The following is a 72,089-nucleotide window of genomic DNA, read 5'->3' as shown; positions in this document are numbered from 1 at the left end:
GAGACCTGGTTCTGGTTTTGGTTCACTACTTACAAATATGGTTTCAGTGAATTTATTCTTTTATCTGATTTTGGGTTAGCCTAGTTTGAGCCATTTGAGTTTTCACTGATTAGTTAATGCTTGTGAATGAATAATTTTCTTGGACAAAATGCTGCTTTATCAATTGTTCCTAAACAGTTCACTACACGTTATTTGTAATTTTCTCCGTCAATTGCATGGATGGCTACCTATGTAAGATAATAATGGTTTTGGTCCTTATCGGAATGCAACAAGATTTCTGAACTAATGTGTGTGAGAACTCCACAGTTATGATTCTTGTTGAGGCTGGTTACAGTACAATGTTCTCTGAGCATAGGAAATGACAGATAAAGGTAATATAACAACATAGGATACTTTAGGATATTTGAAACATTTTGGTGACTTCCCTTAGCCCAACACAGGACATCCTTTTTTATGGACCCCCATTTAGAAAATATCTGATGAGATTCATAAACAGATTTATCAGTGGTTGTATTTATTCTCTTTTGTCATATTCAAATTCACAGCAAGAATACTTCTAACATGGAAGCTGAACTAGATGTGTGTTTTCTTCACTCACTTTATTCTGTAGCTGAACTAAAAAAAACATACTATTTAAGAAGCTGCTGTGTCATTTCTTCCTCTTATAAACAGTAAATTACTTTGTATAGCAGCCGAAGAAGGACATGGATTGAAAATTCTGCTCTTTACGTAGTGCCATGCTGTCACCTGTTACTCTCTATTCTTAGCAGCATAAATGTGTACAGTGGCCTTTGTCTCTTATCAAATGTGTCAGTGCCAGTTCTCTTCTTTAGGCTTTTAAAGAATCACATTTCACTGTGCCGTTAGGTATTCCAAGTTAAATATAACCAAAAAGTCACCTATTCTGCCCATAGTTAGTTGCGTTCAGGCCATTGTCAGAACTACCAAATGCATCATTGGTCCTTAGGGCCTCCCAGGATATTGAGCCCTCCTGAAATCCTGTGGTGGAATCACTTCAATCAACTTGTGTCTTCTACTATTGCTGCTCATTGTTTACTTTGTCTTCCTTTTCTCAGAAAGGGAGCCTTTCCCTTTCTTTTCCCTTCCTTTTCCTCTTCCTTCCTTTTACCTTCCTTTTCCTCTTCCTTCCTTTTCCTCTTCCTTTCTTTTCCCTTCCCTTCCCTTCCCTTCCCTTCCCTTCCCTTCCCTTCCCTTCCCTTCCCTTCCCTTCCCTTCCCTTCCCTTCCCTTCCCTTCCCTTCCCTTCCCTTCCCTTCCCTTCCCTTCCCTTCCCTTCCCTTCCCTTCCCTTCCCTTCCCTTCCCTTCCCTTCCCTTCCCTTCCCTTCCCTTCCCTTCCCTTCCCTTCCCTTCCCTTCCCTTCCCTTCCCTTCCCTTCCCTTCCCTTCCCTTCCCTTCCCTTCCCTTCCCTTCCCTTCCCTTCCCTTCCCTTCCCTTCCCTTCCCTTCCCTTCCCTTCCCTTCCCTTCCCTTCCCTTCCCTTCCCTCCCCTCCCCTCCCCTCCCCTCCCCTCCCCTCCCCTCCCCTCCCCTCCCCTCCCCTCCCCTCCCCTCCCCTCCCCTCCCCTCCCCTCCCCTCCCCTCCCCTCCCCTCCCCTCCCCTCCCCTCCCCTCCCCTCCCCTCCCCTCCCCTCCCCTCCCCTTCCCCTCCCCTCCCCTCCCCTCCCCTCCCCTCCCCTCCCCTTCCCCTCCCCTCCCCTCCCCTTCCCCTTCCCTCTGTTTTTGAAAGCACAGTACCTATTTTCATATACTCACTTGAAGATTTGTGCCTGCACAATTCTTGTCTACATTTTTGGGGTTTGAATTTTGAATAAAGTCTTACCCTCTTCAGTGCTTCCAAGAACAAGCCCAGCAACTACAAGCAAAATCAACTGTCAAAGTGTTGTTACTTGCAAACATGATTTGCAAGTTTTCCTTTGCTGTATGTCCCTGGTCCAGGGTAACTCCCTCAATAAACGGGTCCTGAGGACTCCAGGGACAGTGCTGCAGAAAAGGAAACTGGCTCTGCTCCAAAGCTGAAAAGTGCTTTATTCCTGTAGAGGATCCAGACATCTCTTTCTAATTACCAGTTTTGTGATTACTCCTTCAATACTGCTACTACCAAAGAGAGTTATTTCATTAAAACAGTGTTAGCCAATTCAGCTATCTAAAAAATAACCAACATCTCCAAAAATGTTTGTTTTAATTAACTATAAAGGGCAAAACTCAGAAAACAAGTAAATATTAATAAAAGATGGCAGTCTTGAAAAGGGCAAAAGGGAGACGAATATGTCTGTATTAATGTATATGGAGAAGTACTTTAAATAGAACTGTTTGCAGAGTCAGACACAACAGAATATCCATTCTTGCAAATTGTTCTTAGTAAATCTATCTAATCTATTTATTTATCCTCAGATCATGCACATTTAGATCTGAGTTCTGCCAGCTGAGTTAATAATTCTTATCTGAAAGTAATTACGTTGGTCCATAAGTTTTCACCACTGTGTTGTTCCACATCGTATCAAGCTGTGTGACATCTCATCACATTAGCATAAAATGCATTGTGGTGGTGCACAGCATGATGGAGTGGCAGACTAGAAATGATGCAGCATTCCTAGTGCTAGTGAATGAGGAAGTGTCATTGGTATTTAGAAACTTGAGCCTACTGCAGTTTGATTACTCAATAGGGGATTTTGGTTTTTCTTCTTTCCTTTATATTTGAAGGGCTTGAACTGGATATTAACTTTTATGACCCAGACCTGGGGCTCAAGAGAAGCACTGTTAGAACCTCAAAAGACTGAAAATCCTACCTTTTAGTTACAAAAATGTGTCAGTTTTGAATTTATTGACCATCTGGCAGACTTCACTCACTATGAGCTAGCTGTCATAGTTTGTTATTTGATGCACTTCTAGAATGACTCACTGCAGGGAGCTACCAGCATCTCCATCACAGCAATTAATGAGGTCACTGTCTATCTGCAAACATCTCAGCCTATAATTGTTTTCAGTCACTATTACCTAGTGTGTCAGATCAGATGAAAGTAATGTGTCTATAAATAATATTTGGCACTATTAGCAATATTTACCTGTTGTGGAGATATTTGGCTGATTGTTTCTATTACTATTTTCCTTTACTTTTATATGAGATGCCTCTTAGTCTATCCTCATTTAAAATCATGAGCAGTAAAAACAACTACCACAACTGAGCTTCAGTCCTCTATTCTGTTTCTCTGTCTCAAAATATCTACTGTATTTCACATGCATATTCGGCTTGAACGTTTCTTTTGTGCTTGTGGTATTTTTTGTGGACAAATATAAGCTTGAAATTCTTTTGTTATTGCTACTGCTACTGTTGTAGTTTTAAGGTAGTGGTCCTAGCCACAATTCAGAACAGGAACATAGCAAGCCAGCACATGTAGTAGGTTTTTATGGCTTGAAAAATATAATGAAATTTTCCTAATATTGTTTTTTAGAACTGTAGTTACCCAGGAACCCCGTGAATATTTCCACTCCATTGTGCAATGGATTTACTAGTGAACAAGAAGATATGATTCCCATCCTGAGGAGCTTAAAATCAAAAGAGGCAAACTTTATTGTGTCTGGGGCAAAAAGAAGGATGAATGTTTCAGCACAAATGAAGAAGAAAGATTTTCCTGTCCTTCAAGTATCATATTAAGAGGAACCTACTTCAGGGCTTATCTCCAGAAAATTATTTCAGATGGTGCAAAATGTTCCTTCTGTACTTATAGATTTATTTTGCATCCCTTTTTTGTGGTAGTTAAGACAAAAATGGTCCAGATTCAGAAAGAAACAACAGTATGGATTCCTGGGTTTTTCTCCTACCTAGTGCACTTTTCTTGTGGAGACATTGCAAAGAGGGTACTTATCCAACATATAGGAACTATCAGATTCAACTCTTTTGTATTACAAAGTGATTTAATACAACTCTACAAAAGTAGAATGACAAAAAAGTCCTTTTATCACCTTTTTGTCACAATAGATTTGTGTAAATTATTGGAAAAATTTGAAAAAAATGTAAATAACTTTGGCTGCCTTAATTTCCACACCTGTTGGGCTCACACAAGATTTGCCAATTAACACTTTAAAATGAATCATTGAACCTCTATTCAGTATTCAGAAAATAATTTTTGAGGATAAAGGTGGCAACATTATGACACAGTAAAATACTACAATGACATAGATGATGTACGTAAAAGGAGGCAGTAATAATCTTATAGATAACATGCAGCAATGTTTTAATGTTTTGTATCAAACTTCTTTTCATTAATATTATTGTTGAATTAGTGGAAAATGCTACCAAACAAAAGTAAATATATGCAAAATACGTGTTTTGCCACATTTTTTTTACATCTTTAAAATAAAATTCCTCTTCAACTGTTTCCTTTTATGACGACCATTATCTTCTGCTCTAATTTATTCTTTTTATCAGAACACCTTGCTGTAACTATTATTCATTATTAAACCAATTGGCTGTTCTATTAAGATATGATAATCAAATTCCCTTCTTTTCTAAAGCCCAATACAGGTCCACATTAAAGCCCAGGCGATTTTACTAAGGTTATAATTTATCACCACCAGTTCTGTTAATTTACCCTTTCTGCAGTGAAAAACCTTCACTGCACTGAATAAACCGTTTGCCCAAGAAGGCCTGGAGTAAAATCCCTGCTAGGATACAGCAAGATTTCTGGGCAGAACTGGAAATATGATCAGAGGTGCTTGCCTATAGACAATGCAGAAATAAAGATGGTGAAAGCTGGGCAAACAGCACACTTTCCATGATATGTGGCAGGAGTTTAGGGATAGGAAAAGGGTTACGGGTAGGAGAGCAGCAGAATTCTTCAGGACTTAATCAGAAGAAAAGCTAAGGCAACAGTCTTATGTGCTGGTTACTCAGTGGTGGAGAGCCAAGGATGGAGACCACAAAACATATGGCAAAGTTTTTCAAGTGGCAAGAAAGTGAGGGAGTACGGGCAGTTAGCAAGCCTGATGAAAGGAGGAGATGATGATTGTGGAAAGCATCTGAGGAAGTCTTGCTCAAAGATCTCCAGAGAAAGGCCTGAGAAGTTAGTTTAGTTAATCAAAAATTACAATACTGTCTGGGCAACGTTGTACTTGGGACTTCTAAAATGTGATTCCTCACTTGACAGAAAGTTTTTATGATATTTTAAAGGTATTTCTTTACTTCTAGATGAAATTCTTCATACAGAAGTTCTTCTAAAGTTGCTAAGAGCAGTTTATTTTCAGGATTTGCTATTTTTAGGTAAGTACAGTACTTCTTGGTTGCTTCCACACCTTGATGGGAAGAGTAGTCAAGATTTTCCTTTCTTCCTTAGTTTTTGAGATGTAACTTTGGAAAATGGAAGGGAGACATAAATTGTTTTTCCTTCAAAAAAGAAAAAAAGGAACAGAGAAAACTTGATGGAGACAATTTGTTCTCCTCTTCCTCTTTCTCTGAAATCCTACTTTGGGAGAGATAGATTAATAACTTCCAGAGGAAGATTTAAAAAAGAAAGAAGTTAAAATGAAAAAATTGAATGTACATATTTAATTGCTCAGGTGGGTGGAGCTGATAATTTGAATGGACATTGGTGCTTCAGGATTATAATTCATATAATCTTGTGGTTCCTTTTGATGTCTTGGTTGATGCTTCAAAATACAGTGCAATGGAGCACACCTTGTTCAGAGAATGTTTAATTCTCCTTAACATATAAATTTGGGAGAGTGAGCAAGACTGGTTTCCAGATGCTTTGAAGGTGGTTCAGGCTTATTTTGAAAAAGCTAGTCAGGGAAATGTGTACTTAAAAGAAAGCCTTAAGGAAAACCTATTAACTTGGAGGGTGGAAACATATTTCACTCCAACTTAGAAAATCTCCAAACAGTTCTAGTAGATTGCACATTCTCACTTAGTTAAAATGGTTTTAGAAGGTAGTGTATATAATACTGAATCAGTCAAAGGCACATTCAAATGCTACTCCTTTTCTTTATTCTTTTTGTTTGTCAGTCTATTTGCTAGTTAAATGCCATTTATTTAGGTTCATAATACCATAGAATTAGTATTTTTGTTGTAAAGCATAAGATTCTTGTTTCTTCAAAAGCTTTACTGTGTAGAGCTGTAGGAAAATTGTACAATCTTTTCCTCACATTTGTTATTTTTATTTTTCTTTCAGTTTGTCATTGTTTTCCACCACACAACTTTGTCTCCTGCAGATTGTCAAATTTGTCAGGATTCCTTATTTATTGGAAACTTTTCAAGCAGAAGGGTTTTTCTTTTACTAGCAGCTCTAAAAATATATCCCCAGAAGGTATGACTTGTGTGATGATAACCTAGGCTGCAAGCAGGGACACAACTGAATAACAAAATACTAAATAAATAAAACTGACTTTTCTTTCATCTGCACAATTCAACTGGGAGTACTTCCTTTACATGAGCTGTTGAATTTGAGTGGATCCAGTCATTTATTATGACAGGTTGCAATTAGTCAGCATGGGCTTATGTTTGCTTAAGATTCTGCTTGCTGGAATACTGAAAATGTTTGAACAAAAGAAAGCCATAGGACCTTTGACTAACTAACCTACCCATTGGTCTGGCTGGAGATACTAGTTGGTTCAATGTTTACATGAACAATAGTTTTCAGGAAAAGTGCTCTAAAACACAGCTTTGCTCTGAGTACTGTCCCTTTCATTGCTTTATTCATGTAATTCATTGAAATCTAATTTTATAATATAGACTATTTGGGGTGGGATTTTCTTTTTAAATTATTATATAGCCTGCAATTTCTAGCACAAGGGGAGCTTGAAATGGAAACTTGTATCTATCTCTACTATTACACAAATAATAACAACATTTAGCAGCCTTTTGTCTCTGAGGCATTAAGACAGCAAATTGAGCTGAGTTAATGACTAATTGTTTTCAGCATCTTCCCTGTGCATGACTGAAAAAAAAGGTAATTTTCTTGACTTTTAAAATGTAACCTCTATAAATATGAATATTTACTTAAATTGGATTAAATTTCTTAAATGAATATATTCTTAAAGGGAAAATATAAAATTTTATTTTAAAATTTGAGAACAGATCACGTTTAACTTGAGAAATTTCCTGCTATGTGAAGTTGTGTTTTCTCTGTATTGTTGAAAATCTGTTGTTATGACAGATATGTTAATATAAAGCATACAATAAAGAAAAGAGGGATAAACATTTTTTATGTCATTGCCCATAGAAAGAAACAGGACATATTGCATAATAGGGTCTATGCAGTTTTAAACATGTAGTTTTTCAAGGAATTGTTCTGAACTCCAGCAGGCTGGTTTTTGAGGTTTGTAGCAAGAAGAAAAAATTGAAAGACAGGTTTGATTGAATTTGATGAAGAAAATATAAAAGCAGAAAGGGGTCTGGAGGAAATACTGACACCATCTGAATTGTATGGTGAATAACTTCCAGACTGAAAAAAATTCCCATTGCACCATGGGTCTTTTTACGTGCTTGAATTTCTTAATAATCATTTCATTCCACTGTCTTCTTGACCATAATATGAAGATTTTCCCCCCAGATTTTAATCATACTAATGAACTTAGAATTAACAAAGATCAAATTTAGATTAAATTTTTCTCAAAAATAAAGACGAGGCACTCTTGGAGTTTATTTAAGCAAATGGATAGCTCTTGTTGACAGATGGGAAATCTTCTGAAGGACAACATTTTTAATGATGTTTCCAGAGGAAGAATACATTGCTTTTGCTTTCTTGTATTCCAGATAAACTTAAGCCATTCATGTACTGCAAAAAAATGGATATGAAAATATTTTTATATTTAAGCACTAATTTTTACTTAAACCACAAACTACTGACAGGAGAAAACTGAACTCTCTCCAGGCTACAGGTCTGCTGTCATTTTAAGAGAACAATTTTTTTTCCATTTATTTCCTACATGCTATCACCGTGGAGGCCCAACCAGGAAAACAGACTGGGGACACAGATCTGGGTGCAACAGAGCAGCAGGGCAGAAGACCTGCCCTTAGTTTATTTTTCCATTATATACCTGTGGCAAGGTGACCATGGATTGGAGAAGGGTATCGCCACCTCTCCTGTCACATTGGTCCAGGAGGCTGTCATTCAACCTCCCCTTGTCTTGGAGAAAGTATTCATAACATTGCCAATATTTACAAAACATGGTCCTGTGTTTACAATTCACCAGCATGAGAAACTGCACGTTTCTCCTTTAATATGAACGCTTAGCAAACCAGGAAAATTCATGGCAACATCTCACCCTTTTAAGTATATTAAAAAGAAAACAAAAAAAGAAAAATGAACAATTCTATGACAGGAAAAAAGAAAGAAAAAAAAAACCTGTATAAAGTTCACCGACCTTCATTTAGGTGACGGTGTGAGGGCTACATGTTGGTCTGATTCTGCCTTTGCTACCCAGGGTTTCACCCTGAATCCCTTGCAATAACCTGCTCAAAATATCTCGAGCATAGTCTAACATAATTCAACCAACACCCTCATATTTTTAAATTTTTATAAGATACAAGGGAATATACGGTGCAAAAGGCAGGAGCATTCCAAGAAAGATTTAACCACTCAATTGAAAATTCTGAACCCCAAAAGTTCTGTCCCAAAACCACAACCCCCAAACAACGTGCCCTTTCCCCACAGACGTCACAATGGCTACCATACATAAAACTGAGCCGTAGCAAACAATTCCTCTGAGTCCATGATTAACAGTCCGCTGGCTCACAGCATCACACTGCTTCAGTCAGTCCTTGTCCAGCAGCTCCACAGGATCCAAAGTCTCTATGGAGGCCATATAGGAAAAGAGAGGATGCCAGTCCGTGTCCATGTCAATCAGATCTCGAAGAGGCTTCTGTGATGGGTGGCACTAGGGTGGCACAGGGTGCACAAGGTTTCAGGATCAGTCCAATGCACCTGAGGCAGCTCAGCAGACTTTCAGCGGCCACCTCCATGGCAAAGATCCCAGAACCTGAGGATAGAGAACTTAGAAAACACAAATTGAGCAATTGACTTTTTCTCAAAGAATGCATGCAACATAGGATGTGGACGTAGAAACCCACTGCAAGGTCCAAGGAAAACTGACCATAGCTATGTGGCAACATCAACACTTCCTACACTTGAGATGCTGGCTGTAAACCAGCCAGAGAATTTTGCTCTTGTTCTAGAGCTTGGGAAACTGTTTCGTCCCCCTGACGTCTTCGTCTTTTTCTTCGCCTCCGAGTTTTCGGGCTTGGCGTGGGCTCGGCATGACCCACTGCTTTGCAAGTTTCTGCAGTATGGTCTGGACCCACACCTTGTGCGCAGAAAAACAAGGGAGTCACTTTCTGTGCCTCCTTTTCCTGTTCTCCACTAGGCTGAATATCTGCCTGTGTCTCATGTCCAGCATTCTGCCTCTTTTCTGCCGGCTGTGAAGCAGCTGTTGGGGTAATCACCATACAATCACAGGTGTTTAGAACTGCACAGGTCTGGACCATCTCCAGGACAGTAGAAGTCTCTGGAATGGTTTCCAGGAGCCTCTGGCAAGCAGAATTAGCATAGCTTCTTGCTAATTGCTCCAAAATTATCATTGTCAAAGTTATATCCTTGACTCTCGTCTTTAAAAAATGCATCAGACGCGATATAAATTCATTAAAAGCTTCCTCTGGCTTCTGTGCTATGTCTAAGAAGTCTTCCTTTGGGGAGAAGGATAACTTGGTTTTTATCAATGCAGATATCCCTATGTATCTGCACGAATCTAAAACCATGAAAGAAAGGCCAGCTTGCACATCAGGGCAAGCATATTGACTCCTCCCCATAAGTAGGTCAACTCCGACCCCAAACAAGGGATCATCTCGAGGCAGGTGGCTATTTTCGACAGCCATTTGTCCAGCTAGGAATTTCCAATTTCTTTCAAAGGTAAAAACCTGTTGAGGTTCAAGCATCATTGTTGCAAGACCTCTTATTACATAAGGAAAGATCAGATTCTCAAATTCTGCACTGATCCATTGAATTGCCTCAGTGAAGCTTGTATTATCTTCTGCCACGTCCCTTGATAAGGGAAGCGGGACTGCCCATGATGGGTCATCATGGCTATAATGCTGCGGACCCACGTCCACAGCTCCCTGAACTGGCTTGGGCAAAGCTGCATCTTCAGGCAGCAGCTCTCTTAGGTCAGCAGCCTGGTTCACCTGGGATGCCGGACTAAAAGCCTCATCCGATTTCACGACAGCCAAAGCGTGCACATCAGACAACGCTTTTGCCCCGTTATCATCTCCCACAGCCGACCCGGCCCCGTAGGGGGGGTGGGCGGGTGACAGTGACTCGCTCAGACTCCTCTCTGAGCGGGGGGGCGATTGTCGCGCTGGGCAGGGAGGCGTGGCCGACCGGCCACAGCCTTCAGCTCCTGCCCGGCCAGCCGATGGGTCGGTGGCCGGGGCCAGAGCCGGCAGCAGCTCTGCGGCTCCAGCGCTCGGCCCCGTCCCCTCTGAACGGAGGGGGCATGCGGCGGGGCCGCGCGGCGGCGCGGGGGGGCTGTCCATCGCGGGTGGCCCCGCAGCAGCGGGCAGCGTTGCGCCCAGCCCTCCCCCCGCGGCGCCGGACCGGCACCGGACGCGTGGGGCGGGGCGCGGCGCGGTGGGCGGCGGCGGCGGCTCCGCTGCGGGCACCGCACGGACCGCCGGCGGCGGCGACCCCGCGCACAGCATTTGGCGCGGCGGGGGGACGGGGCAAGGAGGGGCCGTCCCCGCCGCTCTCGCCTGCCGAATCCTGCGCGGAGCAGGTCGCGGCGGGGCGGGGCGGGCCGGGGAGGCGGTGGCAGGGGGCGGCGCCGGCAGCGCCGGGTGTGGCGCGCACGGCGGCCCCCCCGGCTGCCCGCAGGGGGCCCGAGGCGGCGCGGCTCCGCGCGGCAGCTGCAGGGCGGACCCCGCAGCGGCGGCGGGCAGCGGGGGGGTCGCCGCGGCACGGCGGCCCGGGGCGGCGCGGGCGATCCCCCGCGCTCGGCGTGGGACCCGAGGCCGAGCGCTCCGCCCCCTCGGCACCCCAGCTCCCCGCCCGGCAAACCGCGTGGGGAGCGGACCGAAAAAAGCTTCCCCGCCCTTCCAAAAACCCCGCTGGGCGCGCCCAACCCCCGACATGGGGGTGGGGGTCTCCTGCATCGGCTCCAACCCTGCATCAGAGCAATCCTCGTCAGAAGCGACGGAGCTCGCAGGGGAGCTTCTGCTCTGTGTCGAAAACCCAGAATCAACTTCAAAGTCCTCCCCAGCCTCTTTTAGAAGTGGGAAGACTGTTCCCCAGGTCCTTAAGAGAGCGCTAGCTCTCATATTTCCGTTCAGAACGGATAAAAAAAGTTTTTCCCCCAGGGTTTTCCATGGGTCGATTGAGAGTGCTTTTTCAGCACTATAAAAAATTCCAAGTTTCTTTCCCCAGCTAAATAGTTCTCTCACGTGTTTCCTGGTCAAGTCAGCTTCACAGGACAACAAAAAGGAGTGGAGCAGTTCCATCATCAATCGTTCCTCTGAGAACATCGTGGGTTTCTTCTTTTTGCAGCTGTAGAAGGCAGATTTTTTTTTTTTTTTTCTTCTTTTTTCTTTCCTCACTAGCTTGCAACTTGACCACGTGGGCGCCAGTTATCACCGTGGAGGCCCAACCAGGAAAACAGACTGGGGACACAGATCTGGGTGCAACAGAGCAGCAGGGCAGAAGACCTGCCCTTAGTTTATTTTTCCATTATATACCTGTGGCAAGGTGACCATGGATTGGAGAAGGGTATCGCCACCTCTCCTGTCACATTGGTCCAGGAGGCTGTCATTCAACCTCCCCTTGTCTTGGAGAAAGTATTCATAACATTGCCAATATTTACAAAACATGGTCCTGTGTTTACAATTCACCAGCGTGAGAAACTGCACGTTTCTCCTTTAATATGAACGCTTAGCAAACCAGGAAAATTCATGGCAACAACATGCCTTTTTAAATCCTGTATAACTTCTGCATTTTTCTAGCTTCCTGAGGGTTAGCTATCATTGTTCCTCAAATAAATAGATATGATAGGTAAAATTATCTTTTAAAAACATTCAGTACTCCATCAAGTATCAGTGGTCAAACTTTCCTCAGTTTCAGAGGATAGAGACTCTAACTTCATTATTAATATGAACCTCTGCTTTTTATTCTTTTATTGTACAATTTTTAATTTTTCCTGAGTTCCACAGATTCTTCTGTTCTTGCTCTGGGGAGACAATCAATTATTAGAGCTTACATCAGTAACCCAATTCTGATCTGTCTGTCTGCAACATAGCTTCAAGAAGAATGTGACATAAAACATCTGGTACAGCTCTTCTCCTGTTGACCAGGACACTTTGTATAGATCTTGGTTACATGCAGTCTGAATTGCCTAATGCTGAGCAGGATAATGAACCTCATTTTCCACAGACTACAGTGTTCCATCTACTAGGTTATAAAAGAAAATGTAGATACAACTTGATCTTTCTCTCTAAATAACATTGGCAACACTTCATGAGCTGTTTCTCCAAATATTTGTGTATTATGGGAATACAGATTGGGTTTGTTTTCTATTAGGAATGAAGCATTTGTAATGGGACTGAAGGGCAGAAAGGGGCACTTCTGAGATGAGCAGAAGCAAAACCTAGAGTTGAGACAGATTTTCATTCAAAGTGAAGCACATTTAATTTAGCATTCCGCAGTAGCAGAATGGGGATGTTGAACTGGTCTTACACTTACCATAGTCTTTCTTATGTTCCACCTTGTGATATTCTCTCTTTTTCTTTGCTTCTAAATCCATTGAGATAATACTGATTTACTGCTGCTCTGACTCATAAAGATGCACTAAGAGTCTAATCCAGGAAGTCAGTAGGATTTTGCCACAATGAATCAGTATAACCCATGTTGCATAAAATGAGCAGATATAAAGTGCATTTCAGGACATGATATGGCCTTGTACTGTCTCCTGTGATGGTGCATAGAATTCCTCTGAAGAAAGCAGCTACAGTCTAATTTTTACTCTATGCAGAAGAAACATTCTACCTGGAAACTATAATTTCTCCTTTTATTTCTACTGTTGATTCTCCATAAGTGTTGGTCTCTGTGGTCAGTATAAGCCACATCATTGCCAGAGTTAGTCTTTTTGAAGCCATACCAACTAAGCTTTTAAATCTGTTTGATTTTCGAATGTCTGTCTTTGAGAACTACCAAATCCCACACAGCTTGCAGGTTTTTAGATTGCTCATTTCTCAGGTGTATCATCCTAGGTAACTGCACCCCAAAAGACAGACAGAAAGGAAAAAGGAAGAGAGAACTCAATACAAGGACAGATAATCAGTCAGAACTTGCAGAAACAGTCAGAAAATCAGGAGCAGATGTAGCCCAATTAAACTCAACAGTTTCACAGGTGTTCACAAGAATGGCTTTAACATAAAACACACTTCTTTTCAGTGCTCCTTAACTTTTTTCCTAGAGCTCTCTAAATTTTATATACCTCAGCAAACTAAACTAGAAAATGTATACAGAAAAGGTAAATGGAGCTTCATCGGATATAATTGACTTAAAATTCAACACACTGTTTGATTTTGGAATCATGATCAGTCACATTTATTGAGGGGATGAGGGTTAAGTGATATCATATATTCATTTGGTTTTGAACCCCTGGCAAAAGGCATCTACAATTAAAATTGGCATACACAAGATCTGAAGCTTGCTAGAAAATGCTGGAACTCTAGCTCTAATTGGCTTCAACGTGTATAATTCTTTCTCAGCAGCATGTGCTGGAATTTGTCATTGTCTCACTACCTGAACATTGTGCTATCAGCCAGAAACACAGCATATATGCCGTTCATTCTTTTCAAGCTGGTGCTTTCCTGACTGCAGTTTTAGGAGTTTATTGAAGGGAATGGGCAGAGTGATAATACACACATTTTTCATGCATATCTGTTGTTATGGTATTAGCATTAATCCTTTGACTTCCTATCATATTACAGAATGAAAAGGTTTCCTTCTCCTCAGGTACTGGAAAACCTGTAACATCTGGAAGACAGAATCCATCCAGTTTTTTGCATTTTATATAATATTTGGAATAATTTATTTTTCCTGCTAATTATATAACACATATTCTTCTGCTGCATCACTCCTTAGATGATATGTAATTTCTTGGTAAGTTAGATCTTACTAAAGTCCTTCCTTGCATTCATGGGGAGCTGCGCCTGCAAGTTCAAAGAACAGACTGGAAAGTATGCGTGACATTGCCATCTTGAAGGCAAACTTTGTATTATTTGGCTTTATTTAACCTGCTCTTCAGTGCTGCATTCTTTTCTTTTACCAGTGCACAATTTACTCAAGCAAATGAGTTCTACCTGTTAGAATTTGTCAAACTCTTCAGGAGAGTTCGGTGGCTTGACCTTGGCCAGTAGCCAGACACCTGCCCAGTTGCCTTCTCATTCCCCTTCTACACAAGGTAGGGGAGAAAATAGTAGGAAAGAGCTCATAGAGGTGGTGCAGGCTCCTCCATGGGCTGCAAGTCGATCTCTGCTCACCCATGGGCTGCAGAGGGACATCTGCTTCACCAGGATCTGCACAGGCAGCAGACGAATCTCTACTCTGGTGTCTGGACACCTTTTCCTTCTTCTTTTTCACCAGCCTAGGTGACTGCAGGGCTGAAGCTCTTGCATATTCTCACTTCCAAGAATCACAGGATCAATCAGGTTGGAAAAGACCTCTGAGATCACTGAGTCCAACCTATGATTCAACACCACCCTATTGACTAGACCATGGCACCATCTGCCATGTTAAGTCTTAAACACTTCCAGGGTCTCCATCACCCCCCCAAGTAGCCCATTCCAATGTTTAATTACACTTTCTGTGAAAAAAATTCCTCCTGATGTCCAAACTAAACCTCCCTTGGCATAGCTTGTGTCTATTTGTCCTGTTACTTGTTGCCTGGGAGTAGAGATGAACCCTAAGCATGCTAAATACTCCTTTCAGGTCTCTGAGCCTTCTTCTCTCTGGGCTGAACAACCCCAGTTCCCTCAGCTGTTACTCATAGGACTTACTCTAACTTCTCTCTCTCAGTGTGCAGGAGTTTTCAGTGTTTTATGTTTAACCCAAGGCTCCAGCCCTTGGCTGTGGAACCCTGCGGGTCAGTTGGAGACAGCTGGAACCAGCTGTGTCCAGCATGGGACAGCCCAAACCGCACTTTTCACAGAGGTCCATCCCTGCAGCTCTGCCCACCCCTTCAGCATTCACGTCCTCCTTAACACCCGTGATTGCACCCCTCATTAACATTTATATCCCTCTCAATTAATCCACCTTCTAAGATGAAAAAACTGATTTACCTCATTTTGGCCCAAGAAGAAAGAGGGTGACATTGGCCATTCTTGTTTCCTTTCACTGCAGGTTTCCCAGGACCCTGCCTCTGCAGTGGGAGCTCGGCAGTGACATGGAGAGAGAGGGGGGCTGAATGCGGGCTGGTGCAGGCATGTTCTCCAAATGACACTCAAGGCACCATGCTTTCCCATGGAAAGAAGACAAAGTTTCTGGCTTTTTACTTTGTTCTTGCCTACTGGCAAGAACAACATTCAGTCCTGGGTGTTCTTAGGGCTGATGCTCTAACAGAATATCCTCTTTCACAGAATCACAGAATCAATGAGCTTGGAAAAGATCTCTGAGATCATTGAGTTCAAGCTACAAAATTTGGATTGAATACAAAGTTGAGTTGCACTCTCTGTTTTTCTAAGGTAAGGATATAACTTGGCATCTCCATCTTAGATTTTACCATCTGTAGTAAAAAACCTGTAACCTAAATATTGGGCTACTATACAAAATAATATTTGATACTTGAACAATGATTAAAATTTGAGTTCTATGGAGTAATATGTATTTTTATATATATGTTATCACTCTCTGCTTTGAGACATTCATGACAGCTGACTTTAAGATTTAACATTTAACATTTAAACTTTTCTGAACCATGGATGGTTTTTAGAAGAAGTCAAAAGCTATTTCACAGCATGAAACAACTGTGAGTTTCTTATACTTTTTGAAATGTAAAGTAAAACAATTACTCAGTAAAGGAATTAAATTATTTAAGTAGCAAGTTGAATTTGTTACTCTTTCAAGTAATTTTTTTAAAATTAATAAAACATTACTTAAGTAAATTTAGTGCTTATATCTCAAATACAATGTAATAAATTTCACATAAATGAATAAGTCATTATTTAATTTAAGTGTTAATGCTAGATCTTTTGAGAATAAGATCATTTTTGCCCTGAGAGTCTGTGGCTCCTTGTGCAGTAGACATTGAATATAGGATGAAACCAGCCTTATCAGTTGGTTTCCTGAGGTAGTCTGGGTGACAAGAGAGCAAGGGCTGGTACCATTAATACCTATAGGGCTTAGTGAAAAAGTTGATGGAACTGATGGATCTCAGTACAGTCTTCTTCACTGTACTTCCTATTCTATGCACAGGAATGTCCTTGCTGGAGCTACACATTACAGAATTTTCTGTAGGCTATGTTGATTAAAATGAGTTCTCTTAGAACAGTGGTCACACCGCAGCGTAGAACACTCTGCAGATCATGCCAGGAAACCATTATGCTGTTTGACAGGCCCCTGCAATCCATCCACATCCCAGCTGAAAACCTGGCAGATCCCAGAAACCTGACCTTGGGCCAACCTGGGAGGACATAGGTGAGATTCCAGAACTGAAAAGGTTCATGCTTCTGAGATTAGCAACCTGTGTAATGTGTGAGCTGCCTGATGTAAACCTGGAGAGCTCTGCAAGCTGAAAGAACCATGTGATACATCATGAACTCCAAGGCAGAATTTTGACTACCTGCTTTCCCTTTCATGCTTTTAGTACCTCAACTTCCACTTCCAAGTAGGTGGTTTTCCAAATTGCTTTTCTACCCCAATGTCCCTCTGTGTTCTTCTCTTCTAAAGTACTGGCTTGATGCATGGTTACAAATACTTTGTGTTTTCCTCTTACTCCGTAGCTCGAGACATTTCCTCTGGAAGCCATAGCTGTCAATCTTGGCTCTTTAGCTGTTTCACAGCAGACAAGGAGACTAATCATTATAGCATTTTTTAAATTCAAAGTCTTCTGTAGATGGAGAATGAAGAACCTTAATTCTAAATACTCTTAATCAAAGCCCTGAAATTAATGTAAAAACCTTTTCTCTTTTTTTTTTTTTCTTAGTGCCCAGTGTGTAGTCAGTTAATAGCTGAGTTTTACAAGGGATGTTTAAATTATATTTAATACAGTAGGTTTTAAAATTACATTAATAAATAGTATTTAGTAGGATACGATGTGCTAATAATTTCTATGAAAAGCAATTGAGAATTTAAAAAAATTGGTAATTAAACTCAAATTCATTCTGTCTGCTGACATACAAACTGCCTATCACAAACCATAGGCACCTTCACTCTGGCTTTGTGTTCCTGTCTACATTTAATTACATAAATGATTGCATTTTATTTCACCTTTCAAAACTCCGTATGTAACAAGGGTATGGTGTATTATGCATGACAAGTGATACAGAGTATTTTCATCTAATCCAACAATACTGGTTCATAATTACTTTTTAATCATGTAAATGACTTAATAGCATTAGATGACAACAACTTTATATCTTTCTGCTGAAAAATACATTGTGGGTAAGAAACTGTTCAAGTGAGTGAGAACTTAAGGAGCTCTTGACAATTACTTCTCCTAGGGCTCAGAGTTTTCCAATTCTGGCAAAGGGAGTAGTGTCAAAGCTCATCAATTCCTTGGAGACAGAAAGCCAGAAGGAAATTAAATTATTAATTTGTGACTAGACTAGGTCTAACAGCAGCCTTCAGCTGTGCTGCTTGCTCATTCCTATCTATCTCTAAGTAAGCCAAGTCATGACTGATTCTCACCTTCAGGTGACAAGTTGACAGAATTTGGTGAGCTAGCCAGCAGCCTTTCCTTTATATGGATTTTTTATTAGGACTGGGCAATCCAGTCAGTCTGGAATATTTACTGGAATCTGGAATATTTGCTAAAACTTTTTTTATTTTACCCATCATCACCAAAATAGTCACATTTCCATTGGAAGCTTTAACTTTGGGGCTTCTTCAGAGACGAAACTTTGGGAAGAAATCCTACCTAGCAGAGATAAAATCATGGATTTTCTTTCACCTTACTTGGAATTATAATAATTACTCATTATCCTATGGGGAAAAAAGAAACATTAAACAATAAGGTGTGTTAATGTTATTCATAAAAATAAGTCAGGATGGAAAAGAGGCAGAAGAAAATGGAAGAAGATATGAAGAAAAAATCAGGAAGGGAGAACAGAATGGACAGAGGTGAAGTGGAAGTAATCTTACAATGAGTTGCCATCAGTAATTGTACTTCTTACTTCTTCATTCATAGCATCATAAAAGGGCTTGGGTTGGAAGGGCCCTTGAAGACCATCAAGTTCCATCCACCCCAACCTGACAGCAACATCTAGGGCCAGAAGAAAAGACTGACTTGTCACCAGCTTAGCTTGTCACCAGCTAAGCAGTATGGCACAGGACATTATATTCAATCTAATTCTTCTAATGATGGCTCAGGAGATAAAGGATGTAGGTTAGCATCAAACATGTAAAGGGGTATTTGGAGACTGGAATTCTTTCATGGTTTAGAGACAGTACCTCTAAGTGAAGTCCTAAAGTAGCCTCTTTTCTTGGATAGTAATTTGTGTTAAATCTGTGGTATCAGAAAGCCAGTGCCATGTGGAAAGCATTATTAACCTTTTTAAAACAAGCCAGAAGAGCTACTAAACATGGTTTCATTTTTGTTAAGTGAGTGCTTATTTCTGTCCCTGTGAGAAGTTACCGTGGACACACTTGTCATGACATTTTGTCCACTTCTCCAGATAATGTAAGAATTTTCTCTACTGTTCTTTGCCATCATGAGAAACTCTAAAAGCTTCGCTGTATGAGACACATTAAATCATCTTTTTTTGGTACCACTTAGTGAGATCCTTTTCAGAATAAATGGAAGCTCTTTCTGGCTTTATTTTCCTTACCTTTTCTTCCTGGGTTTAGGAATCCTGTGCTTACTCAAAACCATTCATGCTCTGATGTAACTGGTTTGGGTCCAATGCCTGAGGCACAAAAGTTGCCCATTTCTGAGGCTTGGAAAATACTTGAGGTTAGCAGCTTTGGCAATACATCTTTTTTAGGAATAACCTGTATTACACTACTAAAGTAAATTTCCAATTTATTTTTAGCACACTGATTTTGCAGCTACCAATTCCTTCTCAGGATAGACAGATTACTTATATAATGAATTGTGGGTAAATTTTATCTTCTTCACTCCTGTGGTAGTGGGATAAATACCAACACCATTTTTGACTGAAATTTTGAAGGACATTTGCTTTTTTCTAATTGGCCATGGAACCAGAGGCATCACAGAAGATGAGCCAGGGCTCCCTCACTGATCCTGTCTCCATGCAGCTTTACAAGACAGTGTTAAAGCTACAGGAAATATTTGTGAGTAATAATGTTTTACAAAAAGGTTTTGCCTTTTGCTTTGCCAAAGATCCATACCTATGGGGAAGTTTCAGAAGATTATTAGAAGAGTAATGGGATTTTTTTTTCTTACTAGTGAATAATCAATTATGATTGGTGGAACCTCAAATTTCTGAGATAATGTATTCTTTGTCCTGCTCCTATGTTTAATTATCAAACACAAAAATTATTTTAAAGAAGAAAATGCACGTTCAAAACACAGGGTAGAACTACAAAATACCCAGAAGGAGTATGATTTACACACTAGTGAGACCTATTTTATAGTCCTGTACTCCAGATGTGGCACAGAATATGGATTTTACTGCATCACCATCTAGTAATGTCAAAGTATTTTGTTAAGTATTCAGAGATGTTGAAAAAGTAATTTTATAACTTTCCTTTTCCTATTTACATGCATATCATGCAAGTAAAATATGCACTCATAATAGGTAAGACAACAGTCTGACATAAAACTTTCTGAACTGTAGTTTGATTTAGAGGTCTTATTTTATATTTTGTTCTAAAAACATTCATTGCTATAATTTGCTTTTAAAAATGCTCTAAAATGAGGAGTCACAAATTTATTGTTACATTTTTGAAGTTCTTTAGTCTGGCAGAAATCATGTGAAATGAAGATCAGCTCGGATATTCGGCTTAATTTTTTTGTTTGTTTGTTTGTTTTGTTTTGTTTTTTTTAACCTGTAAGGCTGAAGCCTTCTCACATGAGTGTATATTTCCCTGTGTATTCCTGCTTTTATAGAAATTAATCTAATCATTAACTTTACTCTGCATAATTTCAATTAAATATTGGTCATTGGTTCTACAATAAGTGCTCACATTTTCCTTGTAAAAATGCTTAGATTTAATAGATTCCAACAGCACTATAACGATTACCTAAAAATGAACTTTCATAAGCATACAAATTTATACTTTAAGACAAGTCACGCTGTCATGGAAAAGTCAGGCAGATGTTAGTATTATTGTGTAAATCACCTTCAAAATATATGTTCCTTGATTTGAAATGTTAGGTAGTTCAAAAGTATGGGAAGTTGGAGAAATAATGCATTAGCTCAACTCTGGAAGCTTAAGATTTGTTATTCGTTACCCCACTGAGCTTTGTGTAATACGTAATGGGAAATGCCTTTTCATTTGTGATGTTGATAAAGTTAAAACTTCTTGATTAATACACTTTTGCAGAAATCAGGTACTGCAATGAATATGTCTTGGTGTTTGTAATTTCTTTTGCAATAACGATACAGCTGATAAGGATTTTATTTAATAAAGGTAATTGCAGTTGAAGGGTTTGGGTGTTTAATATTCCTTAGGTATCTGCACTGACAAATCTAAAAAATGTGAGAGTCTCTGATACTTGACAATGACCTTCAGTGTCAGAATTTACGTAAGCCTTAGCCAATGGTGCAAGGAATATGGTTATTCATTGTTCTCCTGTTGATATAACATATAAAAATAAGGCCTGTAGATGGTGAGTATAGTGGGCACCTGGATCTAAGCATTCTTTTTTACTCTACTAATGATTAACACGGTTTTTAAATGGCACGCTTTAAAATCCACACAAATCTTCAAAATATACTGGAAACCTTTCGATATTCTGAATATATCCGAAGTCAGTTTGGAATAATCAGTTAATTGTCCTACCTCTTAAAATGAATGTAGCAGTAACAAACACTGCACATGCATCAGCTGCAGGATGCACTGACCATATCAATACAAGTTAAACATAACTGGGAACTTTCCTGGGCACTGAGATCAGCTAAGAAACAGCACCACCAGTCTTAGCTTGCAGATCGGAGAGTGAATGCAGCCTGTCTGCTAGAAACAGTCCTCAGAACATGTTAAATGTCAATACATGTTCAGGATTTATTTGGGAGAGTGATAGCAGGATTCCAGTCTAAAATTGTGCCAGGGTCTTACTAAAAAAAAAAATAAATAAAGGGGGAAAAATATACATATATATAATCTCCCAGTACCAGATGTTCTACAACACTGTCTATAATTTTTCAAAATATGTGGCCTTGCTTTGCCAATTACTCTTGGACAGATTGCTGTGTGCATTTGAGACTTCTATGATTATTAGTGAGAGAAGAACACATGCAAGGTGTTCTAAAAATGAAAAGAAAACATGTATGAGGAGGGAGTTGGTCTCTTCTCTCAGGTAACAAGGCACAGGACAAGAGGGAATGACCACAAGTTGTTCCAGGGGAGATTTAGTTTTTATTAGGAAAAATTTATTACCTGGAAAGGTTGTCAAGCACTGGAACAGGCTACCTAGGGAAATGGTAGAGTTGCTATCACTGGAGATATTTATTTTAAAGACATGTAGGTTTAGGGGACATGGCTTTGTGCTAGACTTGACAGTGTTAGTTTTAAGATTGGACCTGATGATGTTAGAGGTCTTTTCCAACCTGAACAATTCTGTTCTTATATGATTCATGAAATTCAGGAGAGAACAGAGTGACCAGGGAAGAAAAGGTCAGTCAGAGGATATATATCTGCACTTACACAAGTATATAAATATTTGTGTATGCTAACACACTGCTTCTGAGTGCTGGACAACAGCAGTTCTGCTGATGCAAAGGGAGATCTTCAACCTGGTAACTCCTTTGTCTTTATGCATTTCAGTAGCTTCATTAGCTTCAGAATGTGGCATCTGAAGACCAGCTCTGTTCTCTGTTGGTGACTGACTCCTTCACTGGAGGAGGTGACAAATTATTCACAAGTGCATGGAATATTTAAGAAATGTGAAGACATTTTCATGCTCACAGAAACCCTATGAATTCAGTTGAATGTGCATGCTACATAAAAAGCTAGCAGTCTCTTGTGTACTGGCTTCCTCAAACAAGGCAGGAAGAAGGAATCCTTGTGCATGAACCATCAGTGACAAAGTTAATGGAAAATACACATTGTCTCCGAAAAATTTACTTAGCTGTTTTCTCAAATGGCCATGAAATATCCACTGGACATTGTTGCCCAGCTACTCTAAGATGCTGAAAGACAACTGAAATCGAGGGGAGATTAAAGCCTGAAGAACTTGCTGAAGATCTTTATGCTATTTTCACTAATATTTTGTAGGAAGTGTAAGACACTCACAGGACCTTAAAGGTTGGCACTTAACACTACATATTCATTAGATATTTTTGTTCCTCTCCCCTGTGTCCACCCTCCTCATTATCTTTCTTGTGGGTATCTGAACTCTTTAGGTACTGTTTTGTATACAAGAACTCTAATTCTGTTTAAATTCCACAGTGCTCATGTCCTCCACTAAGTTTATGTTTAACTTTTTTCTCTCCCAGTGTCATTTTATTGGTGAGTAAAATTCAGATAATGGTAGCAGTGAGATGCCTTAGCTGATTCAGGGACATATTTCTATTTTTCTAACATTTCTTTTTTACGAATTTTTTTGTAATATTTAAAACAGAATAATCCATTGTGGGCTGATCAGAACTTTGATTCTGGTCTCATCCCTGATCACTTTGGCATTGATTTAACATTATTTTTGCCTTACTAGGCCAACTAGGATAAAACCTGTCATGTGTATTCATCTTTGTTGAAAGATGAATGAATAAGACAGGCTTTAAAAGCATTTTAAAGAGCAAGGTGCTGGAACTGCATTCTTAATCTGCATTCCTTCCTGCTGTCTTATGGGATGTTCTGAAAATGGGCTTTCTAGAGGTCAGATCACTTTTCCTCAGGTTTGTAAAAGGGATGAAAGCCATAAATTAAATGGCCTATGGGATAAGTTCAAGAGCTAGTCCATTTCAGCTACAAATACCCTACTCCCTTGAAAATTATGACTCATCAAACCCAAGAATTATTTCTAATTTCTAGAGCTCCAGCTAGTTTAACTCTTATGCATTTGTCGTTTGGACTTTCCCATTTATAATAAAAAACAAAAACAAACCAACCAAACACCCTCCCCAAAAACCCCCCCAAAAACCCAAAAACAAAACAAACCAACCAAACAAAAACCCCAGAAAACCAAACCCAAACAACAAACAAACAAACAAACCAAGAACAAAAACCAAAAAACAAAACACCCTCCCCCCCCCCAATGAATCCCAACAGAAAACTTCAACCCTCCCCATCACAACACTTTTCTGTTCCATTAGTTCAGGACAGAGAAGTACAATCTGCTGAAATAGAAAATTCTTGAAGAGGTCTTGATTGTGTCATCTACAGGGCCTTTGTGATGTACTGTCATCTTTTATTCTACTCTAAATTAGGAGTCAAAGGATTGTTGACATAGTGTGACATATTGTAATTAGCTGTCCAGAGTCATCACTAAGTGAGAAAAAAAGAGGAAAGTAATGAATTCCTTTGAAGTGCTGTGAAAAATACACAATAACAGGGAAGAATTCTCAACATGGTCAAGCAAGCTTGTCCAGCATGACAAAAAAAGAAGTGTTCATTGAAATACTAGGTCTGAAAATTGCCTGACTTTGTGAAGAAACTACCTCTTTGTCAGTATTCTTGTTCTCAGGTGAAGAAAAGAGATCCAAGGATATGTGCTTCACTCTCCATTTTCTTTATATGTGTCAGTTGGAGTATATTTTTCTAAATACATTAAAAATGATCCCGAGTTTTGTTGTTGAAATTAAATTAACAGAAACAGATAGGTTAAGTTTAAAATCACTTCTTTGTGGACATTGAGTAATACTAGACAAACAGTGAGATTATGCTAAATAACACTGTCTAAGTAGCCCATCACTGCCTTTTCCTTCTGCTACACAGGCTGCTTTTCCAGCAGACAGTCTTGTCACCAGATAGAGAATGGGGATTTGAGTTACAGTGTAATGTAAGATTACATTTGGCACTTGGATTAGGGCCCCTACTTCCAATTCTCCCCTGGTTTGCTGTAAAAAACTAATAAGTATGTGTCAGATCCTTTTCTCTTTTGCAGAGGCTTGTGACAGGGATAAACTATAGTCTCGTGTTATTCTTGTTAGCTGAAGGCTCAGCCATCAGGTGCTGTACTGTTTCACTCATTTATTCAGCACTGCATTACCTTCAGTTGAGAGTTGATTTGAAGTTACTTTAACATCTGTACTCCACAGAGAAGATTAGAACATTTCCATCTTTTGAACACTTTCTCTTAGGATTTTGAGTATGGCAGGCAGACATGGAATTCCAGATCCAGAAAAAAGTCGGTGCCTGAATCTTTAAATAGAACTTTGCCAGAAAATAGAACCCAGAAACCAGAATCAGGAAACTTGTGGTCAGCTACTGCCTGAGACTTGTGAAATGTAAATTTTATATATACATGGTTCTATCATGTTTCATACTGAGCAGACACTGAGTCTCTGCCTCTGCATGTGCTTAACACGCATAATAGTAGTAGCAGTAGATACACAGTATCATCTGAATGGAATTTAGGAAACATAAAAAAGTTTGGGTTCAATTAGCTTTAGTTATCCCTAGTGCAAAGTCAACTAGATTCTCTGGATGATCAGTAGAAGAAAGTAGGCATTTCTAGGGACAGATTAATCTCATCTTGAACTAATCTGAACCAAAATAGAACACATGAATCACCACAGAACTGTTTCTTTCTCCTCATTAACTGTAGAGGAGATCTAAACAAATATGTCAGATGATGACATCAAAAGTTTATTGTTTGTTCTTCCTTCTAGTTCTCTGGGGGACTAAGTATTGGATACCTTTTCAAAGCATGTATAACGACTGAAAAGGTTGGCTGTTGCTTAAATGCAACTAAGGCTGCCTGTTTCTTTAGAAGAAAAGTCTTGTTAGTGTCTTGTCTTTATGTCATATTTCATAACTCCCAAATAGCCATGGTAACCAACAGTGGACATTCAGCTGGCTGACATGACCACAGTGATGCTGGATGGTCAGTGACGCCAGCATGCCTCCTCCTAATGTGCTTCTGTGCAGCATCATGAAGCAAGAAAGAAATGGACAGAGAAGACAGTAACACTGTCTCACACCACTGAAAGAGGGATATCTGCAGCACATCTGTGGTATGAGACCTCTCTTTCCCTCTGCTGACACCTGATATATGACATGCTCTGTTGTGAATGACTTATGATTTTCATGGCTGATGGATTTAATTTGAAATCCATCATTGATTATTTTAATGAATGTTTGCAATTCTTCAGCTCCAGATATGCTGATACAATTCTTTTGCACTACTGAAAACTGTAATTGTTCCATTCCTATTATTTCTATTAAGCTTAAAAAGGTGTTTCAAACTACTTATGGCATATGGTGAATCAAATTTTCTCTTTGTTGTATTATGAAAAAACTATTATTTCCTATAAGAAGCTAAAGCAGGTGACATTTTTAGAGTGAAAATGTGAGTAATTAAGGTTTGAATGACATGATGCTAACGCTTTGGGCTGTCCCACTTGCAGTTAAGAGAGAACTGTTGAGCTAGTTTAACTTCATAGTTTGTGCTATCATCACACATCTCTTTGGTTGCTCTTCTGCTGCTATGTCAGTGGAACCTTGGTCTGATCTCTCTTCCCTGAGTACTACATACTGAATGTGGGATAGCGTATAATAGATTCATGATGCCAATACAGCCTCCTGAAGTACTTTTTATTATCTTGTTATTTTTAGAGAAGTTAACAATTTTGACAAAGAAATACTTATGATATTATCCTTTCTATACTGAGTTTTTAAATCAACAGCTTTTTGGAGACAACGAAGAGGATTGCTGATCCGTGGTTTTACCTAAAGAAAGCTCATGCAAAATAAAGGAAGAAGCATCAGAGATGTTTTAGGAAAATAATAAAGGACAGAAACCCCTTTCCTCCATTAGTTTTGATTTGCTGTTTTGTGTGTTAGCAGTTTGATTCCTAGAGTAGCAGCAGTTTGCAGTGACACACTCAGCAGTATAAGGTACCTATAGGTAGGTCAACACTGATGAGTGTAACCTGGTGTCATTCTTTACATCTCCCAGATTGCAAAGTGACATCTCCTGCTTTATGGCCTGTCTTTGAAGATTCTGTTCCTGGTAAAGTTTTCTCCTTTCTTAGCCCTGATTCTGGGTTTGGCTAAACTCAGCTGTGTTGACAAGTAGATTGGTATCACAAACTGTTACTCATTCTCAGGAGTAGTATTAATCTAAGACTGCTCTTACTTAATTTTAGGTATCAAAATCACAGACATATACCTTTGAGTCTATCACTATTTCTTGAGGGCACCAAGCTCTGTTGTGGAGTTGACACAGGCTTGAGAGATGGGCCTGTGCAAACCTCATAAAATTCAAGGAGTCCAAGTGCAGAGTCCTGCACCTGTGTCAGGGAAATCCCAATTACAAATATAGGCAGGGTGGAGACTGGGTGGATTGAGAGCAGCCCTGAGAAGGATTTGTTAGTGTTGGCTGAAGAGATCAACATGAGATGGCAATGCTCACTTGCATCCCTGAAAGCCAGCTCTGTCCCAGGTCGCATCAAAAAGAATCATGGCCAACAGGCCATGCTATGATTCTACGATTCTGAAGGTTTCTGGAAAATTAACTTTTTAGCTCCACTTTTCTGTACTCTAGAAGCATTCTGTATTCATTGAAATTAGAATAATTTGATTATTCTTTGTATTTGTCTGTCCTTTGGCTGTTACCCAAACTGCTATTAGTTTTTCCTGTGCACATTGAAGAGAAAAACAAATACATATCAAAATTAACACTGATTTTAATGAATACACTATTTGCTAATAAGAAAAGCTGCATGAACAGAAAGCAATTGTGTTACTCTGGCTACAGGGGGTTTCTTATATCTCGTAGCATGAGCTACTGTTTCTGCTACTCCCAAACATTGTTTTGCACAGGATGATTTCTGAGCCCCTCATGCCTTAGAGTCTCTCCCTCTAACAAAAAGGGAATCTGAGTTTTTTGCTTTAACAAATCTGTCAAAATTCATTACCACTGAACCTATGAAACTGCAGCCTCTGGGACAATATTTGAACAAAAAATTGAGAAAGAAGTTTCATAACAGTTGGCAATATCCAATCACAAATAAGATTCAATGTTGCATGTTTACATAACAGAAATCTCTCAGGTAACGCTCATTCGTGAGAAATAGGGCTTCTAGGAGCCATTATTGCTGACCCTTTCTTGAATACACCATTCAGATTAGCCTTTCTCAGGACAAAAGAAGTACAGTTTTTAAACATTAAAAAGAAAAAGAATGTAGTCTTAGAATAGAAAACCATAATGAGTGTCAGTAGTTCTTCCAGTGGGAATTATTCATGATTATGTCAACATTTCTTAGACAAATTCTAGCTCTGAGAGAGAAGAATGAGACCCACTGAGCTAGGATTCTAATTCTGATTCTAATTCTAATTCTAATTCTGTGTGTGTGTGTGAGAGAGAGAATGAGAGCCACAGAACTAGAAGCCGAAATTTTCCAGTCCATTTCTTAAAAATAAATGTATTGTATTGGCCTGACAATAAAGTTTCAAGATTTGATCTAGGAGTGGTAGACAGCTCTTTCTAATGTCTAATTATATCCAGTGATAGATCTGCCAGGACAAAACCCCAAAGGAGGTGGGTGAAGCATTAAACATCTAATATTGAAAATTATGAACCCATTACCTATCTGAAGTACATCATTTTTATTCTGCTTCAGAATTTAGTGGATGCTTATAGTTTTTATATTCTTTCTTTGTTAGTCTTTACCTAGTTACACGGCAGAGTAAGGAGAACAGAACTTAATCCTTGTTGGAGTCTCTCTGTAATTCAGAAGCCTTCTCATAATTAGTGATATTTTTTTGAGATTTTATACTCTCAGTATGAATGCTACAAATCCCAATACTGGCTGCAGTTGTGCCTTCTGCGTTAAATACACATAGGCTAATATACATATCCAGTTCAGGGAGCAAGGATTAGAACCCATAACTCTCCTCCCAGCTTAGTGCACTAATAATAGGCTGAAGTCTGTTACTCCCTCTTTGTAGAACAGCTTCAATAATCAGAGCATAAAATTAATTTCCTCACTGCAAGCAATCTCTGAACCTGTGGAAAAGCAAAAGATACCAGTGTGTACTCTACCAAGCCAAAAAGGGTACATAACCAGTCTCACATTATAAAAAAATCTTTTAAGTAGAAAAAAGGAGTTATTGTGACTGCCTCTTTTACCTGTGTTTTGTTTTCTTCTGCTTTCATCTGTGTACTTGGTTTTAAATAACATGACCAAAGCAAGTGATCCCAAATGCAAATCATGACAGGGGTGTTCTCCAGAATTTCTTGTTCACTGACACTCCAGAAAATGAATTTCATTTGATTCTGCGCTTCTCATGTTGTTTAAACCAAAAACTTTTTTTTTGTTTACAGGTCATGGTTTTCACAGAATCATAAAATGGACTGGGTAGGAAGTGATCTTAAAGGTCATCTATCCCAACTCTCCTGTCATAGGCAAGGAGATCTTCCCCTGAACCAGGTTGCTCATAGCTCCATCCATCCAAGTGTTTAGTGTTCCTAAACACTTCCAAGGGTGGGCCATCCCCAAGTTGCAACAGGGCAACAGGTTGCCAATAGTCATCATTACTCTCACAGGAAAGAAGTTCTTTCTAACACATAAATCTCCTCTAAGTTTTAAACTATTTACCTTGTTATATAACTTCATGTTCTTGTAGAAAGATGTCCTCTCTCTTTTCTATATACTCATTTTAAGTACCAAAATGTCTCAATGAGATCTCCCCTGAGCCTTCTTCTAGCGGTACAACCCCAGCTCTCAGAGTGTCTTCACAGGAGACATCCTCTGATCATCTTTGGGGTCCTCAGCACAAGAAATATGTGGAACTGTTAAACTGAGTTCAGAGGAGGGCCACAGATCTGGAAAGAGTACTTCAGGTGGGGTCTCATGAGGGTCTGCTGTCTCAGAGTAGAGGGGCACAGTCACCTCCCTCACCTGCTGGTCATGGTTTCATGTTCTCTGGTCTGCAAGTGCACACTCATATCCAGCTTTTCATCCACAAGAATGCTTAAGTCCTTCCATGCAGGACTGCTATCAATGACTTCTCAGTCTATACTTCTGTCTGGGGTCGCCCTGGCCCACATGTATTTGTTGAACCTCATGAGATTTTCATGGGCATTGTCCTCATCCAGTTCCCCCTGGATGGCATCCCTTCCTTCTGTTGTGTCAACTACACTGCTCAGCTTGGTGTCATCTGCAAACCTGCTAAGTGTGCACTCGATCCCACTGTCTGTTGTCGCCCTGTTCTTTTGGAGTTTTCCTAGATTCTTTACCTTCTTGGAGTCAGTTTCTCGTGATTCTAACAGTATCTTAATGTAAATATAGCTCTGTTTACCTAATGGTTATTTTCTGTTTACATTCCTTTCTGGAGGAGGAGAAAAATTGATTGACTGTCTGTTTGACCAGTGTGGTTGGAGGGGTCGTGATCCTATCCTCCAATCCACAGCTGGTGCCAAAAATGTATAAATATGGAAGAAAATAAAGTTCTTCCCCTTCTTTCTCACTTGGACATCTTGAGTCCCTGTGTGGTTTTTTCATGTTCAATTGCGACAGTCTGTGCCATTGATGAAGACACTGAGGAGCACCAGTCTGAAGACAGAACCCTGAGGGACACCACTCATCATCTGCCTCCACCTGAACACAGAGGCACTGACCACAGCTGTCTGGATTTCTTATCTACTTTATAGTCTACCCCTGTTTGTGACTGTGTTGAAGGCCTTAAAGAGGTCTACGTGGATGACATCAGTTGATCTTCCTTTGCCACTCCGTCGTAAAAGGCCACCTGCTTGGTCAGGCACAATTTTCCCTTGGCAAGCTCATGCTGGCTTTTTTGGATCAGCCTCTTTTGCCTTGACCTTGCTTCCATAGGGGTCTGCTCCATGACCTTTCCAGGCACAGAGGTGAGGTTCACCAGTTTATAGTTCCCCAGTTCTTCCTTTCTCTTTTTTGAAAAAGAGAAATGTTTCAATTTTTCAAGTTAATGGCTTCACCTGACCCATATGACTTTTCAAATACAATAGAGTATGACTTGGCAACTACATCAGCCAGCTCCTTCAGGATCCTGGGATATGTGTCATCAGGTCCCATAGACCTGCGCTTATTCAGTTTAATCAGTTTGTCTCAAATCTGCTGTTTGCTGACAGTGGGTGGGAATTTTCTCTCCCAGTGTCCACTTGGAGTTTCAGGAAATTGAGAGATGTGGGAAGCCTGACTGCCAGTGCAGATTGAGGCAAAGAATTTGATGAGTACCTCAGCATTCTCCATATATGCCACCATTTCTTCCTCCTTGTGTTTATTAGAGGGCTACACTCTTCTTGGCCTTTCTTTTCTGATCTATGTATTTATAGAACAATTTCTTATTTCTGTTTTGTTCATTCCAGTATAAGGTGCCTACTTTGTCTTTTGAATTTTATTAGAAGGCAACATTTGACAATGTTCATTATCCCGTTGCCTGCCACTTGCTTTGTATCACTATGAACCCTTTTGCTCTAATAAGAACAATCCTAGAGGTAGTAGACTCAGAGTATTGATGTTTGAATATGATTCTGTGTTTGTTTTTAACACTAAAATAATGGTCTTCACTTTGATTATATTTGTTTAATTGCATATGAATTTAATTTTTCATTGACTGAAGTTGTTAGAACATTGAATTTTGTGACATTAATCAGTATAGTTTTGACCATTCTTCTGTTAGCAAAAACTGGATGTTGTGATATATAATCCCTTCTTTCTGCTATTTCAGTAGGCAAGGGAGGGCTTGTACTTAGAGGAGAACCAGTTGTAACAGTTCTGAGCTTTGTCTCAGTAGGGAGTCGCTGTTGACATAGTGAAGATAATAAGATTACAGGATGTGATCACCAGTCTGACAGCAACTCATACAGACAAGATCAGCCTTTTTGCAGCCTAGCTCTCACCCATGCTGCCAGTGGGATAACTGTGACAACACAGAACTCAGAAAAAGGATGCAGAACACAGATGGTGCATGGGAAAAGCGGCTGGGTGTCCCTTGAACTGTCTGGCCACACTGAGACATTATTACTGAATGTAGAAAGTGTAAACACAAATGAAATGCATCTCTGTAATGTACAGCCACATTTGTACTTGTAGACGGTTTCTAATCCAAATATAGATACTTATCATAGTATGTTCAGTTCTCAGTCTTAACACCCAGCACTACAATAAGACTTCCTACCTCTGTCATTAGTTTTTCCAGTTGTATGGCGACCTCATTGCCCTAAGCCTGGTCCCCAGTCTTAAAGAAATCAAATAACATGGTGATGTTGATAGAATCATTCAAGAGAGATAAGGAAGAAATGTGTGGGCATCAGGAACTTGAAGGATGAGGAAAACAGCGTTCTGTGCTGTCTTTTACTTCTCTGCCTCTCTAGGTCTGCAATGGTACTTCACAGAGATGGTGTGTGATGAAGTTTGATAAAGCCTGTAGTATTTAGTATACTGCATCCAAGGAGATATAGGAAGAGTCATAGAAACAGACACGAGAGCAAGATTGGTGCCATAATTCTTAATATGAACTTTGTCAAAGCGTCTAGATAAAACTTTTTTTGTTTGCATTAATGATTTTTATTATTTTTCCCACAGGTATTTTTATCTGTAGTGCTACAACTGATTTCTGATTTGCAAGTAGTTTAGCACTGTCAGAATTGTATTGGTTTTGTCTCTCTCTTCTTACTCTTCACTTGTTTCAGTTCTTTTAATCTCACTTTTCCAAAACTGGCAAAAGTACTTATGTCTGTTGATGGGGCCTGAAGGGACTGTCCAAGGGACTAAGCACTTGATTGGACAAATTTATTTAACACACTTGAAATGCATTATTATGGTCTGAAAGCAAAGGGATTCCTTTCTCTCAGTTTTCTGATATTTTTTCTCTTTGTGTGCAGAACCAAATACCTCTGACGATGCATCAATTAAAAACAAAACAAAACAAAACAAACAAACAAACAAACACACCTAAGCAGAGGTCACAGATACTCAGTTCTCTGTCAGTTTGAGTAAAGTCTTTTCTTTTGTTCTGACCTGTTTCTCAGGAGAATTGAATGGATGGATCCCCCAAAATAGGGACAAGTATAGAAAGCTCCTATGCAAAGAAAATGATGTAAAGCAAGTTCTAGGAAATTAAAATGTCTGATAGTGCTGAGAATGGACAATGAAGGGTACAAAGCTAGGCAGAGAAGAAATCACAAAAGTAACATAGAAAGATAAAATATAGACAATTCACCAATGAAGAGTGTGAAAACGGATGTGTGAAAAGGTAGGAAAAGTAAAAATATTGAGGGACAGTAAACCCTCTTGATGTGAAAGAAAATGTTTTGCTGGAAACTCATGAAGTCTCTGAAAGGCAGAAATTACATAGGTGGTACACTCTGAACAAGAAATGTGAATAGGGGAGTGTAAAGCATTGTTGTCTGTAACGAGTTGGGGCAAGGGACACAAGCAAAGTAAGTCTTGTTGATATGTATCACAGAGGTGCACAGAATTTCACAGCCCTGAAGAAGACTGCTCACCAGTGGGACCAGTTGCAGCACAGAGACCAACGAGTTATTAGCTTAATTAATTTCTTTCCTAGTTTAAATATAATAAGCAGTTTGTTCTTTCATTGTTTTAACTTCTGTTCTAGGATAGTTTTTAGAGGGAAACACATGGATGTAAAGAACGGTGACTGGCCTATAAGATGAAGTTTAGGTAGGATACAGATCCAAATATACTGGCTGTGGGTCTTTGCTAATCCATTTTAATATTTCAGATGAAGCAGAGGTTGCTTTAATCCTCCATAGGCTTCCTTCCACCACAATATCAGATTTTTTCCAAGGTTATGTTTTCATCTCCAAGTTCCTTTGTGAACAGGGGAAGTATATCGAGAGCTTTCAAGTCTCTGGATTCTCATGTTCATGTCTGAGCATCCAAGCATGTTTGTAGTATCCCTTAAGACATTTAAATTTTGAATAGACATATATATATACACACACATACATACATACAAACATATTCTGTGGTTTTACAAAAGGCTAGATAAATGCTTTTGTGTTAACTTGGGTACCTAAATATTATCTTGGATATCATGGTTAAGACATTTACTATTTTCTGAAGTGTCTAACACCATCTATAAATGCTATCTGTAATTCTTTTTTCTTGAAAATCTTAAACATTCTTTTGGGTGATAGAGACGAATAATTTTTTTTCTCTGTTTCCTGACGGAACCTTGTGGGATCAATCTTTTTGCATGAGGGAAGGAGGAGGAATGAAGAGACAGGACAAGAGGGTAGTATCCATTTTGTTCTAAAACCTCATTAGTCTCTTGGCCTGTTTTGAACAGAGTTTAGAAGGAAAAAAGACAACTCTCACAAACAACAGAATTCAGAGAAGAGGCTCTAATTAGGCTGTTCCTAATGGAAGAAAGACAAGATTTCATCTTCCCTTAAAACACATTTAGCCTAAGGAGAGAGACACTATAAGTGTCCTAATCTACAGAAAACTAGTTAATCAAAGATTGTGCATTAATAAGCATCAAAAATTCCACTTTTTGATGAAAGTTTCTCTAGTGAAGAAGTCTGATAAGATTAACAAAGACCAGGTTTAGGCCCTATAGCTGTAGTAGAGGCTAAAAATTTAAAAAGAAATCAAGACACAAATTCATTAAATGCCAGGGTTCCTTAGTGTTCCTTCTTGTATTTAGGAAACTTGTTGCCTCAATAAAGCAGCTTGTGATGGATTAGATCAATCACATCACATTCCACTCCATATTAGGAAAGCTGTGAGAAGCTCAATTCTCAAAACTTTGATAATGGGTCATAATCTTCCTGACAGTGTTTTAAAAATATCCAACACTGATCTAACTCTCTGCTTACTGAAAAGAAAAAAATTGATATCAGTTTCATGAACTTGTTTATTCTTGGTGTTTATCACTTAGCAATTCATGGTGGTTTGAATTTGGACTAGTAGCAAATCAGACTAATTTCCATCTGACACACAATTTTTAGATTGCTTTGATAAACTAAGATTTATTCTCAGAAATAAAAGGGCATAAGTCCTCCTGCTGCCAGGAATCCTTGCCTGCTGTGACAGCAGGAGGTTCGAGAGGGGGTATGGCCTACAACAACAATATTAAACCCAGTAGTCTCAGGGAATGACTCCCTACTCCTCCACTAAATGGTGCTCAGTGATGCATCCGTGTAGCTTTCCCATTAGCTCCACAACCCCAGCTAGCTCCACATGGGCAAAGCTATAGAGTCAGTAGAGGGTTTGAGGAGCTATAAGGACCCGGTAAGGAAGACAAGGGTGCTTAGTGTCTTGAGATTCCACCAGGACACTCACTCTGGAGGGTGCAGGAGCAACTAAGCGAAGGGGAATGCATAATCTTTTAAAGTGGGGCGCTACAATGGGTGGGTACAACACAACAACCAATCAGTGAACTCGCAGGGAGGAGTATCAGGATGAGTGACTATAACAGCAACCAGTGGGAGTACACAAGGGGTGGATACTATGCATAAGAACCAATGGGGGTACCGAACAAGGTAGAAGGTTCTGTTCTAGGAAGATGGACCTGGGGTGGGAGCAGACAAATATGAGCTTCAGGGTAAGTGACACCTGGGACAAACCATTGACCTGGGGAGAGAGGAAGGGACAAACCATCAGAAATGGAACACATTACAACACATCCACTCTGCCCACACCTCACCTTTTCTTGAGCAGAGTGATGTTCCCTTTCTATGAAGCACTTGGTCCTTGGCTTCCTTGAACCTCAGATAAAAATTTCTTGTGCACGTTTTTGTGCATGTGTGTGTACACAGGTGAGTAGGAGGCATAGTGGCAATGCTTCACCTGGCAGAATGTGTTTTCATGTCATGACAATGATGCAAGTTATGCTCACTGTATCATATGGCACATGAACAATGAGATTATTTGGGGAGGTGAATCTTCTGGAATAGGGACAGATGACTCTTTTGTGTGGAGCAATTCAAAGCTTTCAGGAAGATGTCCCTGGAAGTCTCCCAGATCCCATCCCAGTCCTGCTCCAAAGGGAACTAGATAAATTGGTAAGTGGTGGCTGGATGAATTAACATATGTGTGGTGAAGATGACAGAAGAGTAGGGAACCAGCATCTGCTTTTGGCAGTGCAGGAACATTTATTGCCTCTTTATAAGTAAAGCAGGGACTGAATGACAAGGCACTGCTTATGCTAATTGGATCCACAAGGCAAAACAGAGATCCTATCCAGATCCAAGAAGAAAACCACTATTGACATGAGCTGTTCCTTTTCTTTGCCTGAACAGTGACTGGGAAAGTCAGCATAGCCAGGAGGATGCTTAGAGTTAAAGAATAAAAAGATCCAAAGGCCCGTGTTTGATCTAATGCACTGACACAGTTTTTCTTACTAAAATGAATACAACCAACAGTCACATGCTTTTTACAGCTGTTTATTCAGTGCTTCTAGTAAGGGAGAAGTTTTGCTCTTTGTTTCTTTGTTTTTTTAAGTAATAAATATTTATATTTATATATATATAAAATATAAAATACATAATTTTAACCTAAATAAATAGATGCATTAAAATCAATTACATGGGTATACTTACCTCTTCTCCTAGTTGCTTTAAACTGTAGCTATTGAACTTTATTTTTGGTAATGATTTCAAAATTAAAGTAATTTCAATTTTCTTTCAAATGCCTTTCCATTCAGTTCTTCTCATTAAAAACAGTAAGCAGACTGCCCATATCAACTCTCTTTTTGAGGGTAAGAAGTACAAAGCTGCACTTCAAAGGTCAAGAGTAGGATGGAGAGAACAGATACAAGAGCATAGTTCAAAACCCCTTTAAATTTAGGTTAATTAAACTAAAGAAAGGGAAGGAGAAAAAGAATGGAGAGGAAGGTTTCTCATATTCAATTCATCACGAAGATTCTGGATACACAGTTTCTGGATATACAAATATTTTCTATTAAAGCCACTTTTCTTGTAGTTATTTCCATCAGGTTTGTATGTATCCAAGTACTTATGGAGTTAATCCCTTTCAGCATGTCAACTTGTTACTTTCACATTCACTGTTTGAACAGAAAAATTCCTAGTCTCAGATGAGACTGGTCTTAGTTATGCTAGATGCTCTCTGAACACAGAGCAGTGTCTTCAGTCTCACTGGTATATGGCAGGAATTAATGCTGCCTGGAATAAAAGCTGTTAGTTTCATATGTCAAGACAGTTGTTCAAAAAAACCAAAAAAGTGTATCAGAAAGGGGATGTTATCGGACAATCCCAACTCTTATGTCAAGTCATAGTCTTGTTCAAAAACACACGACCAACAAGTTGCCTCAGGTTAAATATCCAGCTGAGTGGAATCTAATAAATCTTTAGATTCAGTTTATTATTTTTCTCCCTGAAGTTAGTGTTAGTACTTGTGAAAGTTAAAAAAAACCCAAACCCCCCCCCAAGCCCTCCCCCCCCTCCCAAAAAAAAAAAACCCAGACTGTGTTTTTCACCCTTGTTGGTAGCTTGCAGATTTTCCATACTTGTCTGTGCTCCCTGGGTTATCTTCTATCCGACTCCAGCAGTTTTGACAGGTGTATGTGGATCACAGGGTTGACTCCTTTCCATGTGTTTCAGTCCTGCTTAAGAAGCTGCTGTGCTGTCTACAATATTTTGTTTTCTACTGCAGAAATAAAATTATACTTTCCATTAAAATTCTTTGGCTTTAAAAAGATTCACCTAGAAAGCAACATCAAAAGAACTCTACTGGCTGGCCTTCAATTACCAAAGTATGAAAATTCACAGATAAGGTAAAACCTGTGAACCTTCAGTTCATTGGTACTCTCTGGGTAGTCTTAAGGCAATGACAAAGCACAAGTAGGCAACAGGGCTTTGATTTTTAGCTGCGCTGTCTAGTTTGTTTCAGTCAGCAAAGTAATATTCTTTTCATTAAATATTTAATTTGAATTTTCCATGTTTAAATGCAATTTTTTTCAGCTTGATAAAAAATCTTCTCCGCTTGGGGCCATTATGGTTGCACTATCATTTTGTGCTAAGTCTGCCTGTTCTTTTTCTCCTTCTTTCTCTCTATTTTTTTTTCTTCTGTCTTCCTTTCTTTGTGTTTCTTTCCCTTTCTCTCTTCTTTCCTTTCTTACCTTCTTTAACTCAGCACTCCTTCTCTCTTTCTCATTCTTTCCCTCATCCTTCATTTGCTGCCCATACCTCTTAATAGGCCGCTGTATGTCCAAACACAGTTTGAAATGAAATATTAAAGAAGTACATTTCTTAGGAAGGCTTGCTCTGCTTTCTATTCATCTCTATTTTATTTTCTTCTTACCTTCAGTGAAGTTACTTGACACATGGCTCCCACCTTATTGACAAAGGCTATTTGAAGAGAAAAAGGGTAAGGAGAAAATACTCAAGAAAACACTTGATGTCAAGTCTGTTGATGCCAACAGTCCTTTGTTACACAAGAAAAATAGACAAGACTGGAACCCAGCAAGATATTAGAACTAACTTATTTCTCAGAGCTTGACTTTCTTTCCTCATAACGTGCTAATTTGTTCTGTCTCCAGCAACATCAGCAATTCACAAAAGAAAGCAGATACAAAGGTGATTTTTATTAGTCATTTGGTAAATATGTGAATAACTGTGCCTGTCAAAGGCTTCTTTTCATTAAGACTAGCAATAATTTCTTCTGCATTAAGTAGTCCATTTGTATAAATGGAGGTCATTAAAGCTCTTATGAGAGCCTTGTGGAGTAGATTTGGATGAGTTTCACTTGGATATGTTGCTATTCCCCATGTCAGATGTGTAATATTATTTCTGAAGAATGTTTACAGCACTGAAGATAAGGAAAGAAGGATGGTATTGTCATACTTTCTCCAAGGTTTTACAAAACTCTGATAAGGATTTACTTTATACACAGTATTTCATATGAATAAAAAAAAATCTCCCTGTATTTATCTTCACACAATTTTCAGATAAAATTCAGTACAATGTTTGTATAAAGTTCCTTAAAATATTCAGGCCAAGGCTGAAAGAAGAAACAAAGATATTTGAGGTTATTGTTATTTTTTTGTATTTCAGGTCTGAAAAGACCTCCAGTACAATTTATGTACTTTTGAAGTACCTAGCTTATCACAAATTCTTCAGTTTTTGGGAGGTGATATCTCAGATTCTTGGAGATCCTTTCCCAGATGGATATTGAGAATTCTGCACGGAAAAAAATATCCTAGATATCTCTCCTGGCATAAGGAGGCTTTGAAGCAACACCAGCCATGATAATCCATTGTATGGGTGTAAATGACAGTAAATCTAACTGACACATAACTGAGAACTATTTTTTTGCATGTGTCTGAAAACCTCCCAGGAAATTATGGATGGGAGACCTAAAATAAAAAAAACATATATTTAGATTACTTTAACAAAAAGTCTTCTGTCTTTAATATTTAACCATGCCAATGCCATTTCATTGTCCTAGAAAGCTCATGTATTAAAATGTTGTTCATGTTCCTCATAGTTTTGCCTAAAGACAATGTCAGTTCCAAAGAGCTTGCCATCTAAGTAAATAAGAGAGATACACAGAATAGGGAATAATAAATAGTACACAGTATAAATAAATAGTCTCATACTCCTATAAAACTGTGCTTTATAGGTGACTGTGTTTTATGCTGCAGATGACTTGTTAATTAGGGCTCTCTATACTTCACAGATAGGCTCTAGCATGGTACTAAACCTAATCTCATAGTTTCGTTCCTCTTCATCTACACCCACTGATTTCTTCTTCCTTTTACTACATTCTCTTCTTCAAAGAGATATGGGGTTAAAACCCACTTTTATCTATTCTATTGTCAAATTGAATTACTTAGCATGAATGACTAAGGCCAATTGACTTTCAGTATATCTGGAGCTCATAAATATATTTTAACAAGTCCTTCTTGGCTATTCTTCGGTCTCATTCTGCCTGACAAGGATGCCTTAATATCCACTTTGGGGCTGATTCAAATAATTTCAGAAATCTAAGTTTACTGGTGAAACCTGAAGATTTTTTTCAAATTATAGAAGAAACAGTTTGCTGTCCAGGAAAGTGATTCAAACAGTCCACTTCTAAATGCAAAAGAACAACTCATAAAACTGCTTTTAGGAACTGAATTACTCAAAAGCCCACATTTCTTCATTTTATAACAAAATTTCCTTTGGGTTGTGTTGATAATAGCATCTGAGAACAATATATTTGTTTAAATTACTTAATAACATTTAACTATTATTGTTTAAAATAAATGATACCTTAATTATATTAAATTATCACTCTTCCGTACAACTCCCAGGCTTGTTTAGGAGTTAAGAGAGGCTGAGTACTGTAGGAGAAAGGAATTCAGGTGACCTTGTCCCTGACGAATAACAGCTGTATTACCTACCCAATACAGCCTCACCCCTGATGAGTCACAGCTATATCCAATAAAGATAAGTGTGATAAAAGGGAGTGGGTAAGCTGAGGGGGAGAGATCATGAAGGAGAAGAAATAACCTTGAGGGAATGAGTGAACCATGAAGAAGAAGGATCCTAGGGAGAGAGAATCCCTGCTGTGAGGTCAGTCTGGTCTGCAGTTGGAGCCTGTTGTTGGAACGTACAGCCACACTCTAGCTGGGTAAAAGCCTGCAGTCAGGGTCTGCAAACCAATATCTGCAGTCAGCATTTGGCAGGAAATAACCAGCAGTCAGAGGCTGCAAGGGAATCCTACAGCAGGAGCCTGCTGCAGCCAGAGTCAGGGGATAGTTGGAGTCAGGATGGCTGAGCTATAGAGGAACAAACCAGGACACTTTTCATGCTGTGATAAACAAAGAGTCTGTGTCTCAGCTTATTTCTACCTTCTAGCAAGGGGGCTGCTGCAACAGGGTACCTTCCACAAAAGTAGGGCTGGAGTCAAGAATCTTCTTTCAAGAGAATAAAGATATTATCTAGCATTCCTATGCTTGTTGGACCCAGTGTCAGAGAACAGTTGTGGTCTCATTTAGTTGGCTAATACAGGTATGACTCATGTGAGCTAACCTGTGGTTTCCATGCATACAAAGGTGCATTGTTAGATGGAACTACATGTTTGGCTTTCTTTTGAGGTCTACTGTTATACATTATTTTTGTTAAAGAATATACCTAAACTTGCTAAGTTCCAACAGTGGGTCTTCTGGACAAACAAGGTTTGCATACAAAGACATCAGTTTTTCAGTTTCTCAAAACAAAGTTTGTAGAGGAGCAACTTCATACTTTTGCCTAATTTCTGTGTATCAGACAAACATCTGGGGCAGTCAGCCTGAAGCAAGAAATGTGAGTTCTAGATCTCCTCAGGATTCTATTTCCAGTCCATTAAAGATTTCTGATTGTGTTTATGGGAAATCTCTGAATGATTCTGCTAAGGATGAGCAGTTGTGAATGTGGAAATGTTTGTTAGTGCGTGGAAAAAATCCTAAAGCTTGAAAGAAATTATAACCCAAGTCTAATAAAGGTTGTTAGAATGAAGTTTTTGTATCTTTCAAAAGGGCAGGTGTTTAAATGTGACTCGTTCATAAATGATTGTTCCTGGCAGTTGCCCTGATCAGCATAACTGAGATCTGTCTCTCTTAGCATATCCTACAAGCCTAAGAACCTAATTCTAACATTTTTTATGATCCTGTGGAGATGAAGCTTTTACTTTTCAGTGCATTCTGGTTCTTACCTCACCTTGGCCAGTCTGTTTAGGATATCTGTAGTTAATGGAGAGAACTAATTATAAGGTGTGTTCATCTTAGATTGTCTGCTTTTGGTCAGAAGACTCACACTTCAGAAATTACAACTATCTTTACCTCTTCTAAGGAAAAATCTAGCATAGATGTAACCATTTAAATTCTGTGTATTTTTAGTAATTCCAGTCCCTTTTTCGGAATATGGCTACAGATATCTAAAAATGTCACATTAAAATGTAAAGAATAAAATCCATTTCCTCAGTCTTTTGCTTGGCTTTTTGGAAGATACAGGTTCTGACCATCCTGGATAAACTAACACATTCATTTTCTGCAACTACAGGTATTCCTTCAACCTTTGAGAAGGGTTCAGATTCTTATTTGCTCATAATCAAATAGCTAAAAAGTAGGAGTTCCTGTTAGATTTAGTTGTTAAAGTTTAGAAGATCTGAGGTTGTTTTAAGATATGAAAGTTGATTTCCTAAAACTGTGCGACACTGTACCTTAACTCAGTAATAGCTTGTTGGCAAACACCTGTGATTCTGTAGTTTTCATCACATTCATTAATAGAGCATCTGTTTCCTAAATGTACCCTTAATTCACAAAAAGCAGCTTCTTGTATTTTCTTGACTACCAGATGAGAGAGAAGAAATTTCTAACCTCCCCATTCTCATTGCCATGTACTTTCATAGCATTAAAAGCTGCAGACCATGGCAACAGAGTAATTTTTAAGGGAGAGAGGAAAAAAAATAAAAAGGACAGTATCAATTTATTTGCAAAGGAGGCTCTTTAAAAGCCATCACTTTCATACATCACAGCTTAGGACCGTAAACACGCATGTCCTTGTTCTGGCCAGGAAAGGGTTGATTTTTGCAGTACTTGGAATGGGGTGAGGCTATGGCCCAGAGATTATTCTACGCCATCGCATGTCATTGCTGGGGATGGGGAAAAGGGATTTTCTTCCAGGGAAAAGGGGGTTCCTTCGAGTTGAGTAAGCATGGCACCGGTCCCAAGCAAGAGGAAGTGATTGGGCATGGTGTAACCACAGTTGGGTCATGGGCTCTTCAGTGAGATTTTTTTTGCATGTGAATAATTTTCTTTTTTTTTTTTTTGTACAATTCTGTTTCTATTTATCTTTTTAAATTAAAAAAATGTTTGCTGTTACTGTTTATGTTCTTATCTCCACCTATGACCTCTGCCTTTTGTGACTCTAATTCTCCTGCCTCCCACAAGTGGGGAGAGGGGAGTGGAAGTATAGTTTTAGCAGGAGCACTAAACTGGAGAATACCATTCCCAAAGCTGGACAACAAAGCTTACTTCAAAATATTTTAATATGAATATTTAGTATAACAATCAAGAGAGGACAACAAGAGCATTAATTCAATGACTAACTGAAATTTCTTATCATTGGTTTTGCCTTCTACTTGTTGAGCTACAGAAAATTGCCTGTAGAAGTATGGAAAAGTGACAGAAACACAGCAGGAGTCCCAAAGGTGGCAGCTTTTCCTCTCATTACCACTTTGCCCTGTTCTCTACAATTACACTTTGTCCAAGGGTTTGGCATGTAAGCCTATCTGCTTTGATAGCCTTATTTCAAACTTGAGTTACTGGTGATTTTACTAGCCAATTCTCTCAAGCCTCATGGAGTGATAAGACTAATAGGAGAGAATGATGAATGAGTATAGAGGCAAGACTCTAGACTAATTACAATTTTTTAAAAAAGACTGTTAAAGGAAAGTAGTTCTTTGCCATCAGGGAAGGAAAGAAATATGAACACCTTTGGATCATGCAGTTCAGATGACTTAAGGCAATTCATAACCAACAACTGAAATAGAATATACTGTCAGCAAACAGAAGAAGTACAAGGTATGGTAACTGAAAACAGATATGTCAATGTATCATCCACAGTTTAGTAGAATAATAAAATGAATGTGTTAAACTGTATAGTATTCAGAAATATGAGTAAAGCAAAGTCAGAGCATGCTACTACTGTAAAGTAATCCTGCAAAGAAATTCGAGTCTCTCAAGTGAAGCTGTGTTTTTCATGTTCACTCCCTGCCCTTTTGTTTTTTAATGCGAGAGATCTGAGAACAAATACATTTGGGCTTGACATTGAGGGCCACATCAAGTTATCTCTTCTGAACTAGTTAGTTTTCGTGTAGATCTTCCATAGATATGTTTGTTTGTGCAGTGAGGGACTTCTTAAGTTTGACTGCATCAGTGGTTTTTCAAGGGTCATCCAGAAAATAAACTTATCCTGTTTACCAAAAAAAAAGACTGTATTCCAATTCTCTTTTGATTAAAACTCTTGGTGCCAGGAAACACTATGTAATCAGTTGTCTTCTAAATGCAATGAAGCACAAATGAGGTCTGGTGTTGAACGAAGAACAAAGACATAAAATATGGGGAGATGCAAGGTCAAATTACCCTTTATAAGAGAAGAGGTATTACATTTAAAGAATTGTTTTATTTCTAGCACTAAAAGTAATATTTATCCACTTAAAGATGTTTCACAATACTGCTTGGGCAAAGAGTATTTCATCTCTCTTCCAAATCTCAGTTTACGGCATTGCTGTGAGCTTGGAAAGATTTCCCTTTTTTTTCTTCCTTCAGTACAAAAAGTCAATCACCAGCACAAGAGATTAGTTCTATGTATCTTTTTCAAAATACCTGTAACATGAAATAACTAGTCTTGCCTTGCTGATAGATTTAAGGATACCTAATTTAAGGCTAACAAATTTACAGCTACACTACCGAAGGATACAGAAGGGCTGTGGATATGTGGCATACACACATACTAGTAAGGCATCTACCTTGAATACAGTGTCATTGCAGATTTTGAATATTAAAAGTATGTCAGCAGCTTATACTTAGTCTGTATTTGATATTAGCCCTTTATGGTGTGTATTCAGAGAAAGGAATAGTCCTAGGTAAGTTGCCATGGTAATAGGTAGACTAGACATGACTCAGGTAGAGAAATTAAAGCAGAGCCGGTGTGTGATTCACCTGACTTGCTAGAATGATCTAGAGCCATCCTAGTTATATAGGGTACTCCTCCTGATCTCCAGCTATTGCATCAGAAAGATATTGGGATTCTCAGGCATTCTGGCTCTCAGCTCCACATTTAGACCTCAGGTACATTAGACTAACTCTAAGTAGATCTATTAAAAAAGCCATGTTTAGGCAAATTAATCATTCTATCAGACTCTTTCACTATTTTGACCTCCAGATTTAAGTGTGCTTGTTTCTGTATAGCTCAACTTTTCACTGTGAATACCTTTTCAAAACGTTGTGTTTCCTCCAGCATTGCTTTTCAGTTGAAACACTTGCCTTTCTGTTCTTTCGCATCCACCCTAATGCGCTGGGGACGTTACTACCAGACAATGCCTCAAAACTCTGCTATCTTTGTAGAAAGCAGTCTACCAATTTGATGCCATTAGGGCAAATGTAGAAAATAAAATAGTATTCCAAATAAATGTGGCATAATAATGCTTTTGTACCACTGATAAACTTTAGATTTTTTAATTATGCTTTCTTGGCGACCTTATTTTGGATTTAGGTGTAATGTACATGCATTCCTTTTCCTTTCAGTTCTTGCTACCATCCCTCCTATTCTATCATCTGTCAGTGTAATTTGTAGAATCAGTAGATGTTGTAGAATTATACTAATTGTAGAATTAGTAGAAACATTTGTAGAATGTCTCATTGGTTAGGCACATTAACATGAATCCCACACATTTTCATGTTTTTGATAGGAGGAAAGTAAAACATGAGCATTACTATATTGAAGAGACCATAGGGGAGAAGAAACCCTCACATTTTTATAATTGTGAATCAAAAAGCACAAAGAGTTATGGATTCTTGTCTTCTTTAATTGAACCTGTAGTTTTATTGAGTTTTTCTCATGATTTACAGATGAAATTCAGGCTCTGATGTAGTTACTTAACACATGAGATCTCAGGGAGCTGTTCTAAATGTTTTGATAATGGATGAATGACAGGATTCTATCACTGGCAGCTGTTCTACATGGGCCTTGTTATACATGGATGTGGCATTACATCTGTGTCTAACAATTTGTCCTGACAGTCAAAAGTCTTGTCAGATATTGATCTGACATCAGATTCATGTGTAACAAGATTTTTGATTGACAGATGAGCAAATGTCCAGAATGAAACCAAAACCCTACTGTTTTTAAAAGCTAACACTGCCAGTCAGTAATCTGGCTTTTCTGTAGTATTTACCTCATCTACAGTGTCTTGTCTCTTTAATTTTATATATAGAACCCCCTTCAAATGGGTAATATTACAAAGATTGGGTTTAGCTTTTTAATGAAATTTTAAAGATAAGAACTGATATAACCATGTTAACAAATGCTATAGAAAACCATCCTTGGCAGCTCCAATTTCAGTGCAGACATATGCAATATTGAAACAGCAGGGTAAAAGTGAAAAGGCTGAGGGTAATTAAGGTGATGTGTGTGAGAGAAACACGTTAGACATGAGGTTTCAGAGCCTGGGTATTATCAATAAAAATCCCCAGCACAAACCACCATTGGGATTTTTGAAGTTTATGGAAACCTGACCAGAATAAGTCTCATAATTTCTGTTTTTTATCTCTTACAATATTTATGCCATTCTGAAGAAGCTTTCTGGATTCTAGCGACTGGTAAGAGGAAAAGGAGAGAACAGCAGTGTCAGATTCACTAAGCTTTTGGCAGGCCTGTGTGAAGGACATTGTTGCAGCCACGAGACAGAAAGGGAATAAGAAAGAACATAAACTAGACTGAAGAGATTTGGCATTCATCATTGAAACTACCACAACACCCAAATCGTTTAAAGTGTATCTTCAGTAATAGAGAATTATTCAGGCATTGAAAGCAACCAAAAATATGGTTCAGAATTTTATTGCAGGAATGCTATCTGCAGCACAACCATAGTTTTGTACTCACCTTAAAAAATCACTGCATCTAATGCTGTGTGTTTTAAGCCACACTAAAGTCTCTGGATGTTATTTAGGGGGAAAAAAAAAAAAAGGGCTAACGCAGTTTTTCAGGTCAACACAAGAGTGCAGGGGAAATGGCTGATGCAATCCATTAAGTTAGACTAATTATGATCAGCAGTTTAAGACAAATGGGAATCTTACTACTGATGTCAATTGGCTGGGGATCAAGCTCTAGGGGATCTCACCAATTTCAAAGGTCGCCTTCCCTCCTTTACTCCAACTGCTTTGAATTAATCTGATGACCCAAGGCATCCACTACAGGGATACAAAGTACCCGTTAATGTAGCTTAACTGGCTGGTTAAGTCAGTCTTATGGCTCTCTTGTGTTACTCAACTAGTGCAACTGCATCCAGAACATATAAACCCTGAAAGCTATAGAGACTGGTTTTAAACACATATGAACATGTATGCACCATTTCTTCTGTGCTTATCTTCCTTTTATTCATTTTGTTTCATTCATTTTGTTCTAAGCCACTTAAAAACCATTAATTGAACCTTACAATAGCTCTGCATGCATTTTACTTGAAAGGGTTTTATGTCTGCTTTATGCTTCAATGAGCAGTTTTACAAGAACCAAGGCAGCTTGCTTGGTTAATTCTATATTTGCAGTTATAATTCTATGACATTGGTTTCCAATTACTGTCACGATTCTAATAAACAGCTAAGTAGACAGGATGACTGGTAAAGACAGATGTCCACACACAGAGGCAAACAGTAATGGATGTGTTTATCTATGTGCACATTTCCCTCTAAAAATATCAGATTCAGAGTTGGAATCTGAGAAAGTCCAAAGTCAGAAAATTATGGAACTGCAGAGCTTGGAGCAAAATCCAGTTTAAACTACTGAAAGCCAGCTTTCAGCTTTACTGACGAGGTTTGATGCTGTTATGAAATGCTAATTCATTGGTGGTAATGTGCATTACAGTTGTCTGCCTCAGCTCCATGTGCCCCAGGATAGGGAAAAAGTAGGAAAAAAACTCTTTGTCAGTGTGAGGATTTTTGTGTGCTGTTTGTGTTTTATTCAGTGCAATCTATTATTAATTTCTGTGTTCATAAAACCTCCAGCGAAGTTGAAACCTACGCTTTCAACTGCAGCCTGAGCAGTGGTATCTATTAAGTGAGATCCTTGATATTGAAACCACTCAAATCAGAGAATCTGGTAAATCTCCAGCCTGTGCATAAGTATGTGAAAAGGAATATTTTCAAAGAAATGCTTTTACTTTTTTCTTTCCACTAGGTTAAGGGTGGCTTCAGCCTGAGAGCTGATACTTCAGAAGCTTCCAACTACAGTCTGATGTGACTGAGGCTGAATTTCAGATCATAGTTTCAACAAAGAATAAAGCTTTCAGTGTCTGAGAACTTTAGATACTTGAAATTATTAATTTTAATTAACCATAAATTGTTAATTTATATCACAAGACGTTCTCAATACAGTATGCAGAAGAGTATACATTTTTATTTTGGATGTTGAGTGTAACTAAAACTTACAGTAAGTTATTTCAGAAATAAAAATCAGATTAAAAAAAAAAAAAAAGAAACCAAAATCTAAGCCACATGAAAATGAGGAGATTTATACAGATCTGTTGTATTACAAATTTAAACATGTATTGCTCATCCCAAACAAGTGTTTTAGGATCTTTCTGCTGCTCTTTGTAGTACCCTGATCTAGCAAGGACAGCAATTGCAGTAACTTTTTTTACATACCATTTATGCAAATCCTGAAATACAAGTAGGTGTATTCCAGAAGGCTGTCACAGTCTCACTTTATTTAGAATTTTAGTTCTTCCATATTGTGTTTTTTTCTCTTTTATTTACTTGGGTTATAACATCTGTCAGTTCTGTTTTATGGGTTTGTTTGTCTACAGAAAATGGAGAAAGTAATGATTGTGCCAAGAGACCTCTGTATCATTTTATATGACCATGAAGAATGGCCATTCATGACTTGCTTAAAATGGAGACAGTGGGTCTGATTCTGATATCAGTTACATTGATGTAAACCAAAAGAAGTTCCTCTGTATTTCACCAGTGTAAAATTAAAATGAGATTTGAGGAAAAAAACTTTTTAAAATCATATACAATAGAAAAGTTTGTGAAAGCTCAAATATTGCTTTTAGTAAATAATTTAAAATTAGTCCTAAATCTCTATTTTCTCCCCTTAAAATCTTCAAGTTGGCCATAGGAGGAATAACACACTCTAGGCCTTTCACTTTCTTTGGCAATACCAGATTTCTCATGCCTCACTATCTATTCAAGCTGTGTAGTTTTCTCACAACAGCTGCACATGCTGTCTCAAGTTATTAACCCCAGCAGGAAGCCTGAGGAGCTGCTGGGCAGCTTCCTCTCCTACAGGGTGTCTACACTGGTTTGTTGGGCTCCTGCATGGAAAGTGGATGGTTGAGAAGAAGCCATCCTCTTAACAAGGACTCCTGAGAAGCTTGGTTCAGATACCAAAAAATGTCTACACTTCTCATCCTGTTTTAGGCTGTGTTTGGGGAATAGAAAGGAAATAAAGTTGAGGGGGGAAAAAAAAAGTTCATCAAAATATCTTCTGTTTTGGCCACTCCAGTGCAGAAGGGGTTTTCTGTGAAATTTCTGTGTACTGTATGTCAGTATAACAGTGGCAGTATTACTTCTATAGATTGAGTTGATAAGTTCAGAGAATAAATAATTTGGGTACCTTTGGGGTATTAGATCCTATAGGGATGGGTGTTTACCTGAACTGATATGCATGTTCAGTATACAAGATTTGTTAATTGAGCTGTACATCTGGCCAGCAAGTTGTGGAGTGTATTACTTGTTTTCCAGTAGCTTGAAGCAGAGTACAATGAAAACATTGGAGTGATAAATTGTCTTGTGAGACAATGAAAAATCTTTAAATGGGTAAAGAAGCCAATGAAATAACCTATAAGGTAGCTTAATTTCCTCACTGTCTCTACATGAGAAAATTTACATTCAATCAGTTTTGCAAAGGATCTGGGTTCTTTTTTATTGATGGAAAAGAAAAAAAAAATAATACAATACATATTATGGCTTCCTTGAGTATTTTGCAAGCAGTTGGTGGATGCCAAATTGCTGAAATTTGTTACGTCTATTGCCAAGGTGTTTTGTTTTTAACTTTTTAGTCTAGATACAGGCCAAATGGGCACACAATCAGTCCATAACCAGGTATGCTGCCAAAACCATTGCTGTTTTCCAACATGAATTGTATTTCACATTCCAGTTGGATATATAGTTAACATCTTCCTCCAGAGTGTGTGAACCATGTATTTTGCACATACCTGTTTTCCTTAGTGAAAGAACCTACTTTTTTTTGTATTCCAAGATGTCCTTCCATTTCCTTCACTTAGTATTGCTCATGCAAGGTGCTCAGTTAATGGAATTTACAGGCAAAATAATAATAATAATAAAAAAATCAACTTTCCTGCTCAATCTTCATTTGCCTTTCTATGTCAAATAACTTCTGACATATGGATCTTTTTGGAGATACAAACAAAGTGGCTGTGTGAACACTTCTGGCCATTATCTTCATCCAGATTAAAAAAAAACAAAAAACAAAAAACAAACAAAAAAAACACCAACCAAACAAAAAACAAACAAACAAAAAACCAAAAAACAAAAAACAAACAAACAAACAAAAAACCCACAAAAAACAAAAAACAAACAAACAAACAAACCCCACCAAAAAACAGAAAAACCAAAACAAACCCAAAAACCCCAACCCCCCACAAAACAAAAACAAAAACCCGAAACACCCCCCCCCCCCCCCAAAAAAAAAAAAAAAGACAAAAACACCCAAACAAAAAACAAAAGACCCCCACCTTTTCTCAAAAATATTTGTGCTGGAATTAATGTTCTTGGCAATATAATTCTGGAAAGATAAATATAAGGGTCCTGGAATAAAATATATGCAGATATATACCTGTGTCTTAAAATGAGATGTGATGACTTTAAATAAGAATAGATAATAATCAAATCTCTGAAGAGATTTGATCTGCATATTTAATGGATTTTCATTAATCCTTTGCTGTTAAACTGATATCAAAATGTAATTGACAAAATTTTAGCCTCATGAAAGTCAATGACTGGCCCATCATTGATTTCAGTGAGTTAAAATTTTAAAACTGCATGTGTATAGTGGTTCTGTTAATTTGAATTTTTGAAAATAATTTGCTATCTACTTATTGTTATAATATATAAATTGGAAATTTCCATTATTAAAAATAAGAAGCAAAACACCTGCTCTATTTTGTTCTTCTCCAAAGCAATGGAGAGATGTCTGGCTTTATTGACTTTTTGATTCTATTATATGGATTGGTAAGATGAACAGAAAGAGCCTCTACCTGTTTATTCAGCACTAAAATCTCTTTACTAACTGCCATGGCTTGGGACATGTGAAGAGTTAGAGCCCATAGAAATGACTGGAGCTCCAAGATTAAAGACTGCAAAAATCAGCAACTACTGCAGATGTTGATGAATCTACTTTTAGCTCCTGAACAGGGAAGGTTCTTTCATATATGCAATCATCACAAATTAATTTTATGTAGCCATCCCTGTACTGTTTGGTTGTTCCTTGTTAAATTCTTTCAGTTAAAAAAAATATGTACAGGAGTGAAATTTTGATATGTAACACAGGTGCTGTACTAATGGAATCTGGGTGATCATTTGGTAAAAAACTGTAATGGTTGAAAGTGATAAGGAATGTCTGATGCTAAGTAAATGTAATAAATTTTTTGATAGGACATATGTATCTAAGCTCCAGCTACATTTTATGTAATGTCCTGGGCAATCATTTTCAGGCTTTTAAAATTCTTTTAAATCACTGCTGAGATATAAATGCTGCTGATGTTAATATGTCAATCAGGCTCTGTACAAAATGGTATGATGTTACTTAATAAAATTATGTCAATTATTATCACTTCCACTACTTCATGTAAGTCCACTTTAAAAACTGTAGAGAAAGGTCAGCAATAACAGAGGCAGAAAATAGCATTAATTTTATCAGATTTCTAAAGGAAAATTTGAAAGTTTTGATGGTATATTTTAAGGATTATTACAAATCAATTACTCCTTTGTCTGGAAGGAAATAATGGCTGTAATGTGATTGCTATGTCAATACTAGTCATGAATTAGGTTTGGAAGCATGGGGAAATGCAAATTACCACTACATGCTGAGTATTCATCCTGTAACTAATGAATATTCACTTGACTCTTGTAACCTAACCTAATTACCCATAAAGCCACAGATAGATTTCACTTGACCCTAAACTTTAAACTGTTAGCTGATCTTTTGCCTGATAACAAAGTGATAATGCAATTATTTGTGTACCAAAGCAGAAAGAGGTTGACCCCCTGTAAGACGCCTGTAAAGTACATAACATGGAAAAAAAAAGAGTTTTGGAGAAAATCTATTGAATTTTTAAATTATCTCCCTAAGAGTTGTAGGAGTCTTTTAGGAATGAAATGAAAGCATCAGTTCTAAGGGACAGGAGGGAAAAATTAGATAACCATAAGGGAAATAGAATAGAAGAACACATTTACTTAGGCTTAAATCAAGATATTGCAGTTTTACTTTCATTCTCTGCATAAATCAAAATCCTCAAATCAGTGAATACAGGCCTGTTTAATAAAGGAGTCAAAGTTGGTGAAAGGCAGTCTCTTAATTTGATTTTCTGTTTTAACAGTGAGGCAAAAGTCTGACAAGTAAAATGACCAAATGCTGCAGCTCTAGCTAAGAGATATTCATGATAAATAGAGCCTGTATCATAGAAAACCTTAGGAAAACTGGAAATTGCATCAGTACTTTTTGTATTTTCATATCGCATCTGTATTTTCTAAGGAATGATTTTTTTTCACCTCACTTGAAAAACTAGAATTTGTTTTGATATTAATACAAGTTTTCTATCTGGCCATATTCCCAATGACAGTAGGGAGCAATAGAGTTGTTTCAGTCTAGTGTTCTTCAAGTTGGTCTTACAGATACACAATTATTCACCTGTTTTTTACTTTGTGGATTTGATTGGAAGAAGTTTTGGGGTTTTTTAAGTTGCAACTTCATGTTCTTCAGTAGTAATGCTTGTGGAAATTTTTCCCATCCCCTACTTCAGTTGTTCCTAGGTTGATCTCTTGCTAGGATTATTTAACTGTGTGGGTATTTCTACGACCTGGCCCGAGTCCTAGGTTGACTGGGCAGAAAGATGTCTTACAGCACAGGGAACAAGTGAAAGACTCTGTAAACTCCTTTATGAGAAGATTGTACAGCTCCTCTCCTTCTCTAACACAAAAATCTGGGAGAGATCTAGACACACTTTTCTTTTACTTGTGTATTAAACATTCTGAGAACTGAAAAAAGTGCACTTTGATACCATGGCAAAAATGAAAAGATCTCTCTTTTTATCCATACACCATAAATCTTTATCTTGTTTTTATAAGTTTTCCTTGTTTCTATTTCATCTAATGACAGTGATGTGCAATGCAAAGAGTACAAGGCACCTGAAATACGTTTGTGGATTCTTACCCCAGTGAACAAACCTGCTATTTTATGAGGAGTATGAGAGTAAACAATCCTTTTCTGGCTATTTGCACTGAGAGGAATTGAAGCAGTAAAGCTGGGACTTGATAAAAACTAGGATGACACTGTCAACTTCTCTATCATGATTAGTATTGCTGGAACAGGGGGCTGTTCCCTTGTTCCCTAGGGGAAAGCTAAGGATTGCTGTCTTTCCCACTTTTCAAATTTGGAAATGGAGACAAGTTTACAAAGCAAGTATTTATGCTTTCTCTTTTTAAGCTGTGACTCACAAATTTCATGATTCTAGGCACTGTGATGAAACTACAGTACAGATTGCATGCAGCATTAGAAAATAAAACTTCTGGATTTGTACCAAAAGCTTCACATGAACAGTAAGGGGAAGAGATTTATAAAAAAAAAAAAAAAAAAAAACCACCCTTGTCAAAGCAGAGTGTCCTTGATTTCACAGCTTCTCTGTACAAACCTTGCCTATAGACCAGGGTTAATTAGCACTGACAGGAGATTACTTCATTACTAAATAGTGTGTTCTCCCTTCTGCCCAGTTTAAGATCTCTTCTACATATGAAAAAGAGGTTTGATTTTGACAAATTTTTGCTGAAAGCACCATATGAATGTTCGTGTTGAAAAACATAAGAGTTTGCTTAAACCAATAAATTTAAATAATACTGCATCTGTTCCTTTAAAAAAACCCAACAGATATAGAAATATAGGAGTCATGATTTGAGGCTTTCCGGTTGCTGATGGGAATATTTTAAGAAACAATGGTACTAAATACTATGGGTCACTTTCAATGTCTGGTGCCTTCAAGGAAAATTGCACTAATGTAAAAGTAATTGTTACCACGTGTGTCACTTTCCTTTAAAATTGACTATCTGGGAAATTATTTTAAAAGCAGAAAAGTTTTCATGGTAACTGCTGTTGATGTTGAAGACATGCATATAGAGAGAGATACTTTTCTGTTTAGTAGATTAGTGGTTTCAAAAATACACTCTGACCTGCAGCTAAAACATCTGTGAAACCTTCTTGTAGATGACAAGATGACTCCTGAAATCATTTCTTTGGTAGTGTCTTCACAAATTGATACTATTCTTTCTGCAGACAAACAGGAAAAAGAAAAGAAAAAAAGAAAAAAAATCCTTGTAATGTTTCAAGGCCAAAGAATTCACTTTTTTCCCAAAGCAGCAAAATCCCCTCTGCCTAGTCTATATAGACTTATGAGCTGGAAGACAGAATTTGTAGGGAAGGATACTAGGAAGGCTTCTTTTTTCTTATTCCAAAGAAATTAAGGCTCCAAATAGAGGAGAAGGGATACCTTTTTCACGACTGATGATGCCAACAGGCTGTTTGATATTCAATTTGGAGCACATAACCTATCAAAGATGACAGAGGACTCTGTCTCTCCAGATTGCTTCGCACATCATGTGAATAAATACCACCAGTTACTTTTGCATTCTGTTGTAAGGCAGAAGAACAATAAGGATTCCATGATTTCACCAGCCTCTCTTTAATCAGAATTCTATAGGGTTACCCTAATAAAACCCACAACATGATGAGTTATGAATTAAGATAGAAATTAGCTAATATAACCTGCTGTCGTACTGCAGTAATTTCCTAGGATGTGTGACCTCAGTCTGGATAGGACATTATAAAAAAGAAAAATGGTGAGAATGGGAATAAAAATGATTTACATTGACTCCTTTCCATTCTTATGCAAGTCTGCTTAGAATTATTTCAGGATTGGGGTGCATCTGGATAGGTCAACATTCTGCATGGAAATACTGAAAGCGCCATGTATTGTGCCATTTTGTGCCCTTTAGCATATTTGCAAAGCATTAGAGTTACTAATGTCTGTAACTTCCTCCTTTTTATGAAAGTCAAAGTAACTTAAATACACCAAATTAAAATAGCAGATAAATTTTAAAATTAGAAAGTAAGTCTATGTTTTGGCCAAGAACAGGTCCTAGGTGTAGTAGAAAAGCTTTCTTCACTTAGTTGATCTACCGTGTTGTTATTCCTAATCTGATGATCTATCACTGTTTGATTAACAAATTAATTAACACAAATTTTCTCCAAAATCGCATAAATATTATGTCACATACAAAACGTATGTAGAATTTCTTTTCCTGTTTGAAAAAATGAATATTATTATATGGTTATGATTATTTCATGTTGTATTCATACTATTTTGTTTGTGTAGGAACGTGGATGTATTTTAGGTAGATGAAACTTACTTCTGGGTTGAGTTGTCAATGAAATTCATCTACTTGAAATGTACAAAGCACAAGGTGCTCTGTGTTTCACTTCCCTATCTTTCAATATATTGAGTCCTAAATCTCATGTTCTGCCAAAAGTCAGTTTTAAATGTTTTTCTTTGGTTTTCTTCTGTTCTCATTATTAAGAATTCTTTTCATCTTATTAAACATTTTGCAGAATTTACTGGATTAAATGACTGGTTGATTTTCAGGGGAGTGGGGAGCATAGCAGCTGCTATTAGTATAGCATAAATCATTTTTTTTAAGTTTAAGTGAAGACAGATTTAACAATGAAGAACATCTAAATAGATTTGTATTTCTGTAAGCACATTAAATGTTTTAATGTTGACTATATATATATATATATATATTAATACCCATAAAAAGGGTTAGATCTAAATGTGAATTCTGTAGGTACAGTGATGGCATCCAGAGAGACCTTTGCAGGTTGACAAGTGGGCCCACGAGTAGCTCATGAAAGTCGACAGGCTGAGTGCAAGGTTCTGTACCTGGGCTGGGGCAATCCCCACTACCTATTAAGAGTGGGGGATGCACATATCAAAAGCAGCCTTGAAAAAAAGAATGTGAGGATACTGGTGGATGAAAAGCTGTCCATGACCTGGCCATGTGTCCTTGCAGCCCAGAAAGCCAAATGTATCTTGGCCTGCATAAAAAGAGTGACCAGTAGGTGATTCTGCCCCTTTAACTCCATGTTCATGGACCCCTACCTGGAGCACTGCTTCCAGGTCAGGGGTCCTCAACTCAGGAAAGAGATGGATCTTTGCAACCAGTGGAGAGAGGGAGCATGAAAATGACAGCTGCCTTGACAGTTTGCTCCTGGAGATCCCCTGAGTGACAGTCAGTTGTCAATCCTTTTCCCCTCCTTCCCTGGAGCCTGTCTGTCATCTCGGGGCCCCGCCTCAGGACTAGAAAGTTCTGTGGGGGACATGGAGCGATAGGCTGGGCCCAGAGGAGGGTCCTTCCTCCCTGCTGTGATTGGTTCCTGCATGTTCAGTCACCTGTCTAACCACGCCCAGGCTGAGCCCAATTGGTTGTTCCCTTCTCACCACCCACTGCACCACCCCCTAATAAAGGGCCTGGGGTGTGGAGTGGGCTTTTCTCGGTCCTCCAGTAAACTTCTTGGGTTTACTCTGCTGACTACTCCCTTCATTGCTCTGCTGTTGTCTACACCTGTCATTCCACGACAGCTCGTAGGAGCCAAGACCCACAGGATCAGCTCAGCCTGTGTGTCTCACCAGCCGTACCTACAGCTTGCTGTGGTGTCTGAGCTAGCCTGGGCAGGCTTGGGACTTTGTCCTGAGAGGCATCGTGACAGGCTTGAGCACGTCTTCTGTGAAGACGTGCTGAGAGAGTTGGGGTTGTTCAGTCTGGAGAAGAGTAGGTTCCAGGGAGACCTTTGAGTACTTGAAGGACCTTTCAGTAAGGCTTGAGAGAGAGCTTTTTACAAGGACTTGTAGTGACAGGATGGTGGTCAATGATTTCAGCTGAAAGAGAGTGGATTCAGAGTAGATGTCAGTAAGAAATACTTTATGATGAAGGGGTGAGATACTGGAACAGGTCTCTCAGAGAAGTTGAAGATTCCCAATCTCTGAAAGTGTTCAAAGTCAGGTTGATATAAGAAGTATTTAATTAAAATTGCTGCTGCCATTATTTTACTCCCTATACAGTATGGTTATATCTGTGATGTTCTATTGAGCATCCCTCTGGAATTTAGGATCTAGCTCCCAATCTTTAATTTCTGAGGTCACCAAAAGTACTTGTGAAATACCCAATCACATTGTTACCTCAACTTAAATGGCTACCCTTTTCTTTCCAGAGTTTGTTTTGAGGTGAAAAAGCAGTTTAATTTAGTTAATGCAAATATACTTCTCGCTGGAATACCACTTCCTCTACCCGTAACAGTTTTCTTAAGAGTAGTACTTTCTGCATTTTATCTTTAGTATACTGTTTTATTATTTATTTACTTCTGCAGCCTTTCACATCTTTTACCAAAAATCTAGAGAAGAAATCTATCCTCATCTACTTCTAAATGCTGTCTTTTGGACCAGCTATCTGACTTTTGTTGGTGCACTAAAAATAGCTGATAACATTTGGCAATTCTAAAACCCCATTCTCCATCTCCCTCCTTACAAAGTCTTCAATGGATATTCACTGTATTATCCAATTTTAAGAAGACCTGACTAGACAGGAATAGAGGCAGTTTCTGACTGAATTGCCAAATCAACCAGATAATTCTCACATAATGAAACTAAGTGTTTACATGGCTCAGCCACTGTTGCCAATGATTATCTTCTGTTGAGGCTGTTGGAGGGAATAATTTACAGTGTATTGAGCCACAGAAACAAAAATAATGACCTAGACCAAAAAATAAGGATTTGATAAATTTCCACTTTAACTTGTCTTCCTTGGGACAAAGTGGGATTCAGAGTTTAGAGTTAGATATATGTAGTCTTCCCTCATAGGATCTAGAGGAAGCTGAGCAACCCAGCATTGAATCCAAGAAACCTCTGGGCTGCCTGAGGAGCTACCTTGATGTAAGCATAGGAGTCAGTGATGACAGGTGTATCTCTAACAACCTGACCATCTCTGAAGTTTGCTGGCTGACTGAAAGCTCATTGGAAGATGCCTCCAGCCACTTATGATCCCTGACACTGTACCCTGCCTACAAGGTAAGTTGCTTACAGCTCCTCTTCAAAAATGAAACAAGATTTTCCCTGGTAGCAATGAAAAAGGTGCTACAATTGCTGCATTTGGTGGGATTGTCTAAAAGACATTTATAAATTGGGAATTCTCTAGGTACATAGAGGGGTTTTTTTGATGGAAGGAGACAGACTTACATCTCTCCTCCTTCCATAAAGAGTTTTATATACAGTTAATATAACAAGATTCCCTCCCTGTCATATTAAACTGGTTTCAAGATGTATAGAGGCAGAAATAGAAATGTATGAGGAAAAATCCCAACCTGCTGGGTTCTTGTCTGGTAGGTTAAAATGTTTACCAGTTGTGCCAAGTAAATATATGTATATATATAGAGATAGACTACGTTTGGGATGGCCAAAACGAAAACCAAGTTCTAAAATTTTAAGTAAACAAAATACTCTTAGCCTAGTCATATCTGTTTCACCTACCCATTAGCCTGATGTTGAGAACATTATGGGCACATTGCATGCCACTGTACTACTTGGGAAAAGGATGACTCTTCTGGGAATGTCTGCCTTACAGTTGCTTTGCTTTGGACACATTGCTTGAGGAATGCCTGGTGGTGAAATTCACCTGATTACATGCAGAAATGTGCAATGTACAGTGAATCATCCAGGAGAAGTAAGTGCTTCTAAGGAGAAGTTCAAAGAGCTCTCTTGAGTTAGATGTCTAAACCAAGTCTGTTGTACTGTATGATAAATGATTGTTTCTGTCTCATCAGCTATAAAAGGATATACGTGTAGATACCTAAACTGCAGCAATAGGAAAATCCAGGTCATCATATTCATTCAAACAGCTATTAATTTATCATATCACTGTTCAGTCAAGATACCTATATTTTTCTGGATCATTAACTGTAATTACAATATGCTATCCATGTTACATTTCTGGTCACTTGAAATTCATTGAGGGGGTGAAACGTACATTTCAAATTGAAAAAAACGATAAATAGTAAAAAAAATATTTAAAATAAAAAATATTCATTGGAAAATAATGGGTTAAAATTCACAAGATAAGTGGAATTTGCAAAGATGTTTACCAAATGCTGTTAACCATATACTTAAGCAAGGGATGACGTGCACTGAGAGAAAAAGCAAAAATAATTTAATACTTCCTATTCCAAAACAACTTTTGATAGTACAAGATATGCTTGTTGACTTTGATACAAACTTTGAAACTCCTAAATAACTGCAACATTAGTGGCAGATTAGTGAAAAGTCCAGTCTTTTTTATTTTTTTTTTTCTGTTTATCTACATTTACATCCACCTTCTACTGAGAAAGCAACGTTATCTAACAGGGAACAAGCCACAAGAAGCACAGAAGCTATTCCTAGAACAGTATTTCCTCTTTTTACTATGGTTTAAATATGCTCCTCAATATATCCCAGAGAAAATATGGTTCCTGAATTTGTACATACAGAGGGAAGCAATCTGAATTTGACACAACTGAGAAGAATATCCGTAGGTGAATGTCAACAGTATTTAAATGCTCTTTGCTTTTAGGGCTTCTCAGCTGCTAGTTTTGGGTAATAACAGAGAGACCAACAGGTGTTTTAGCAGTGACAGCTGGCTCGTAGCCTCAGTCGGGTTTAATCAGCAGAGCTGACCACAATGCAAGGACACTACTGCTAATCCAAACCCGGTAACTGGAGTGCATCGGGATGCAAGGCAATGGGTTACTTTGGCTCCACATTCTGCACCTGTTCAGATATTGACACAGGTCTCATTTCTCCACTCACTTATTTTTCATGTCCCATGTAAATTAGAACTTGGAGTTCTCAGGCCACTGAAAAGGTAGTATATTGAAAGTGTGGATCTGTGGGGTTTTCAAGCCATCAAAGTACTGAGAGCAGCTCAGGTTATCATCCAGACTTAGGAATTCAGAAGTGTCATGTCCCCAAGTATACACATAGATTCCACCTTAGCCTGAGCCTGCTCATAAGTCTGGATTATGAACCATTTCACTCACAAAAACTGGTCATCCTAAGCCTAGAGTGTAAATTTTTCCAGACAGGTTTTCAAAGCCTCAGTTGTATAGGCTGACTTAGATCTTCATTACTTCCTTGATTTTATGGGGTAAAGCAGTAAAAGGGAATTTTCTACAGCTTGGTCAAACCTGTGAGACTGTAACTCTTGAAGCTGAAAGCCCAGGGCCTACAGAAACTCACTCATCTGAGGGTGCTGCTGCTTATACACCAGAGTCATAAACCAGGCTCAGTAGGGTCCCCAAGTCAAAACCCATGGCTCATTTGGATAAGTGGCATCCATGCAGTGTAGTGCCAATGGACAATGTATGCATCCTTTCACCATTTCCATCGAAAGATCCCAGTGAATCACTTCATAGATCAGATGTTGGAATGTATAAAATATTCTATATAACATATATTTATCTCCTTGTAATAAATTTAATTGATATTATCATAATTGCACTGTGTAAAACAGAGTAACTGTGGAAATAAAAGCCTGTCTTTGAAAATCTCCAGTGCAATTACCTTTGCACAATAGTTTTTTCAGGGAAGTACAGTAATTACCAAACAGAAATATGTACTCATTATTCTAATCCAATTACCTTTTAACAGTTGGAACAATTATTCTTTCTGTCACTGATTTCTAGATTTTGACTTTGTTTTAAATTCATAAAAGCCATAAGACTTCGTTCATCACAGATTCTTTTTGGCTTTGGGACAGATGATAACAAAAAATGATAATAGAAGTTTTCGAAAGTCTTACAGGATATGTAACAGGATTGGCTGTATCATTGCTCAAATAGTGAGATATGCTTTCCTCTTCTAAAGCAGCAAAATGCTTTTAACCTATATCAATGTTACAAAAAATTACCTGCAGCAGGCTAGCTTTTCCTAAAAAGAATAAATAACCTTTTTCCATTTTTGAATACTCCTTTTAATGTTATATACTTACCCCAGAAGGGATATATAAGTGGTTATATAAGTGGTTGTATAAATGCACATATATTGAAATTAAACATCACAATAAAATGTCACATCATTACTGTAGCAGAAAAAGAAATCAGAGATGTAATACTACAATAGCATTATGCAGTTATAAAACAGAAAGCAAATAAATATATATATGTAGGCATATATAACAAATATGACACAATATATTATAACACAACCAACAGGTATGCACTGTAATGGCTTCTACAAAATATCACTTTAGTTCTTGTGAACCTCAAAACTGTTGAGAATTGCAAATGAATGAATGAATGAATGTTACTTCAGCTGAACTCTTCATAGAAAGCAGAAGACCCTGATTAATTTATCTGTACATCTTACTTTCCAGTATCTCTCAATGCATTTTGTGACATGAGGGATATTTTGGAATACTTACATTTCTTGACTTAAAAACACCTCCTCTTCTAGCATTTTTACCTTCAGCCATAACTAGAAAGTCATCAGCCAAATAAACAATACAATCAACCTCTATGCTTTTACAAACAACTTCAGCAATTCTGCTCCACTTTGAGTGGGAGAAAATGCTTGTTATCTCAGGACATGAAAATGGAATTATTCAGTGTGTATTACTGAGTATATTGAATTACTTATATAGAATTATAGCCTAAAATCTGTGAACTGAAGGTGTGCAGCTCTTTAGAGGGTTTTTCCCCAGGGAGGAGTGTATCCTTGGGTGAATTAGATATACATTTATCATAAATATAAATATTTATCTTTATATGCAGACTAAAAATTTTTCTCAGTATCTCGAACAGCCTGCCTATGATGCTGTCACTGAGTTTATTTCTTGGATTTTCTTCTCTATATATTCATTGTTTTATTCCACAATATTTTTATTCTGTAAATGCAAAACAAAGGGTTTATTTAAACAAAGCAAATATCCTCCTTCACTCAAAAGAATCCTCAACCTAGAAACTAGAAAGAAAAAATTTTTTTCCATATTATCCAGAAGTTTAATCATGCATAAAAAATGATATGCCTTGCAAATGAAAGTGGAATGTTTCCTGTACATTGTGTGTTAATTGAACAGTGCAGTAGACAAAAGAAAAACATCACTAATTACATCATGATTATAAAGTTATTCTATTGTATAGAGTTATCTGGCAGATAATGACATAAATTTAGGTCCAAGGTTAATGTATTAACACATTTGTTTCATTTTGGGTAAACATTGCAAAGAATCTCTTATTTTGATTTGGAACTTCTAGGGTGAACTTCAGGACAGAGTTATTCTGCTTGAAAAGTGCTAATAAAGTGCTCAAAGTCTAGGGTTTTTGTAGGCTTGTGCAAGTCATCACTAGAAAAGGAGACTTTTAGCCCAGATGTTATTCATCTGGAGAGCCACAGTCTAGAAACACCACTAAATGACGTCGCTTGTTGCTGTTACGATAAAGGTTTTGGTACTATGAAGTCAGTGGAGAACTAAAATTCACAAGCAACTTCAGTTGTTTGTATTCATTAATTGTTTGTTGTTTCTTAATAAATGAGTAATTGCCAAAGAGTACAATGGTTTGTCATTCAAAACACATTCCAGAAGATCCTTTCAGGATGTAGTGCCTCTATTTCATTCATTCTTTACTTTGAAAAATGTGTTTCTGTGTTCTCCAGACATTTCAGCAGACTTTTATATGTAATTTCTTCCCTAGTATGGACAGGTCTACTGCTTTTATTACCAGTTACAATTTACACCAATGGGTCTGCAGTATTTTTCTACTTGAACTCAGCAGACCACATCATGTCCTGGTTATATTCTTCTGACACTGAGAATGTTGTTTCTTTAACTCAGTGGGAGATGTGATGTGAAAATCTGTGAGCCACATTAATCTTGGTTCTATTTATTATTACTTATAATGTCATCTTTGTTGTAGTGGTATCTTGGCTTCTTCATCAGGAAGCACAATTTTCTTCATTGGCTTCATGTCCTTCATTCAGATTTGTACCTGTTATGTTTTTCTTCTAGTTGTCTGCATATGATTCAGCCAGGTGGAAATTCTACTTGGTTTGCTTTATACAATGGCCTACCATGTGATAATTCAAAAATTCTGCAGAGCATTAGTCAGCTTTTGGTCTTCTAATTTTACACAAGAAAAATCCTTACACTGAAAGAATCCATAAATCAGCAAACATCTGAGAAAGAAAGCAAGCTGGTCCATTAGGAAAAGTTCATTTTAAAAAACCATTGTTTTTTAAGGCTCAGGTGTTTTGAGGAGAGTGAATAACGTAGAAATATTAGCTTTAAAATAATATTTCAAACAGTTGTTAATTTTTAACTTCTTGACTTTTAACCACTGTCTTTTAACATCTTGAATTGGACAGGAATGATTCACTGTAAGCAACTACTGACTTCCAACTCTGGTGTTCTGTAACTAATCACTCTTGTGATCAGTATTATGCTACATAGGCTCTGAGAGGGGTTCAGGGGCTTTGTATACATAGTGCTTCAAATACATATGGAAATATGTAAGCAGACACACTGTGCTTAGTAATATTAAGAGGATTTTCATTACATTGTATATGGCTTTGGGGCATTATTCTTCCCAAATGACAAGCTATTCTAGCTCTCTGTTTTGTGCTCAGTTTCTGTCTGTGACCAGAGGATAATGTTTGCTGTGTGTTACACACAGTTCAGTAACCTGTTCTCACAAATAATTACGTTCATATATATGGAGCTTTGCTAAAAGAATGGCTCACACAAAGTTACTCACATGTAAGTGTAGGAATAATTTATAGGAAAGACTGAGGAAGTGTAAAAATGGTCTTTCTATAATGAAAACAAAACTAGAAGAAACTATAAACTGGCTTTAGCATTTTGGATTCAACTGTCTAAAAATTCAACGTGGGGAAGACCACTTCTTAGCATTTGACATGTTCTATCTGCTCTCCTGAGACAGCTAGTAGGTGCTATTTTCCTTTTTTGTGCTTGCTGACAAATCTAACTGCTGATGATTATTCTTTTTCTAATATGAGATGTGAATGGTATTTCTATACAGTTTTCACAGGTACTGAAAGTGATGTTGTATACCTTTTGCTATTTACACCATACTAGAAAACAAGTGTTCACTTGGAGGCAGAAAGAGATCTTGTATGGTAACTTTGCCATGTATTTCCCCCTTTTCTCAGTTTTTTCTCTTTTTTTTTTCTTTTTTATGTAAATTAAAATTCAGATGAAAGTCTTTTCAACTAAAAATATAACCTTTTGAAGTCATTCATTATTCCCTAGCAAAGTAGGAAAGTGTGAATATGATAAAAGCTCTCCAAAATGAAAGATAAAAAAAAAAATCAGTTTGAAATTATAGAGCAGAATGTCTCTTTTGCATAGAGAATGTCATTTCCTCATACACTGTATATTTAGTATGTATAACCATGATGATATATTTACTTATATGGCCTAGTCTGGTAATGACTTTCTCTTTTATAGAAGTCAGTGAGCATCAAGGTTAAGCAGTCATATTTTTTTAAATGCTGCTTCTTTCTGAAAATATTACAGTGGAAGAATAGGCTTGAAAAATGAATTGAAGATCATAGTAAATAATATTAAATTTATATCAAAGTGTACCAATAGTATCAGAGACAAACATTGACTATGTGAGTTTATTCAGCTTAAGAATGTTTATAATGCTGTGTTTATGGGCCTTTATACTGAATCTGTTTTAACTTCTTATTTGAGAATGCCTCATTTGCTACATGAAATTCCTCATCATACCATATACATTTTGACAGATCTTAAGCTTTAAGAAAGCATACACACTTGAAGGAAAATCTTTAAAACTTCTAAGTTTAAGTTTACTTAGGTACCTATTTCATTTCAAAGATACTTTCTAATGATGTCTTTTAAAGCCTACTTAGAGAACTCAGTTGTGGAAAAAAGAAAAAAATGCATGCTCTGAAGATACAGCCTTTTCAACCATCAAAGATAGCCTTCACCAAATTACTTCTTAAGAAAAGTATTCTTCTTTTGAAATGAGAAATGGACACAGTTCTTCTGGACTATCTAAAGGAATTTTTACCAGTGTGTGTGTGTTGCCTGTTCTTTCACTACTTATCTGGTGTCTGTCAAGCTCTTTTGCAGATCAAAGTACCCCTTAACTGTCAGATGCTGATATCTGTGAGAATTATGCACTCAGTCTGTAGCTGTATCATCTCTTGGTGTGTGCCCACATTCCACTTTTCTTCACAGACCAAAAAGTACAGGTCTCAGAAACAATTGAAGATGTCTGGAACAATATCTTAAAGACGGGCTTTCCTCAGAGTGTGAGTACTAGTTTAATCTAGTCATCTGCATCTGCAGTAATTCAACTGAACACGGCCAGTGTGTGGGTCAAGCGTTACCTCTCAGAGCTAGGCAGTTAAAACTGGATCACTCAGTGTGTAAACTGTAACTGCTTAACTGTTCACACATTTAGATTATATTTACATCTAGTTTTAAATAGCTTGTATCACAGTTATATAGACATGTTCTTCTCTTTCCTTTTTTTCTAGCTGAACTTAACACAGTAGCTCAGTAGTAAACATGTAATGTAGCGTAATGCAAAATTTAAAATCTCCATGACCCAATCGCTAATTACAACTAAGCAGAAATGTGTGATTTAATCTTAGATATGCCCTGCATGCAGTCCTAGGAAAATGTAGGAGTGGGGACAGTGTTTCCTGTGAGGAATAAGGATGACTACCATCAGAGAGCAGTAAGTCTATTAGTTCTGGTTTTGCCATATCCTGGGGCTCAGTTGTTTCAGCTGACTCCAGCTGTTTACCCCAGCATGTGGAACATCATGCTCTGGCTTCAGTAGATTCATACTTTGACCTCTGAATGTGTTTCTGCCTCAGGTGTTCTTTCCTGCAGTATTCTGGATTCTCTATCATGTCTGCAAGTCTCAGAGGACTGTCTGCAGACCATGACTTTGTCTGGTCTTTGTGGCTCTCTTTGCTAGAAAAATTCTCATAACTGATCAAGAGTTAAATCTGAGTCTTACATTAATTTCTCCTCAGGCTCTTTTATTCCAGATTCCAATCATGATGTAATGTTATCAAGGATTCAGTTTCTCCCTGGATTGCTACATTAGCTCTTCACACATGAGCACTTCCATGTTTTCAGGTTTTTTGTGCTCTCTGCTTAGAAATGCATTGCTGATGTGTTTCATTTTTGTGTAATGAGCAGCACTTCTCAAATATCTGTATTAAATCTCTGCAGTTAGTCTACTCTGCCTGAGCCTCATCTACCTGAATTAACTGCAAAATACTACAAACATTAAGTGATTCAAGACCAGCTGTTACCAGCAGTTTCCTCTGTCTTCTTTTCCAGGGTAACCATGGCTTGCAAAAACCAAATGATTCATTACCTTTTAAACCTTTCTGTTTTCATCTCCCTTTTCAGGAATGTCAGTTTTATCCCAGCTTTTAACTACTCCATCAGAGACCCAGTGATCTTAGAGAGATCTGTTGTTTCTATGCCACATGTAACTTGGTCTTTGTGGCACTAGTGTCTTATCATTGCAGGGTCCTGGTCCCCTAACAATCCAAAACGGACACTTTGTTCAACTGCAGTGTTTCACAAACACAACCCCTTCTTTTCAGAACGTCTAAATATATTTTGTATGAAAAATGGATGGGGAGAGAGGTGGACGTGTTAGGATATTTCAGCGGCTCCCAGCCGAATGGGCTCTCAGGGCAGAGTTGGATGACACCATTAGTTCTGAGTATTACCAATACTCAAGGTGAAACTCCTGAGAATCCAAGCCCGGATGTTCAGACCTCTTTGAGTTTCCTTGGGACTCTGCCCCAATGGCGACTTAATGGAGAGGGAGACAGCTTCGATCCAGCTGTCCGAAAAGGAATTTTGATAACATGAAAACAAAAAACAAAAAGGTGTCCACTGTACGGAAGTGAACTGGACCAAGGCAGTCACAAGGGGGCAAAAGGCACAAGGCCAAAGAGCCCTGGGGCAGGGTCGTACAGGGATAGTTCCACATCCTGGTGTGGGTGGGGAGTTAAGGTGGGGTCTGAGGGGAGGGTGCAATGGGGGACTACGATTGAGAATATTAAAATTCCTGCACCAAAAATCAACCTATGGTAACACAAAGAACTAAGAAGTTTTGGGTAACAATTTGCATAGAGAACATGTGAATAAAGCTTCTGCTTATGGCACTGAAATTGGCGTTTCCTAAGGCATTTTTCCAGGGTCCTCTTCTTCCCCGGGGAAACCACCTCTACACCAAGGTCTTGCTGTGAGCCTCTGTGAAACATAACAACAGCACTTTCTAGTGGTTCTGGTTATGTCATGACTTTGAACATCAGAAATACTCTATTAAAATGCAGGAATGATACTTCTTTTATAATACCATGTCTGTGACAAACTTATAACTTCTACAATGCTCAGCTCCCTGCATTCTGTATAATTTCCCTCTTTTCATATGAGATTTATCTTTCATAAGATTTTTTTTCTCTGGGGATGCTTTCGTGACTGACTAATTTGGGCAGGGTCATTCTTTCAGCAATCCTTTTAACAGTTGGCAGTGATTTGCTTTGTTCTTTTTTATCCCATGAGGTAAATACCTGTTTCGTTTTAGTCTCTCCTTTCTTAGAATAATGACAGATTCATGTATCTTTCATCTGCTAATTTTATATTTCTGCTTTATATAACTCTTTTCTTTCTCTGGACATGAGACTTGCCTAGTATGAAGCAAAATATTATTTGACCTGAGTCTTATTTTTCTCCATTCTCAAACCCTCCCACGCTGTCAGTGAACTGCAGATGGAAGAGGTCATCTTTTCAAGCTTGAGTTTGTATTCTGTGTTTTATGAAGCTGTCTTCCAGACAATGAAGTTCTTTTCCCTCCTCTATATCACATTACCTAAGTAATTAAACTTATCTGTTACTCTAACATTCAACAGTCTCAAGAGTTCTTCAGGTAACGGCATGTACTTGTCAAATTCTGCTTTAAGTGGCAGATAGCCATTGCTGTTCCAGGATTAGATGATCTTGGGGAAGTTTTTCTTCCTCAAATAGTTTGTAATTTAAAAGTTTTCAGAAGTCTCGGGTAATAGGTTTTTTGGTGGCAGTGATTGCGACTATTCTGTTGGGATATGTGGGCTAGGGAATAGGGTAAAAGCTGATGAATTTCCCACTCAGACTTCATTCTAATGTCCGTAAGATGATAGCTTCTGCTGGCACAACCATGTTGTTCACTGGGAATGACATACAAAGGAAAACTGAATACAGACTTTCCATCCGAATTTGTTTCCAACGGAAAAAAATATTACCTCCGGAAAAAAACCTTGAATGTTTCAATTGTTTTTTCTTCGGGAAAGAGAGTGAAAAATGAATATGTTTTGGCTAAATTTTGCATGCATCTTTTGTCACCGTTCCGTTGTCACATAAGGTTGTATTCTTTTATTGTTCCCTATGCAGGAATTCCTAGGAATTAACCAGTCTTGAAGAATACTTACTGAATTGGGCTGTGGAGGTCAGAGAAGTAGGAAAATGCCTAATCTGTTCATGGGTACCAGTACTGCTATCTGAACTAACCACTACTTCACACATGGTGCTATATCTAGAACAGTATAAAACTCCTTCTTCTCTGTTTTTTATGTCCCTTTTTGTTAGATCTTTTGAGTCCGTTTTTGTTAGATGGGTAAAGGTGACCAAGCTGTGAATACTGACAGGGATTTGACCACTGGTGGGCCTACACACTACTGTTGAGTCTCATGCTTTGTTGTGGAATGTTTTGAATCAAGATTTTGGACATAGATTCCTAAAATGGTTCTGAACATTATTATCAACATTATAAATTAGGAGAACACAATTTTTTAAAGCCAGTTAGACAATTTTTATCTCCAGCAACACCTACTAATGTTAGGTAGTTCTGATACCTTTCTTCTTGTGATGCTTTTTCCAATGTTGAACTTGAAAATGTTATTTTGGATTGAAAAATAACATGTAGATCTAAAAATGATAAAACTTACTTGGTGTAGCTGTGATTATTTGATAATATGATAAACAATAGACAAAAATTTTTGTTCATTGGGTTACTGAAATCTACAGAGCCTGTGTTACAGCAGGAGGATAACATGGAAATAATTGCATCTAACCTTTATAACATGGGACAACAGCAGCTATGTGTCATTCCTATAGTGATAGTAATTTAAATGATGTTGAATACATAAATAAGATAATCAGCTGAATAAAAATGCATGATAGATGCATGGAAATGATTTTTTAAGTAATTGGAAACAGTTATTTTGATTTAAGCCACCAGAGAAATGACTGTACTGTCTGAGGCTTGTCACTACCACAAAGAGTTATGGTATGGTGCATATGATGCACCATGTCATGGATCTAATATTAAATGAAATCTATGGTTTAAAGTTTTTGAGAATGTTGGGATAGTTCATCCTAAAGGAGGTAGTATTTAAAACAATCAACATAAATAATGGCTGAGCAGTCTACCTGAAACAGTAAAAAGAAGGTTTGAGTCCCAGAAGCAAGAGCCAATAGATAGACCTCGTCTGAAATAGACAGCCATCTCCTATAAATATTAGGCTGGTAGATTTGTAACTGATTTTGTAATAATGCACTGTGAACATGAGATCCACCTGTACACTCTATTTCTGTGCTAGATACCCTAACTAGACTGTTTCTGTAGTGTATGTAAAGAAAAATTCAATTTATCTCATTCTAATGTAAAGATTTAAATTAGTTGTGATGAACTGCCTTCTAAAAGCATTATTTTTCACAATCTCCCAAGGAAGAGTGTAAATAGGTAAGTGCCTTGTGCAGGGAGAAATCATTCTGCACATTCATGATTAATAAACAAAGACATGATATTTGTCATCATTTTCCAGTAGCTGGAATTTATTTCAGAAATAACCAAAGAGAGCAGTCATTCCAGTTACTGTAAGCCAGTGCAGAATAGGCAGAGCTATGACTTCCTTCATTGAAGAAGCCAGTTGGTGTGCCATGAAGAAGGGCAGAAGAAAGGAAGAAATGGTCCTGTGATTAAATCACTGAAAACATCCTCAATAAATATGTTTGGCTCCAAAACGTGACCTTCCTAAAATTTTTTTTTTTTGTGTCTTTTAACAAAACTCTCAGACACATTTTCTTGTTTGTAGGGTTTTACTTTCTTTTTCATAAGTTTTGCCTGTCTTCTCTCCTGTGACTTTTAACTTGGTAAGGATGTGGCAGGTGATCCCAAGGGTGTGTGTTCAGGCAGAATCTTGCACCATAGAGCCTCAAGCTGCAGGTGTAATGCAAGTGTAAATTAATGTACCATTAATAACTAATGGTACACAAATATCTCTTGTGAATGTGGAGATCCAGGAAGCATGGGCTCAGCTATGGGGCTGTTCACAAACTGCAAAACTCAGAACTTAATAAAAATAATAAGGGACAAGTCATCCTGTGTTTTGTAGATCATCATGCTGTTTTAAAAAGTAGCTGATGAAGCTGGGGGAAAACTTCAATCTAGATCTGGAAATCTTTTGCAGCATTAAAGTGCATTGTGAAGAAAAATAGAGAGCTGTGCAACTGAGTTATGAGGTAATACAGCTCAAGGAAGAATACATTTTGATGAGAATTCTAGAAAATGGCCATTTGGGGTGTTCAGAATGTTGATTCTCACACTTCATGGAAGCACAGAACGTTTTACATTGGAAGGGACCTTTGTAGATCCTCTAGTCCAACTTCTCCCTCAAAGTGTTGCTGGTTTTGTAATTATATCAGGTTGCTCAAGACCTGGAACTCTAGATGGACATTAAAAAACATCCCACAGCAACTAGTTTCATTCCTGTGTTTAAGCATTCTTCAAATTAAATTCGTTTTTCGTGTATTTAGTGAGAACTGTTTTGCTTCAACTGAGGATCATGGTCTTTCTTCATGGTGCATCTCTGTGAAGGTGTGTTACAACCTCTTTTGTAGCTCACCACTATGTAGTTAAAGACAGCAATTAGATCTTCCCTAAGCCTTTTCTGTTTTAATCTAGACAAATTCAGGTTTCTCAGCTTTTGCTGACATACCATGTGCTCAAGTTCCCTATGCATTCCAGTGCGGCTTTGTTGTATTATCTTCAGTTGGTCAATACCTCTTTTAAATCAAAGGGCTCAACAAAAGATAAAGCCAGATGTGGACTACAGGTGCTAAATAGAGGGCAAGAATTACTTCTCTTGGACTTCTGACAACTCAACCCACAATAAGGTTTACTTCTATTTCATTACTATAAAGCTATTTTTCATCACTTGTTTAATGCTAAATAAGAGTCTTCATTTATTTAAATTATTACTAAGCATAATTACTCATGATAATGAAAAATACAAGAGGAAGAATATGTATAACAGAAGTCCTTTGTCCGAGGTTTCAGAAATAATACTCTCTGATGATTAGAATATAACTCTTAATGAGGTGAAGAGCAGGACACTCTTGCTGGTGTAGACCAAATCTTTTGTTCTTCCTTGCCTTACAGAAGAGAAGGGGTTCCTGATTTCTTACTGTAATGTTGCCTTGATAATTATAATTTCCTGAGGAATTCATACTGATTCATGGAAAGGTCAGACTAGAAAATTCCCTTTCCCTACAAAAGCCTAAAATATTACAGAGCCACATGGTAGACTTTGCCCTGAAAGAAAAGTAGTATATATAAAAGATTAATGTCTTCCAGCAAAAGAGGTTATAAATATCCCATAATTCTTTGCAAAATAATAAAAATGTGGGGTCTAAGACCATTATAAATAAGCAATTAGACTTTACTTTAGACCTTCTTTCTCTTTTTCCTCAGTACTGTGCAGAGGGACAGACACAGATCATGCCCTCCAAAATAACTATTCATTCTTCAAAGAATGAAAGTTTGATTTAAGACTTTTTTTTTTTTCTTAATTTTACCATAATACATAACTTACGTAGTTTGGTACTTCTGGCTGGCACAATTTCTTACCAAAAATATGAGAAATCTTATGTGTCACAGAACAGTATTTGAAAAAATACAATGAAGACCTGAATATCAAGTGACAACATCTTACTGTAGAGGATTTCTCAAAATATTTCTTGATGATACAAGTGATCAGGTAGAAGAGAAGGATTCTTACTGAACATTTGTCTGATCATTTCCTCATCCTCTGAGATCTTTTGTATGTGTCCCCTACTTAGTTATATTTTACTCAGTTCCTCTTGATGCAGTGCTCTCTTCTTTTTCTTTTGGAAACTTATGATTCACAGATGGAATAAAAAGCTCACAGAGGAGGAAAGACATGGCTGGCAAGGGTTTAAAGCCAACATGAAACAATAAAAAGAGGGTTAAGGAAACATTGCTTCATGGACCTAGATTTTCATTCTATACTGGATTTCATTCAGTTGGATTTGAAAAGACTTGCCAAAAAGGATACAACTGTAGTGAAACCTGCTCATTTTCAGTGGAAATGAAAATACTGTGATAAAATTTTCTTATTTTTAGTTCAAAAGTATAT

Source organism: Prinia subflava, chromosome 3, assembly GCF_021018805.1.
Source record: "Prinia subflava isolate CZ2003 ecotype Zambia chromosome 3, Cam_Psub_1.2, whole genome shotgun sequence".
In the NCBI taxonomy this organism is placed as follows: domain Eukaryota; kingdom Metazoa; phylum Chordata; class Aves; order Passeriformes; family Cisticolidae; genus Prinia; species Prinia subflava.
The sequence above is the reverse complement of the archived record's forward strand: the minus strand, read 5'-3'. Positions refer to the sequence as shown.